Genomic DNA, 72,089 nt, shown 5'->3' on the forward strand with positions numbered 1-72,089 from the left:
TGGTAGCCGAAACAGGGCAACAGGGGAACCAAACATGACATTTGAACCGCGGGCAAATGTGGTGACCCTCGGCACGGATTTTGACACAGGATGCTGACACACACAGCTCAATGGAAGATTTGGGAAGACATAACGGTGGAGATTAATGGGGACACAAGTTCATTTGCGGGCACGTTTGCCCCTGGCAGGCTCCTTGCCACGTGCAGCAGCTCTTCGGCCTCGCCCACGGCCACAGTCAGATGGTGGGTCACGTGGAGCACATGCTGGGGAGGGGGTGGATGTTCTTCCCCCTCTGGCAGCAGGGAGTGATGATGGTGGTAATGCACCAGAAGCGGGTGACATTAGGACCCTATTGGTGGTAACTAGCTCCACCATAAGTTCATTATGGCGGAGGAGGAGTTCATTTTGCCGCAGGGCTTGATCAGCCAGCACCTGCAGGCTAGCAGCAATAGCTTGCTGGCTGGCACTCATAGCTTGCTGGCTGGCACTCATAGCCTGCAGGCTCGCAGCAATACTCTGGTGGCTGGTGGTCAAACCCTGCAGCACCTCCTCGGCCCTACGCACCCGCTCTGATGCCGAGTCTCCCTGCTGCACAATACTTTCTAGCACACGCCCCCACGTGGACAATTCAGCTGCGGACATTTCCGGCTGCTGCTGCACAGGCCTGCTACTGGGGCCAGGTGGCACAGACTCCACAACCTCCTCAAGAGATTCTTGACCAAGCGGTGGGGATGCTGTTGAACGAGAAAAAAACAATTACCACACATTCCATGCCAAATTCAAAACATCTACTTATGGCCTGGCAAATAATTACCTTCAAGCGTAGAAGCCATCACTTCCGCTGGGGACTCGCTGTCTATGGTGCTCACCCCCCGGACCTCCTCCACTGCAATGCAGCACTGTGCCATCTCTTCCAGGGGGGTGAGCTTCAGCTTGCCAGGCATGGGGCCAGCCCCAGAGGTGTGGCTGTGTTCCCACCGCTGGGTCAATTTCTTCTTGAGGTTGCCTTTGAAGTCGTGCCACCTGCAATCAAAGTGTACATATTAATACATGTAACTCCTCATGTTTGCTGTAGCACCCATTGCAATCTGAAACATAATACAACATGTGCCTACTGACACCAAACTTACATTATATTCATTTTTAAAACCAACCCTTAGAAGATACAACAACAGTCACCCTCCAATAACTATCAATTCAATGTCATGGCAAACATGTCTGTGCCTCCAAGCAGCGTGACCACCCATTGACCAACTCCATCTAATATTGAATGTAAACATTACTGGACTTGTACTGCTCAAATGTAACACACATGTACTTGCCTCTTCTTAACGTGCTCCGCCTCACGAACTTGTGGAGCCACTGCATTAATCTCCGCCGTTATCTCCTCCCAGATCTTCCATCTCCTTGTGTGTGTCAACTTTACCGCTGGGTACTCTATCAAATCACGTGCCCGGGTCACCAGGATGTCAAGCTCCTGCGGTTCATATGCCATGTTTCTTGTGGTTGGTTCCTCTGTTGCCCGACTGCGGCCACGGGCACGGCCACTGGCACCGCCACTGCCACTGGCACTGCCACGGCCACGGCCACCGGTTGCTGTACTTGAAGTGCTGGGCTGGCTACTCTGTTGGGAAGCCACCTGCTGTGTTGCCAATGATTCTGCTGATGCTGAGGATGGGCCAGCTGCTGATTGGCCTGATGTTGATGGCCAGTCTGGCTGCTCTGGGTTGAGGGGGACATAGGTGGTGTTGGCCTCCATGCGGGACAAGAGATTCTGCACCACCTGTTCTTCCTCTGACTCTGAGCCAGCCATGTTTGCAACAACTGTTTGCCTTTCTAGGACAACTTTAAATACTATTTCTGTAATTGGCGTTAATCAGCTGCAACCTGCGTTCCGTACGGCAGCGTTCTGTACGCCAGCGTCAACCGTGCGGCGCATACGGGACGCCCCTTGGTGTGGATAAATATTTCTCAAAAACCTGGCAAACTGAGTAAGTCTGATTTAGTAGCTAAATGCAGATTCCAACACCAAAGACCAAATAAAACTGAGGTCACACATGAAATGTATATTTGATTGTACATCTGTACTGTGCACTTGTTTGGTATGTAGTACAAATGACACTACCCATTCCATATGTAAATCCAGTCCACCACTTAGCCACAAGTAATCAGTGCTAGCATCCAAATCACATGTGAAAGCACTCCAAATTCAGGCTGGATTCTAGCTACTTTTCATTCCACCTCTGTAGTATGGGCCAGTAGAAGGTAAGTGTACACATGGCAGCATGGCCTAATTTTGGGAAAAGGTCTGCCACTATTTGCTATGTTTCTGTTGCATAGCTTTCATTATAAAATAGCTGTTTAGTACCTTGTTGAGTTAGGTGTAAGTGTCTAGTGATGCAGACTATTTCACCTGGTGCTTATACCCATGTTTGGTGAATGTTATAGATTATATATAATGTGTTTACATCATAGTTTAGACTGTGTGTTTAGGATGGGGGTGCGATGCAATGGGTTAGCCGTATGTTCGGGCGCATACACGCTGTTAGTGTAAAAATGAACAATAAAGTTAATACCAAATATCACTCTGACCAACCAATGACAGCACATGATTGTTTGATTTGTGCCATTGCTAAAATGGCTGCCTACCAGCGAGCACAACCATTCTCCACTGCGGAGCTGATGTCGCTGGTGGCAGTGATGGAGCGGAGACTGGGGCAGGCAGGCCCCTTCATCACGAATAGGGACAAGCGCCGGGCATATGTTGCGGCCCGGCGCCGCATATTCGCCCGCACTCATGTGCGGAGGACCATCGCCCAACTGAAAAAGGCGATGGTCCGACCTGCGGAGGCGGGAGCCGGAGCGTCTGCAGGCTCTGAGGCGGCGTCTGCAACGCTGTAAGTATTTTCGCAAAATACATATAATTGACAGTGGTCAGGATTCGGTCTGCTTCAAAAGTGATAAAATGGAGAGTAATAAACAGGCAGCCAATCAGCTCCTACCTGGCATTTTACAACTACAGTCTGTGACATGACAGGAAGGAGCTGATTGGCTGCGTGTTTATCACTCTACATTGTATAACGGGATGCGGTCATTTGGTCTACTGCATTATGGTCGACAGTCATTAGGTCGAATCCATTAGGTCGACATGCTAAAAGGTCGACATGACTCTAGGTCAACATGGGAAAAGGTCGACATGATTCTAGTTCGAAAGGTCATTAGTTTGACAGGTCATTAGTTCGACAAGGTCATTAGTTCGACATTGTCTATGTCGACATTCACAAGGTCGACATGGAGTTTTTCACTGTTTTTTGAGCCAACATGTGCCGACAGGCGGTATTTCATGCCCTACCATCCACTAGGGCGTGGTGGGAGAATAAAATAGTGTGCCGAGCGTAGCGAGGCACCGTGCCCGACGCATTGCGAGCGCAGCGAGCGATGCGAGGGGATGCAGTGCACTTTAAACTGTGTCCATGTCGACTGTGTTGACATTCAGGTAAAAAAACAGTGAAAAACCCCATGTCGACCTTGTGAATGTTGACATAGACAATGTCGAACTAATGACCTTGTCGAACTAATGACCTGTCGAACTAATGACCTTTCGACCTAGAAGACCTTTTCCCATGTCGACCTAGAATCATGTCGACCTTTTAGCATGTCGACCTAATGGATTCGACCTAATGATTTTCTACCATAATGCAATAGGCCAAATGATCCCAACCCTGTATAACTTTTGAAGGCTAGTGCATCTAGGCCAGTGAGTGTTTGCATTTTCACATTATTTAATATTAATATTACATGAGGTCAATTGGGTGTTGATGACATAGAAAAGCCATATACTATATGTGTGATATATAACACATATATAATGTGGTTATGATATGTACTTGTTAGAGTGATTTCAATGTCAAATGACACTCACCCATTTTGTTTGTTTAACCCACAGCGCGGGAGAGAGCCAGACAGGTCCGTGAGGAGGCCACACAGGAGGCCCAGGAGGTGGCCAGTGAGGAGGCCACACAGGAGGCCCAGGAGGTGGCCAGTGAGGAGGCCACACAGGAGGCCCAGGAGGTGGTCACGGAGGAGGCCACACAGGAGGTCCAGGAGGTGGTCACGGAGGAGGACACAGAGGAGGCCCAGGAGGTGTCCCAGGAGGTCGGCCAGGAGGTCGAAGTGGAGGAGGAGGAGGTGACCCTACCCCTCCACGATTTGCCACCACCTCCCAATGTGGAGGATGAAGAGATGGTGGAGCTGCCTAGCAGGGGTAAGTAGACATAATGCATCATTACTGAGTTAGGTACAGTTTGTTATGTCGCACAGCTGATTAAATTTTGCTATAATATAGTAAAGAGTAGTCCAAAAAAATGGGAAACAACAGACACACTTTGGCCTTATAGGGCCATGCTGCAAACGTGCAATCTGGATGCTCATGTAGGTGATGAGTGTTTATTTATGGAGGCTCTTTGTATAGAAGTAACAATAAAACATCAACGGAATATGGGCAGGCCTGATTTATACTGGAGTCCCAAGTGGCCATTTTTTTTTTTTTTCTCTCTTTCTCTCTTTCTCTCTTTCTCTCTTTCTTTTGAGTTGAGTGAGGAGTCTTTGGCCAGGACAACTGTGAGTGATTCTCAAGTGTGGTTGTGTTTTTGATATATAGATTGTGAAATGTATATGTCACACAAGTGTGTGTGTGGTGGCAGCATCATGATCATATATTTGATGCCATTACATACAAGATTGGCTAAGTATTTGTTTGTATGTATGATTTCTCATGGTGTAGGTACTTAGGATTGACTGTACAAGGTGTACGTGAGTAGCATAATTAATGTTGTACCCCCTTTCTCATGCACACAGATTACCAGGAGCCAGCCCAGGGTGTTAGAGGGGCCCTCATGAGCTTGCGGGAGGACCTCAGGAGGATGACCGCACATGTCGAGGACCTATGTGTCCTGCTCCTGGACTAATTTTCTTCCATTTTGTTTGGTTATTAATAAAAGTTACCCGTTATTTAAGAAGTTGTCTGTGTGTTATTTTAGTATTTCACATTAAAAGTATAAATAGCATTTAAAACAAAAACATGTTGATGTTTAGATATGTACGCAGCAAAAGGGTAGATCACATTTTTATCCCCATAGGGAATGTTAGGGTTAATGTATAGTGCTTGTAAGTGTTTAAGGATCAATTAGATAAATAACAGATGCCCAGGAGCAACAATCTGTTCTCAAAGTGGTTTGATAATTGCCTAAGTGTGTCATGTGATCTATTTGGGAACTCAGATAAGAGTAGTCTGGTTTTGTGCGTAAGTACACCGCATCTGTGCGTAGTGGCCGGCTCGCGTGCGTTCTGACACGGGAAGGCCGTGCATACGTGGTCACACCGTGAAGAATCTGACTGTTTCCCCCGCACACGCATGGTTTGTATGTCGTCCGTAAACACGCCCTGTTCTTAAAGAGTGAGTCCGTCCGAATGCGGAGGACACGTGGGCGTTTCTACGGACGTTAGCCGTACGCCACCGCACAGCGTGGCGTGGGGACCGCACCGAAAGAATTCGCGAACGTACGCACCGATCAGAATAAGGGCCTAAGAGAGGACACAAGATGTCCAAAATGTGTAGAGGACGAAGCAGGGTTTATGCACCTTTTATGGGAATGCCCAGGGGTGCATACATTCTGGCAAAAAATATGGAATGAACTTAGAATTACAGTCCCAACACTGGCCCAATTTAGATCTAGAGCATGTATATTCGGTATAGATATAGAGGGAGATCAGTCGCCAATGTTATACCAATATATTTTGAGTATGATTACTATGGCAAAGGTAGTAACAGCCCGCTCATGGTTCTCTTCCAGACCACCTGAGATCATTAAATGGAGATTACTTGTAAAAGAAGTAATTAGACATGAGAGATTTATGCACAGTACAAGAAATACAATGAACAAGTTCCACGCTAAATGGGACAGGTGGTGTAATTCCCCGGTTGCTAGACTAAGCGATGAAGATTTAACAGCAGATTCAACATAAGCACATAAATAAACAACAACAAAAAAAGACAGACTACAGATAAGCAGTTCATTTGTTTATTAAAATGTCTATTCTAAGGTACACAATTATGTACACTCTACACGAAAAGACAGATAATTAGAGGTAAAAAATAATAATAATAATAATAATTTATTATAAGGAAATGAAAATATGCACAAAATACATAGGACCTTATTCTGGTTGGTGCGGTAATGTCCGCGTGCGGTCGGTCCGCCGATGTTTTGTGTCTGCGCATGTGCAGAGGCGTCTCTGCGCATGAGCGAACGGGACGCACGTCCAAATTCCGCATGAAATGTGTACACTACGAACAGGGGGTGGAGAGGGGCGTGAAGGGCTGGTTGGCTCATTACCATATGTTTACACCCCGCGTTTCATGGGCGTTCCCATTAAAACGCTGGGCGTACGTATGGTAATGCGGTCGTGACGCACGTGTAGGGGGCGGACATATGACATTGCCGGATGTCAGCTGCCCGCCCAGATCCCTGCTTTTGCACGGAGAAATGCCCGTGTGGTCTGAGGTTGCGGGAGCTGCCTGACCACTCGGTCCTGCATTCGATGGTCTGTGACCATTGAATGATGGGGGAGGTTCCCTGAGATGGAGGAGGTGTATTCATGAGAAATACACTTGCGGTCCGTTCGGACAGCTTCTTACCACATTCGGACGGAGTGAGCGATCCGTACGAAAGGCGGGGTTTAGGACGCACGATCCTGCCCGCATATTCAACTCCGTCCGCACAGACCAGAATAAGGCCCATAGAGACACGAATAATCACCACGTAAAATAAGACACATGAAAAATAACGGTACTTGTGAGTTATCCGGGCTCCCGATTTTTTGATTGTATGCCTTAAGTTAAGGCATACAATCAGATGCGATGCGATGCGATATCGCATCGCATCGCATCCGACCATCGGATGCGATGACCCGATTTTTCCATAGGAATCAATGTTAAAATGGACTGAGTCCATTTTAACATGGAATTCAATGGGAAAAAGGGGTCCTTTTCATACCCCTACTATCCAAGTGGGCATGGAGTTGGATATAAATCTGTGGCGAGCGTAGCGAGCCACCGAGCCCGAAGCGTGGCGAGCGAAGCGAGCCCCGCGAGGGGACGGTATTCCGTGTCCCCTCGCGGGGCTCGCTACGCTTCGGGCTCGGTGGCTCGCTACGCTCGCCACAGGTTTATATCCAACTCCATGCCCACTTGGATAGTAGGGGTATGAAAAGGACCCGATTTTCCCATTGAATTCCATGTTAAAATGGACTCAGTCCATTTTAACATTGATTCCTATGGAAAAATCGGGTCATCGCATCGCATCGCATCGCATCCGATGGTCGCATGCGATGCGATGCGATGTCCCGATCCGACCCGATTTAAAAATCGGACGCCCGGATAACTCATAAGTACCAAAATAACAATAAAAATGTACTCGAGATACCACCAAGGATTGGCACGATAATAATAAAATGAAATATGCACGTTAGAATGAACAATTGGAATATGCTGTAATAGATAATGTATGCAACATGATAATAAAACCATGCAAGTTAGAATACACAAATGGAATATGTTGTAATAGTGAAATATGTAGCACGATAACAATAAAATGTAATATGCACCTTAGAATAAACAAAGGGATCATGCTGTTATAAATAAGCGAAGTAGTCAAACATAGTTTAATATAAAGCAAAGTATAGAAAAGATTCAATTGATGGATGAATGAAGGGAACAGCTATATAACTCTGAGTATTATGTATTAAAACCTGAGAAGATGTAGAGATGACCGATGTAATCGTTGTTGTGTATGTCTAATGCCCCTTTCCCACTGCAGCTAAAAAACGGTAAATTGCCGATTTTCAGTGCAATTTACCGTTTTAAGGCTGCAGTGGGAAAGTGACAGAGTTGAAATACCGTTTAAAGATAAATGATATTTCAACCCGTTTTTAAAGCAGAGTCCTACACGTTAAAATAACGTTTAAGAGGCAGTGGGAATGCCTCTTAAACGTTATTTAGCCTCCAGGCAGTCCCAGTGCCTGATGAGACCTAGTAGTTCTCACTTTGTGCATGTGTAATGAGTGCACGTGCATAATAAAGAGCCACTCATTACATATGCGCATATGTAATGAGCGGCTCATTAGTATGCACGTGCACTCGTTACATATGCGCAAAGTGAGAACTACTAGTTCTCATCAGGCACTGGGACTGCCTGTACCCCGCATGGACCCCCCGCTGCCTCCCCACTGCCCTGCATCCCCGTGCAGGTAAGTACAAGGGGAGGGGAGGTGGGGGCACAGGGCAGGTACAGTATTGGTTGTTAGGCACTCTTTACACTGGGGGGGGATTAGGCACTCTTTACACTGGGGGGGGGGGGGGTAGGCACTCTACATTTTACACGGTTCACTGCAATGGGAATGATACTTAAATGGTATTTAAAATGGTAATCTGCTGCAGTGGCAATGCTAATACCGTTTTAAATAACATTTAAGATTACCAGTACTTTAAACTGGTCTGCAGTGGGAAAGCAGCATAAGTATGTCATGTAATGTATTGTATTTTGTATTTTAGTAATGGAAGTGATGTTTATGTTTATGTTTATGTGAAAAACAAAATAAAGAATGCTGAATTAAAAAAAAAAAATATGCATGGAGCGGGACAATCACATGTTTCACACAGGTTAATTGATTAGAAAGGTGTTTCACCACAGGTAATGGCAATCATTAATTAAGGGAGAAGTCCAGAAACAGAGCAATGTGTCCCTCCTGGAGAGGGTCATGTTGGAAGGTATGGTCATATGAATATGTCAGGAATCAAAAGAACGGCCTGCCAATTGTATAGGTATGTACCAACTTTAAACCTGTTTCTGAAGAAATGAGTTTGAGAAATGATACTATCATTTCCTCTGAAATGCAGTGCCTAGGAAACAGAAACTGGCATTGTCTCTGGTGAGTTGTACGTACCTCCCACACAAAGGAGGGGGTGACGGAGCACAGGTCATACTGAAGGTATGACAAAACATATCCTATAAAGAGATATATGCAACAAACTGCCCTAAATGGGCTACTGGTAAATCACCATCATGCAAAACATAAAAAAATTAAGTCTCCCCTCTTGTGTTTTCCCTGTTGTTATTTTATTTCATGTCTTGTATTTCCCTACTTTGACTATTGTTTATATAGTAATGATTTATATTTTCGTATAATCATACCTTCCAACATGATCCATTCCAGGACTGCCATCAACTGTTTTAAACAGGTTAATTGATACGAATGGTGATGCCACACAGGTGATGGTAACCATAAATTAAGGGAGAATTCCAGGAATAAAGCATAGTGTCCATCCTGGAGAGGGTCATGTTGGGAGGTATGTACAATTTATATGGTATTGCTGTAATGTATATGGTATTCACCACATTCCTTTCAATGTATTTGAATATGCAATGATTCACAAAATATCCTTGACTAAGTATACTTTTCGTTAAATATATATATACACACACACACACACACACACACACACACACACAGAGTATATATATCTAAAAACACACATTATACATTTGGTCACACAAAAAAACACACATTATCATGGTTGCCTACCTGACCCTCTCCTTCAGGGAGAAAATGCTCTGTTCCTGGACTTCCCTGGTAATGTATGATTGCCATCACCTGTGGGGAGCTAGGTAATTGATAAGTCCAGGAACAGAGCATTTTCTCCCTGAGGGCCAGATGTATCAAGCTTCACAAAGTGATAAAAAGGAGAGGGATAAACAACCAGCCAATCAGCTCTTACCTGACATTTTTCAAAACCTGCCTGTAACACGGCAGGTAGGAGCTAATTGGCTGGCTGTTTGTCACTCTCCATTTTATCACTTTTTGAAGTTTGATACATCTGGCCCTGAAGGAGAGGGTCAAGTAGGCAACCCTGCACATTATACATAATATATTCGGTCATAAATGGAATTATAGGCACACCTTCTTGCAGATCTCGCATGCTGCAAATGTGCCAAAGTTAGAAATTGATGATTAGCAATGCAATGGATAAGGCATACACACATGAATGGAGGTTGCTCCTGTGCACTAATGGATCTGTTAAGGTGGCCATACATCAGAAAGATATTGTACCCAATCATACAATCTCAATTGATTGTAAGATGGATTGTATGCAGATTGTGTGCACATCTTGTGTACACAATCATACAATCAATCAGCAGATGGATTGTATGACTGATTGTAAGATGGATTGTATGCAGATTGTGTGCACATCTTGTGTACACAATCATGCAGCAGATGGATTGTATGACTGATCATATGATCGATTGTGTGTAGATTGTGTGTCCAAAAACCACCAAGGACTGCCTGGAATTTCAAGGGAAATTGTACACAATCATGAGCGCAATCGATCTTAAGATCGATCTTTCTGATGTATGGCCAGCTTTAGTCAACAGACCACACTTTTAGAGAAGTGGGCGTTTCTGGGCAGTAACTTAGTGGGGGATCATGCTAACCATCTTGTGGAAGTGCCATGTGTGTGTAAGCTGGCTTCCGTGTTTGATCATAAATCATGGTTGCCTACCTGACCCTCTCCTTCAGGGAGAAAATGCTCTGTTCCTGGACTTCCCTGGTAATGTATGATTGCCAGCACCTGTGGGGAGCTAGGTAATTGATAAGATAGATGTTTCACCACAGGTGATGGCAATCCTACATTACCAGGGAAGCCCAGGAACAGAGCATTTTCTCCCTGAAGGAGAGGGTCAGGTAGGCAACCCTACCTCATAAAAGCACAGATCTGCAATATATTATTATTTATTCATTGCAGCTACAATACTGTTCAAAAGTTTTAGGCAAGTGTAGAAAAAAAAGCTGCACATATAAGAATGCTTTAAAAAGATAGAGGTTTTAATAGTTTATTTGATCAATTAACAAATGCTGAGTGAACTAACATAAGTCAAATCTAAATCGTATCAACATTTGGTGTGACCGCCCTTTGTCTTTAAAACAGTATAAGTACTTCTAGGTACACTTGCACAAAGTCAGGGGTTTTGTAGGATTAAAATCAGGTGTATGATTAACCAATCATACCAAACAGGTGATAATGATTATTATTTTCATATGTACAGTAGGTTGAAACCAAGTCATTAAATAGAACAGAATCAGCTGTTTAGGAGGTTTAAAACTGGGAGGAGAGCAGCCAAACTTTGCTATAAAGATGAGGTCACAGGTCATACACCAGGGCAAGACGGCATGAACAGGGTCTCTCCTAGGCAAAGATGTCAAAGCAGACTAAGGTTTTACAATGTGCTCTTTTGAAGAAGAACAAAGAAAGGGCAATTTTGAAGACCATGGACGCAGTGGTCGGCCAAGAAAACTTAGTGAAAGACACATCATGCTTACTGACCCTTAAAAATGGGAAGATGTCCAGCCATGCTATCAGCTCGGAACTGGCAGAAACCAGTGGGACCCAAGTATACCCATATACTGTTCAGAGAAGTCTGGCCAGAAGTGGTCTTCATGAAAGAATTGTGGCCAAAAAGCCATACCTTTGATGTGGAAACAAGGCCACGCGACTGATCTTTGCCCAAAAACATAAGAATTGGGGTGCAGAAAAATGGCAAAAGGTACTCTGGACTGATTAGTCAAGATTTTAAACAATTGGCTATATCCTGCATGGTCGCCAAACTTGGAGGCTGTTACATTTTTTTTTATATTCTTTATTTTCAAAAGTTTTCATTTATGAAAATACAAAATTTTAGATCAATCAAAAACAGAAATATCAGAAATCGACTGCTATAGGAAAACATTTTGAAGACATAACATAGCCACAAAATATAAAGATGACATTCATCACAAATCTTAAATATAGGTAGTCGTATAGGCGATATTATCCAACACAAAAACATATAGGCATTAAAACATTTTAACCGATTCCAGTTTCCAGGGGGGTGCAGAACACCCTAGCAACGTACCTGCTTGTGCGGTACAACTTGCCTCAGATAGCACCCATACTAATTGCATATGTCCTAACATATGTGATTAGTATTAGTCTCTTTATAAGAGCTGACCTCTGCGTCAGTCCCCAGGAGTCCTTCTGCACATGCGCCTCCTGCGAGGGATATCAGGAGGGATCCAATACTTTATGATGGAGCCCTGGCATAAAGAGCTTAGTTCATTTGGAATTGTGGTAAAAATAGGGTGTTTGCTGCATTTTTTGCTTTAGTACATCCCGCCCTCAGGGCAAAATGTATTAAACCTTAACAAGTGATAAAGAGTGATAAAGTACCAGCCTTAGCTCCTACCTGTCATTTCTCAAACACATGTAACATGGGAGTTATGAGCTGATTAGCTGGTACTTGATCACTCTCCACTTTATAACTTGTTAAGACTTAATACAATGGTTCCCAAACTTTTTTATATCACGGCACCCTGTAGAATAAGAATTTTGTCTATTGCACCCCTAGGCCAAAAGTTTTATTGAGATATAAAATATAAATTAAAATTGATATTTTATAAGGGGATTTTTGTAAGAACTTACCGTTCGAATCCCTTTTTCTGAGTCCATCCTGGTGACACAGCTAACCATGGGATGTAGGAGGGTCCACAGGTGCAAGGCACATATGCTAACTTCTTTGAGAGGCAGGCTCCTCCCTTCTGCATCCCAGCACTCCTCAGTTTAACTTCTAAAGCACACTACGATACATTACTCAGCACAACGCCTGAACATATTAATATGCACAATCAAATATAACCAAATAACATGATAATACATGAACCGGTATAAACTTACTGAGCGTAAGGGAGGGATCGCTATGTCACCAGGATGGACTCAGAGAAAGGGATTCGAACGGTAAGTTCTTACAAAAATCCCCTTTTCTCTGCCATCCATCCTGGTGACACAGCTAACCATGGGAGGGTACGCTCAGGTTTGCAGTTCTCATCACTGCTTGCCCAAATGAAGCATCCTCTGATGCGAACTCATGGAACCTATAGAATTTGGTAAAGGTGTGAAGAGGACCAGGTGGCAGCCCTGCATAACTGCTCCGCTGTAGCCCCATGACGGCACAGCCCAAGAGGAAGCAACTGACCTGGCGGTATGGGCATTAATCCTGGAGGGAATCAGTCTGCCTACCTTAGTGTACGCAAAGGCAATCACAGACCTTAACCATCTAGCAAATTCTCTGTAAAGTGCTGCGAAATCTGTGTGCGCTATATAAGAAACTGCTAATAAATAAATCTAGCAAAGGTCTGCGTAGAAGCAGGCCACCCTCTCTTATGCATGTCATATAGTACCAATAGCAAATCAGTTTTGCGAAAATCCTTTTTTCTGTCCACATAAATGCGCAGAGCGCGAACCACATCCAATTTCTTCAGTTTGTCCCTATTTCTCGCCTCCTTTGGAGGACAAAACACCGGGAGCACAATCTCCTGTTTTTTTGGCGCCCTCCCCCTATCAGCCGTTCCTACCAAGTGCTTCTCCTTACTTGGATGCGGTCATTTGGTCTACAGCATGATGGTCGACAGTCATTAGGTCAACACCATTAGATCGACATGGGTCTAGGTCGACATGGGTCTAGGTCAAAGGGTCATTAGTTCGACAGGTCATTAGTTCGACAGTGTCTAGGTCGACAGTGAAAAGGTCGACATGGGGGTTTTCACTGTTTTTTTGAGCCGACATGTGCCGACTAGTGGCATTTCATGCCCTACCATCCACTAGGGCTTGGTGGGAGAATAAAATAGTGTGGCAAGCGTAGCTAGGCACCATGCCCGATGCATGGCGAGCGCAGCGAGCGATGTGGTGCACTTTAAACTGTGTCCATGTCGACTGTGTTGACATTCAGGTAAAAAAAACTGTGAAAAACCCCATGTTGACCTAGACCCATGTCGACCTAATGGTGTCGACCTAATGACTGTCAACCATCATGCTGTAGGCCAAATTATCCCAACCTCCTTACTTCTAGTGTCTCCCCTCAGTCTGGGACCACTTGGAAGCGTTCAGCTGTGCTGGACTCCTGTAAAAGGTAGCAACTCCCTAAGGATTTCTGCCTATAAGCCCGGTAAAATGGAGGCGCCATAGTGGGGGGTCCATCCCCAATGATCCCCCCTAAGCAGGGAGCCGGTTCAGGTCTTTCCCCAGGGCAGAGTAGAGAGGGCAGGCGGACTTCCTCTGCTAGTTTCACACTTTAGCCTGTTACTAACTAAGAGAATATTAATAAAATAAAAAAAAACCCTATCTACTCTAAAGAACGGCTGCAGTCCGCAGCCAGTCAGCATAGCACCCACTCCAGTGGGCACCTAAAAGGAGCTGAGGAATGTTGGGATGCAGAAGGGAGGAGCCTGCCTTTCAAAGAAGTTAGCATAGGTGCCTTGCTACATCTCATGGATAGCTGTGTCACCAGAATGGACGACAGAGAAATGTAATTTTTAGCTTTAATAATGTGGTGAGGGACAAGATTTGCTTCAGTTTGTCGACATCTACATAAGCATAACGGAATGATGTTTGTGTGTATGGATGTTCCACAATAACTCTCAAATCCTTTAACTAATTGTCTTCAAACTTTGACCACTACATTATCATCTTAAGGGACAATCTAAGTTCGAAGATGGGTTTAATCGGACGACCCCTAAAGGGTGCTGTCATAAGGGTCCATGCTATTTCTGTTGTTTTCATTGGAATGCTTATGACTTTCTGAATATAACAAGTGCTGCTGAAAGCACCACTGGGCCATGGTTAAAAAGGGGCATGGTAAGTGGGCGGGGCGTGCTGGGGGGGGTGTGTGCTGGCACACAGGCTGCTACTGCCAGGGCCGCCGAGAGGCAGGGGGGGCGGGTACATTTTACCTGGGCCCGGGCCTGCCAGGGGGGCCCGGGTCCGGACACACACTTTAAAAAAAATATTTATTGGGCTGCGGGTGGGTCGGGACGACAAGGACCTGTTCGCCCGCCCATGTGACCGGCCACCCGCCCGTCAGCTGCAGCTGCCCCTGCCTTCCCCTGTCTGTTCTTCCCCTGCACACAGATAGACAGACGCTAGAAGTTTTAGTTCACCTCTAGCGTCTGACAGGAAGCGGAGCTCTGCACTTCCTGGTAATGCTGCCGGGCTGTGCTCCCTGTCAGAGACGCTGGATGTGAAAAATGACTTCTAGCGTCTGGCTCTCTGTGCGCAGAGGAAGGCAGGGTAAGGCATGGGCAGCTGCAGCTGATGGGCGGGTGGCAGGACACACGGGCACATATTAACCCCTTGGCAATGAGCTAGAACCCCTGGCAACGGAAATCCCCCTTGGCAACGAGCATTAACCCCTGGCAAAAAATATTAACCCCCTGGCAACATCCAATAACCCCTGGCAATGCATATTAACCCCTTGGCAATGAGCAAGAACCCCTGGCAATGTACAATAAACCCCTCTTGGCAATGAGCAAGAACCCCTGGAAACGGACATTAACCCCCCTTGGCAATGAGCATTAACCCCTGGGAACAAATATAAACCCATTGGCAACAAGCAATAACCCCTGGCAATGCATATTAATCCCTTGGTAACGAGCAAGAACCCCTGGCAACGCACATTAACCCCCCCCCCTTGGCAACGAGCAAGAACCCCTGGCAACGCACATTAACCCCCCCTTGGCAACGAGCAAGAACCCCTGGCAATGCACATTAACCCCCCCCCCCCTTGGCAACGAGCAAGAACCCCTGGCAACGCACATTAACCCCCCCCTTGTCAACGAGCAAGAACCACTGACAACGGACATTAACCCCCTTGGCAATGGACATTAACCACCTTGGCAACGGACATTAACCCCCTTGGCAACAAGCAGGTAATTTATAATTTATTAGAAGCCTTACTGTGGGGGGCAATGTGGTGTGGCATAGTCAGTGTGTATCGACTTTTGTGTGACATCCCATTTTTTTGGGACGGTCCTGCGGGAATTAGACACTGCATGTGTCTAATTAGGCAGGGAGGCTGAGGGCATGGCCAGCAGTTCACACAGCACAAAACTGCGGCCCAAATTTTTTGACGCGTGCCTCTGGCACGCAAATATATTCTTTTCTCCACTGCCAAACTTGGGAGGTATGCATTAGATGTGAGGGGCATTGCAATGTGTGGCATAATGGGGGAAATTTACCAATATGAAAAACCTAGTTTTTCGTATTGGTATTTCCCCTACGACAGGGCTACCTACGGGAAGAACATAGGTAAGTAATAGTATGTAAGGGCTTTGGATGTATTAAAGTTTTATTTTAAGTGTGTGTCAGTGTGTTTTATTGTACTATTTTTAATACTGTGGAACTACAAGACCCAGCGGGCCCTTTAATGCCCCGCAGGCTGGGACTTGTGGTTCTCCAAGTCCCAGCTTGCGGGGGAGGCTTGCTGGGACTCATAGTGCCCCAGTATTAGACAATAGATTATTCTTTTTTTTTACACCACTATCAGCCCGGTGACCACAGCCCAGGGTCACCGGGGACAGCACCAGGCTTCAGCCTGGTCAGGTAAGTCCTGGAGGGGGGGGACCCCTTCATTGGGGGGGTCCCCACTCCCCCAGGGCCCCTGGCCAGGCTGACTGGTCGGTAGGGTGATGTTTTGGCCGCGGGACCTTATATCATAAGTGTCCCCCGGCTGTGACATTACCCTGCTGGCTGGTTTGGCCTGGGGCTGGTTTTTAAAATACGGGGGACCCCTAGTCATTTTGTCCCCCGTATTTTGGGAACCAGCCCCGGACCTGGAGCCTGGGTCTGGTTGTTAAAAATCGGGGAACCCCTATTTGTCGGGTTCCCTGATTTTTAATTACCGGCCAGGCTCCTTCAGCCTGGTGCTGGTTACAGCTGTGGGGGGGACCCCACGCCGATTTTTTTTTAATATTTATTTATTTTTCTATTTTTTTACACTAAAGCCTGCACAGATCTGACTGATCCGTGCAGGCTTAAAGCAAATACGACAGGGAAAGCAAGGTGTATTTTCCTGTCGTATTTGCGCGGGTGTTTTACACCACTTAGCAGCCGTATTATCAATACGGCTGCTTAGTAAATCAGGAACCACCATTCTTTTGAATGGTGATTTCTGTCGTATTCTATTGATGGTGTAGACATTCGTATTTGTAAATACAAATACGAATGTTCCATCTTTAGGAATACGAATTGTTGTATTTTCGGGATTGTAAATCCCGAAAATACAAATGTGTAAAAAATAGGTGTATTTCTGCCTACGAATACACCTATTTTTTACGAATCCATTTTGGTAAATTTCCCCCAATGTGTCAGGGGCATTACAGTGTGCAGCATAGTATCATAGGCATTGTGGTGAGCTGCATCATGTTTCAGAGAAATGGCGGTGTATGGCATAATGTATCGCTCGCTCAGACACTGCCCGGCTGTTCCCGACCCGGCGTGCGGCCTGCGCTGCGTGTCTCGATCATAGGTCACGCTGCGCAGGCCGCAGCGCTGACCACCAGCGCCGGAACCTGCTTGCCGCCTGGCCTCCCACATCCTCCCACATCATACCTGACGCCAGAACCTGTTTGCCGCCGGGCCTTCCACGTCGCACATGTCTACCCGACGCCTGCCTCTGCACTGCGGCCGCCTGCCCCCCTCCGCAGCTCAGAAAAAGTAAGTCAGTGTGGGGGCACAGGGGGCAATTTTCTTTTAGGGATGCCAATCCTGGGATCCCGGGATTGAGCATTTTTCAATCCCAGTGATATTGGTGTACCGACCCCAAGATTTCTGTTGCCATCCCTTACATAGAAATGACCTTCTAGACCTAATTTGTCTCTGTCCCTGCGTCCCCACCATCTCTGTCCCCACCCTCTGGCCCTTCGTCACCACCGTCTCTGTCCCTGCATCCCGCCATATGCACCTTTGTCCCCGCCATCTCTCTCCCTGCATCCCCACCATTCCTCTCACTGTCCCTGAATTTTGCCTCAATCTGTGTGGCATAATCAGGGGCGGATTGGGATTTTAAACCAGCCCGGGAAATTTCTCAAAGCAGCCCTAATGGAGGTGGGATCTCGTGGGGGGGGGGGGGTTCAGCCAAGGGGTAGGGGATACTCCCGCCTCATATCACCCCCCCCCTTCCTGGTCGGTCACGCCCCCTCACCAGATTTCCCCACAGTTATGCTGCAGGCTAGTGATGGGCAAAACGGGTCACTGACGAGAGCTGGGACCCAGTGGATCAGTCAGTGAAAAGATCTGTATCTTTTAGGCGGATCAACGGTTCACTTTGAAAGAAAGAGTAATTGATAATAACGAAGCCTAATTTGTTTTACAATCATTTATTGCCCTTTTTTTAAACTTTTTTTTTTAAACAGTGAGCTGAACAAATAAGAACATACATAACCGAGTAAAACACTGATCGATGGCTGGGTGCAGAATCGCCATCGATGGCAACCATCGATGGCGTCTACACCGATGGCCATCCCTAGCAGCAGCAGCCTTGTTATTCTTTCTTTTACTTGCAGTAGAGTACATCTCAGCTGCCACAGGTGGCAGTGTTGAGATCAGACAAATGCATTATAATGAAAAACGAAACTGAAAGTAAAAGAACGACGGTTTACCTTTTTGGGATCGGTGGTTCCCTCAGTCTTTTATGGGATCAGTTCAAAAGAACTGCTTCGTTCGCGAACGACCCATCTCTACTGCAGGCTAGGATGTATGAAAGATTAGGGTTGGGCTGGGTGTGTGTCTGAATGGATAGGGTTAGACTACGGATGTGTATAAGGACAGGGTTAGGCTACAGGTGTGTGGATGGATAGGGTTAGGCTATGGGCGTGAGTGTATATATGGACAGAGTTAGGCTATGGGTGTGTGTGTGTGTGTGTGTGTGTGTATGGACAGGGTTAGGCTACAGGGGTGTATGTACAGGCAGGGTTAGGCTACGGATGTGTGTGTGGCTAGTGTTAGGCTATGTGTGTGTGTGTGTGTGTGTGTGTGTGTGTGTGTGTGTGTATAGGGTTAGGCTACAAGTGTGTGTGTGTGTGTATGTATGGACAGGGTTAGGCTACAGGTGAGTTTATATGGATAAGGTTAGGCCAGGGTTGCCGACCCTCCCGGAATTTCCGGGAGTCTCCCGAAAATCGGGGCGCCCTCCCGGCCCCCCGGAAGGGTGGGCAACCCTCCCGGATTCAGGGGGGACCCCCGCTGTACCCCGGATCGCGGCATTAAAATGCCGCAATCCTCGGGTCTCAGAGGAGGGGGCGGAGCTAAAATGACACAATCGCGTCATTTTAGCCCCGCCCCCTCCACGGAGATCACTACATTAGCTGGTTTAACAGCATGGGGGCGGGGCTTAGTGATGTCACGCTTAAGCCCCGCCCCCCTGAGCGGCTACTGAATCTCTCCTCTCCGGGCTTCTCCCGGAGAGGAGAAGAAGAAAGTCGGCAACCCTGGGTTAGGCTTCATGGTGGTGTGTCGATGCTACTAACCTGGCCTTCTGTGGTCGAAAGGAGCCTGCTTCCAGGGGAGATGCACCGGTCCAGATTTACCTCATGTCACCTCACTCCAGCTTCGGAGGTACATACTGTAGGGCAAATAAGATGTCATTACCTCATGCACAGTAATTGCCACCTGTATGGAGCTGGTAGGTCCTGCTGCTTGGGAAGTACAGGAAAGTACACTGACAGTAGTAGCATCATATTCCCCCCCCCATAAGTCAGTCACACAGCATATAAGAGGCCGAGCAAGTGGCACATGCAGCAGGTGCAGTGGGCACAGAGCTCACTGCCCAGCAGATGGGCAGGGTGATAGTAAGTAACCAAATGTTCCTCTTACTGCTCAGCACTGTGCAGCGCTCACCAAGGGCTCTGTGCCCACTGCACCTGCTGCCTGTGCCACTTGCCCGGCCTCTCATATGTTGTGTGACTGACTTATGGGGTGGGATGGGGGGGATGATGCCACTACTGTCAGTGTACTTTCCTGTACTTCCCAAGCAGCAGAACCTACCAGCCCAGCTCCATACAGGTGGCAACTCCCTCCCCACACTCACTACTGTACTGCTGCGACCCTGCACCACACTCACTATGCTACCACCACCACATTGCACCCAATTCCTCATACACACTACACTAACACCGCTACCCTACACCTCCTACATTACCTTACGCAAACTACACTACCACCACTACACTGCACCCCACCACTGCCGCTACCCTACACCTCCTACCTTATACGCATGCCGCTACCAGCCCTACACTACACTGCACCCCACTCCCCGCACACACTGCACTACAGCTGCTACCCTACCTTACACACAATATGCTACCACCGCTACACTGCACCCCATTCCCAGCACATAGCCGCTACCTTACACACAATATGCTACCACCGCTACACTGCACCCCATTCCCAGCACATAGCCGCTACTTTACACACAATATGCTACCACCGCTACACTGCACCCCATTCCCAGCGCACACTGAACCATAGCTGCACAAGCAGAGACCCCAGTGTGCACACATTTCTTAGTGATCCATTACGGTGGCAGGCTGGGCCCAAAGACCTTACCAACAAAGTTACTGTGTGGGGGGGCTATGGTGATGCTTCATCTTAGCGCACTGATTACTGGGAATAGATACCATGCCCGTGGGCACGGCATGTATTCACAAAGAAGCAGGGACGGACGGGCAGGCTATACTAGCATGGGGCAGGGTGCATTTTGCCCTGGAAAATCAGGCTAAAACAGCCTAATCTAAACACTTTCTAAAATAACCCCCATCCCAGCACATATTAACACCCCTCCCCCCCCCCCCCCCCCCCCAGCGCGCATCACATACCTGACTATGCTGGTGTAGCTGGCTGTAGGGCTGGCTCCTCTGTCCAAGCCTTCTGGCTCCTCCAGTGAGTCCACATGTGCACTGTGGACCATGCTCAGCAGCAGAGCATTGGAAAGAGTGGCTCCTGGGCTGCTGCTATGCGGTGGGGGAAGGGGGAGGTGACTGCTCTCTGTACTCACAGGGGACAGAAGAGTTGGGTGCGATGTTGCTGGCTGCTGCCTGCCATGCCATGCTGCCAGCGCCGCTGTCTGTCACACAGGCTCAGGCAGCGGGTGCTGGCAGCAACACTGTAGACACTTTTAAGGCCAGATGTAACAAGCTTCAACAGTGATAACATGGAGAGTGATAAACAACCAACCAATCAGCTCCTACATGCCATGTCACAGGCTGGGTTTGAAAAATAACAGGTAGTAGATGATTGGCTGGTTGTTTCTCACTCTGCACTTTATCACTTTTTGAAGCTTGATACATCTGGCCCCAAGTCTCTGCATACCAGTGTATGCAAAGCCTCCCTGCTTTGCATACGCTGCTGAACGGCGGCAGCCGGCTGGTCACTCAGCAGCACTTGGACAGGATCTGTGCACGGCGCGCGGGGATCAGAGGGTGGAGCCCGGAGTCATCACTCATGAGCCGCTGCTCTGCAAAGGACCTTGGGAGCGGCTGCACATGCGCAGCAGACCTCCCACCGGCATTTTGGATACGGGCAAAATGCCGCGCCCGCTAATTAATCGCTGAAATCGCGGTCCGCGGCCCAGCAGGGGGGGGTTGCGGGGATTGGCCGGCCCGATTGTAATGTTTTATAGGCCGGCCCACAGGGAAGTGGCCCGGTTTCCCGGTGGGCCAATCCACCCCTGGGCATAATGTGAATTTTGGCACAATCCATGTGGAATCATTTGAATTTTGTGTCATTCCATGTGTAAGGGGCAAGTATAAGGAGTCTACTATTGTGTTGCATAAAGGAGATATGGTGTGGTACACACCCCTATATCCTTTTAATGGCCACACCTCTTTTCTGTAGCTCGCCACTCCAGGGGGGCCCCCTGACACTGTTGTACCGGGGCCCAGGATTTCTCTTGGCAGCCCTGACTGTAGGAATGGGTTCTAAATATAACATTAAGGAGCAGCGCAGTTAATTGATGTTAATATACTGAGAGAAAAGCAAAGCACCAGCTGTGACTCACCATACTCAGCAAATGCCCTGCCCCACTAGGTCACGACACGATTCCTCACAGTCCACAACCCATCATCAGCAGAGCCTGCAGACAAAGACTCGCGAGATGATGACATCATCATCTCGTGAGAGCGCCTGTAGTCTAGCCCTGCAGCGGCAGTGAATCTTGAACGCACACGCACCGCCCGCTGCTACTACAGAGCCTGCTACTACAGGCTCTCTCAGTGGGTTGGGATAATTGGGTCTACAGCATGATGTCGACAGTCATTAGGTCGACACCATTAGGTCGACATGGGACAAAGTTGACATGGGTCTGGGTCGACATGCGAAAAAGTCGACATGGTTCTAGGTTGAAAGGTCATTAGTGCGACAGGTTAATAGTTCGACAATGTCTAGGTCGACAGTCAAAAGGTCGACATGGGGTTTTTCACAGTTTTTTTACCTGAATGTCAACACAGTCGACATGGACATGGGTTTCAAGTGCACCGCATCCCCTCGCATCTCCCACCACGCCCAACTGGATGGTAGGGCATGAAATACTGGCTGTCGGCACATGTCGGCTCAAAAAACATTGAAAATCCCCATGTCAACCTTTTGACTGTCGACCTAGTCATTGTCGAACTAACGACCTGTCGAACTAATGACCTTTCAACTTAGAACCATGTCAACCTTTTACTATGTCGACCTAGACCCATGTCGACCTTTTCCCTTGTCGACATAATGGTGTCAACCTAATGACTGTCAACCATCGTCACGCAGTTTGGGAACCACTGGCTTAATACATTTGTCCCTCAGAAATGAATACACCAGTCCACCTGCCAAATGACATGGAAATGTGACCTGTTTGGGGTCCTAAGGGCATAGTTTTAGAACCACTGCTTGTAGGGTGCTGAGTGCTCTTAAAAAAGTTTGGGAACAGATTTAGCTTGTATCCTTCCAAGTTATATCTTTCCACAAACATGTACATTGAAGTTGAAGATTTCTGAATTAAGTATCTATTCCCTGTAAATTGTGATGTAAAACTTAGGAAATGAAACCCAGGTGACACTCCCAAACAAAGAAGGGGGAGTGAAACAAGGTGGGGTGAAGGAGTGGGATGGGGGATGAACAAAAACACAGAGCAGAGGCACACCACAAAAAAGGCATGTGTTATACACATTGAAATGGCTTATTACACTACACAACATCTAAATGTGTTCTTGTACCAAACTACGGGACACACAAAACGGTACTTGTTTCCTAGCACGGCCACACCGATTTCCATAGGGGTGGTCGTGTCGTAAAAATTGCGTCGGTCGCATCGCATGCGATTTGGTCGCATGCGATGCGACCGACGCGACCGACCCGATTTTTTTATTGAATCAAATGTGAATAGGGTCCCTGGGACCCGATTTTACATTGGATTCAATGTAAAATATTCCCTAGACCCCCAAATTTTAACACCGTAAGCGGTGCGCGTCCTCCGACCTTTTCATTTCCCTACTATCCACGTCGGCGTGGAGTTGAGAATATAAAGTGTGGCAAGCGTAGCGAACCCGAAGCGTGGCGAGCGTAGCGAGCCCCGCGAGGGGACGCGTATAACTTCACAGGTATACGCGTCCCCTCGCGGGGCACGCTGCGCTCGCCACGCTTCGGGCTCGGTGGCTCGCCACACTTTATATTCTCAACTCCACGCCGACGTGGATAGTAGGGGAATGAAAAGGTCAGAGGACGCGCACAGCCGCCCCTCGCGGGCTCGCTGCGCTCGCCACGCTTCGGGTTCATGTCAATTGTGGGGTGACGACGGGGCCATATATAATGTGAAATAGGTCAAATTGGCCCATTTCACATTTTTTACTATGTGAGATGGACTTAATCAAGTCCATCTCATCTTGTGCCATTATAATGGCACAAGACCGATGCGATGTTAAAAATTATTTTAACATTGAAGCCTATGGCAAAATCGGGGGCATCGCGTCTGTGCCAATGTGAATGGTCCCGACTGACGCGATGCCCGCGATTTTTCCTTTGCCGGCAAAATGGACCTGATTTCAAAGGAAATCGGGTCCATCGCGGGCATCGTGTACCTTAACTTAAAGGTAACACGATGCCCAAGATTGTGGCCGTGCTAGGAAACAAGTACCCACAAAACAAATCAAGGTCTCCAAGGGACCCAGAAGCAAAGAATTAGCGCGCACACAATAAAAAGCTATAGCAACAAGCAGCCCACTCCCCAGTCCCACCATTACTTAATGGACTGTGGATGGAATGGAGGATGCTGCTGTGCTGCTAGCTGCTGCTGCTGCTCTCAGACAGTCAGTGACATCCGGAGGGCGGGGCACATCGTGGTGCTTGAGCCCATGAGTTGGAAAGAATCTGGAATCTGCTCTGTCTGCTTTATCAGGAGCGTGTTCGCACTGCAGCAGCCTCCCATTTGCCCAGGACTTGTTCTGAAAGCAGTACATATACAGAAGGGGACCCTGCCTGACCAGCCACTCACCATGGATAAGATGCAAATAGCCACGGTGTTCTCTGCTCTTTGCCTGATGTGCATGCCAGGAGGTAGGTGTCTGCATGCCAGCTGAAGGTGCTTCTATATATGTATGCCATGTAATAGGTGTCTGCATGTTAGCAGGAGATAGGTATAAATGCCAGCCTCAGGTAGATGTTAATGCCAGGGGTTAGGTGCTTACATGTCAGGTAATAAGTGCCTGGATGCCATGTATTAGGTGTCTGTACGCCAGGGCTTGGGCGTATATTGCAGTTGCCTGCCATGATGTTGTAATTAAAGTAGAACAGCCCTGATAAAAGAAAGGAAGCTATGACTGGGTATGACGTACACAAGTTCTTTTACTTTTTTCAGGTGTAAAGTTATGGTAAAAAGAGAGATAGCAGAGGGGCAAGCGCAGGATTTCTAGAGGGGGTTTCCAAAAGCATTTCACTATCTCCCACTCTGTGGAAAATTGGCGGACCTTGTACTGACCCTAGGCATATTTGTATATGTTGGACTTATTAAACACTGAAAATATAGATGATCTATAATATAGGCTGTATCAAACATATGTATTAAGTGGTCAGGAACAGGTTAAACACCTCATAATATATAAATAAACAAGCATTATAGAACTTGCAGGAGACAGAACTTTAATTTCTATATCTTCATGGCAGCTACTACCAGGTCCTGTGCCCTGATTGAGTGCTCGGATCTGCACAAAGCAAACTTGGTGGAAGAAGATGCTATCTCTAGCATGTGCAGAAGCTCTGCTCTGTCCCTTAAGGTCCCCATACACTTGTGCGATTTTGCGTCCGATTTTGAAGCATTGGGCTGATAAATCGGATGAAGTGGTAAAGCGCATGTGATTTACATCTGATCAGATGTGTGGTCCTGTGCCCATCGTAGCTCCCAGATCGCAAGTGCTACACTCAATATTTGTGGGGCAATATTTCATATGCCATCCTGATGCCCAGGAAGCTGCTGGGCGGTTAAAAGGGATTGTATGCAAGTTCTCCCCTCAGAGAAGTCACAGTAGTGTATGAGGGCCTTAAAGTAATGTGTGGTGACGCCTCTAGTAATTGTATTATACTGTATATTGTCCTAATTAAAGCCGCTGGCTAAGAAGAGGGGGGTTTCAGGGCTTCCAGCATCCCCCAACTCTCCCCTGCATTTGCTTATGTCAGTGGTAAGGATGGACATAGTAAGCCCACCATCAAATGATGGCTGGGCTTCCGACCTCGACTCTTTGGATGCCAAAAAATACGATAGAAAACCTATTCATATGATTTGCATATTCGCCAAAAAGCCCTTTTATGGCGCATGCACAAACATCTTCATTGTGATTGGCTCTGCTGCGGGACCGGCTGGGGGGCGAGACCATCGGAATACCATCAGATCTTTACCATTAGATGGCTGCAAACATAGGAATGCTGCACTTGAATGGTAAAAACTACTAGCAGTGAAATAAAAAAATTGATGGCTGTTAAAGATTGCGATGCAGTGTTCATCTGTAGGCACTAGTCGGTGATTCCTACACTTTTTGAAATCACTGCGCCCTTGAGCATCAAAACTTTTTCAAGACACCCCTAGGCCAAATGTTTGAGGAATTCAGAAATTAATATTAAATTAAGTAAATTCTGTTTATATATCATCCTAAAGTTGCCCATACAATAGTCCGAATTTTATTTATTACACGATTTTGGCGCATCGGCCTCGGGTTCAAAGTTTTAAATAATATGTAATTTAGTTACTATTGTAATATTGAGTGAACCAAATTCGGCCCCTGCCCCATACTCCAACTGCCAACGGCCTCGTGATTTCCAATATCGTCAGGCCGTTCGCAGCGTGGAGGGGGGCACAGAACGGGATGGGGGCGGTGGCTGCGCACGGATGGGGTTGCGGGCAGGATGAGGTGTGCCATGGCAGGTGACTGACGTCAGCCGCCCGCCCTGTCTTTGTCCTACTGCCTGCAAATATGAGTCAGTCTCCACTGACTTATATTTGCAAAGTCAACCAAAATCAGGGCTCATATGTGGTTTAATGGTTATTAGCAGTGGAATTCCACAGAGAGATCCTTTGCATAATGCCCCCTTGTTTGTTCCAGTGAGTGAGGGTCTGCTGCTTAAAGGTCAGATCCATTCATATGAGAAGTTCTAGCAGGACATGCACAAAAACAAATGCATATAATGTGGGCTTTAATCCCTCTTTTTTTATTAAAATCTAATATATAAATTCAGGAGAACACATACGTACACCTGGTGTAATGGTCAGCATTGTTACCTCACAGCACTGAGGTCTATGGATTTTTCCAGGAGGCCAGTGTATAATACCATGGGGTGTGGATCAGTTGGTCACCAGCAAGTTGTTAGAAAGTCATTAGGCCGACATGTGTCTAGGTCGACAGTGGAAAAAGTCGACATTATTTTTTTTTATATAATTTCTTTTTACATATATTTTTTTTTAACCCTTATGTCCTAGTGGATGGTAGGGCATTAAATACCGCATTTCAGCACATGTTGTGTCGACATAGACACCGAAACGTACCACCACATCCCTTTGCATGGTTTGCTGTGCTTGCCATGCTTCGGGCACGCTATTTTATTCTCCCACCATGCCCTAGTGGATGGTAGGGCATGAAACACCGCATGTCGGCACATGTCGGCTCAAAAAAACACAAAAAAAACCCTGTATCAACATAATGAAAAGAAACGGTAATCCACAGGAAGTGGACAGCCGTTCACAGACAAGGATTCCTTTTTGGAGGCACACTTTTAATTAGTTAAGAGAAATGTATAGTGAATGAGTTAAAAATTAACTTTTAATTCCAATTATTCTAAAATGGTAATAACTCTATTAAATGATATGATGCAAAATTAGCTATGTAGAGTTAAACAAACAATTTAAATATTTTACATATTTTCATGTGAACAACAAGAAGGCCACTGATATACTTTAATAAATTCGTATCAAGATCAGTGGCAATTGGTGGTGTTATTTTACTTAAACATTTAGCATAAATTATGCAGATTTTAATTTTTTTAAATTTTTCTAAAAAGAATTTTTGAACCTATAATAGGTTAGCTGATGACTGACCCAGGATATGTGATTTGTGTGTAAATACTTTTTTATATTTAAATTGGAGTATATAGTATAAGAAATCACATATAATATCCCCAGATGGTGGTTAGCCGTGTGTTATAGAAACCATCTCAGTATGGTAACTAGCGTAGGTATCCTTGCAGGGATGGGAAAAGCAATGTACAGTGAGTTGGAGTCTAATCTTTCTGCTGCCCACCTTCTTCATAAACATGAGCGGAAGGGGGGTGAGAGAAGAGTTAGATACACTGATGGAAAGGTAGCAAGTGTAAAGAGGACACTTCTGTAAGTGGTGTTAGGTCAGCCCTGATACTAGTGCATTGCAGGGCTGAAATTCATCACCAGAAAGTCTCTCTTAGCACGGAAAAGAAAAATAAGAATAAAGCGGGGGGGGGGGGGGGGGGGGGGAGGGGGGGGGAAGTTTGGAAAGAGAAGGCTAAGGTAAATTTTATGACACAAGGTGATGGATCGTAATAGCTGGCAGCAGATAACAAAAAAAGGGGGAAGGGATATCTGACTTGCTGTATAGCAGCAGATTTGTACAGATGAACGCTCAGATTGAGGATGTAAAATTCAATCTATTACAGCCCATTAACACAGTAAATAGTTGTACTGTCTTCACAGATGTATGAACAATGAAACGGTCAAAGAGTATATGCACAAAAGCATGCACATATAATTCATATGCCGATGATGTTCGGCAGTTTATTAATATTTACTGTGTGGCTGTAATGAAGTAGTAGCAAGGTGGTGGTAAATAGATAATTATAGGCATTTAATAAATTCACTGTCTGGCAGAAGGTTTGTAACAGATTTCCACTGCACATTAACATGCACATATAATTTCTGTATCAGAAATGTCGAATAGTTTTTTGACATATACTGTACAGCTGAGGTGGCGTCAGAACACTAATAGATGACCAATTATAGGTCTTGTTGTCGTCACTGTCTAGCAGCAAATTTTAAGCACCATTCCGCCAAGCCTTATAACGCACAAGAGTATGTGGCTGTGCTAGAGCTACACCAGAATGCTGATAGGTCAATTATCATAGGTATTGATACTGTTGCTATCTAGCAATAAATCTATAGCAGCTCCGCACCAGCTTGCCATTAAGCGTGTGGTTGCAACAATAGTATCCTATATTGCTAATGTACACAATTTACAGAAAAGCACAATAATACCTATATGTGTGAAACACAATGAGCGCTGAAAAAAATATATGATCATATAACAGTAATCACTTGGATATATCCTACAATAAATGTATAATATAACAGTTGCCAAGTGAGCTGAATCACTGGCCACATAAGCGCAGTATATCAAATGCCAATTGTTGGTGATAGACAGAGATCTAATAATTAGAATCCAGACGTCTAACAGGATTGAACAAATAAAAAAAGGGCGTATATGCACACAAAGATATCTGCTGCCAAAATTGCCCCATCAAACTATATAGAATGACCATGGCATATGACGGTGAGTAGTTACATATATTATCCTGTAGCCATAGAAAGAAGGAGGGAGCAGATTAGACAGCAGTGCTAAGTGCCGGGGTCAGTCACAGAACTCCCGTCTTCAAGGAGCGGACGGGAGATATTAATGATGAGACCGGAGCTCACAGCATCCGTCCCAGCACCTCTCTTCTAGTTATATCTCCTCAGCAGTACGCCGGTCTCATCATTAATATCTCCCGTCCGCTCCTTGAAGACGGGAGTTCTGTGACTGACCCCGGCACTTAGCACTGCTGTCTAATCTGCTCCCTCCTTCTTTCTATGGCTACAGGATAATATATGTAACTACTCACCGTCATATGCCATGGTCATTCTATATAGTTTGATGGGGCAATTTTGGCAGCAGATATCTTTGTGTGCATATACGCCCTTTTTTTATTTGTTCAATCCTGTTAGACGTCTGGATTCTAATTATTAGATCTCTGTCTATCACCAACAATTGGCATTTGATATACTGCGCTTATGTGGCCAGTGATTCAGCTCACTTGGCAACTGTTATATTATACATTTATTGTAGGATATATCCAAGTGATTACTGTTATATGATCATATATTTTTTTCAGCGCTCATTGTGTTTCACACATATAGGTATTATTGTGCTTTTCTGTAAATTGTGTACATTAGCAATATAGGATACTATTGTTGCAACCACACGCTTAATGGCAAGCTGGTGCGGAGCTGCTATAGATTTATTGCTAGATAGCAACAGTATCAATACCTATGATAATTGACCTATCAGCATTCTGGTGTAGCTCTAGCACAGCCACATACTCTTGTGCGTTATAAGGCTTGGCGGAATGGTGCTTAAAATTTGCTGCTAGACAGTGACGACAACAAGACCTATAATTGGTCATCTATTAGTGTTCTGACGCCACCTCAGCTGTACAGTATATGTCAAAAAACTATTCGACATTTCTGATACAGAAATTATATGTGCATGTTAATGTGCAGTGGAAATCTGTTACAAACCTTCTGCCAGACAGTGAATTTATTAAATGCCTATAATTATCTATTTACCACCACCTTGCTACTACTTCATTACAGCCACACAGTAAATATTAATAAACTGCCGAACATCATCGGCATATGAATTATATGTGCATGCTTTTGTGCATATACTCTTTGACCGTTTCATTGTTCATACATCTGTGAAGACAGTACAACTATTTACTGTGTTAATGGGCTGTAATAGATTGAATTTTACATCCTCAATCTGAGCGTTCATCTGTACAAATCTGCTGCTATACAGCAAGTCAGATATCCCTTCCCCCTTTTTTTGTTATCTGCTGCCAGCTATTACGATCCATCACCTTGTGTCATAAAATTTACCTTAGCCTTCTCTTTCCAAACTCCCCCCCCTCCCCCCTCCCCCCCCCCCCCCCCGCTTTATTCTTATTTTTCTTTTCCGTGCTAAGAGAGACTTTCTGGTGATGAATTTCAGCCCTGCAATGCACTAGTATCAGGGCTGACCTAACACCACTTACAGAAGTGTCCTCTTTACACTTGCTACCTTTCCATCAGTGTATCTAACTCTTCTCTCACCCCCCTTCCGCTCATGTTTATGAAGAAGGTGGGCAGCAGAAAGATTAGACTCCAACTCACTGTACATTGCTTTTCCCATCCCTGCAAGGATACCTACGCTAGTTACCATACTGAGATGGTTTCTATAACACACGGCTAACCACCATCTGGGGATATTATATGTGATTTCTTATACTATATACTCCAATTTAAATATAAAAAAGTATTTACACACAAATCACATATCCTGGGTCAGTCATCAGCTAACCTATTATAGGTTCAAAAATTCTTTTTAGAAAAATTTAAAAAAATTAAAATCTGCATAATTTATGCTAAATGTTTAAGTAAAATAACACCACCAATTGCCACTGATCTTGATACGAATTTATTAAAGTATATCAGTGGCCTTCTTGTTGTTCACATGAAAATATGTAAAATATTTAAATTGTTTGTTTAACTCTACATAGCTAATTTTGCATCATATCATTTAATAGAGTTATTACCATTTTAGAATAATTGGAATTAAAAGTTAATTTTTAACTCATTCACTATACATTTCTCTTAACTAATTAAAAGTGTGCCTCCAAAAAGGAATCCTTGTCTGTGAACGGCTGTCCACTTCCTGTGGATTACCGTTTCTTTTCTTTGTAAGTATACTGGTACTTGATTCCTGGAGGCACCTCCAACGTCATAATTGTTGTATGACATCAAATATACGATTTCTCGAGTTGGTTTTTCATATACATTTGACCCCCTTTTTTTTGTCCTGTGCATGATACCACTCCCACTTGTCTCTATCAACATAATGACCCATGTGGACCTAATGACCCTTTTGACCTAAAGTATTGTCGACCTATCTGCATGTCCTAATGTTTGTTGACCTACTTGGTAGAGACCCAATGACCGTATCCTAGTGTTCATTCTAGTGCCTGCTATCTTTGAAAACCCATGCAGTTCCTCTTCCCTGCCTGGAGTGTCGCTGTCTGCTGTGGTGTTTCTAGCACATGTCTGGTTTGCATATCAGTGCTGATATACAGACCACACTGTGCTAGAAACAGTACAGCAGACAGCGACCCCCCAGCAGGTAAGATGAACTGCATGGGTTTTCAAATTATGGCGAGTGCTAGAATGAACACTAGTATCCCAAGACCATGGGTTGGAGTACAGTATGTATCCCATTGATTGATTCATTTGTTTTTCTCTCTCCTTTTGTTTCAGTGCTGGCTGATGACTGTGCACCTTATGTTGGTTCTGACTTAAAAGTCCATCAACCCCAGACCTGTGTCCTTTCCTTCTGCTCTGGGACTTGCACAGAGCGGTACTGTGGTATACAGGCACTGGATCAGAATCAAATCTTGTGTATTGTAACTAAGTAAGTAGCAAACCCTTTCTGCCAGCACAATTCCATTTACTTCTTACATAGGTTTTGCGTGATCATATTTGGTTCTTATTTTAGTTTGTTGTTAAAAAGAATAGTAAATTGTAAATCAGCACGCCAATGGAAGAAAGTGAAATTAGAAAGTTTAACACCCCATCTCCCCCAAAAACTAAATGGATCTGACCGCATTGGGGAGATAAAGATGGAATTGGCCTTTTTTTCCTTTTTTTTTTAATCGTCACGGTCATGGCCCCAATAGACTCCGCGATTTGGGTCTGATTTCACCAAATTCTGAAGGATCAGGCCAAGAAATCGCATGTTCATGACATCAGATCAAATGTGCGGTCCTGTGCATATCAGACTGGAATTTGATGTCAGACGGACTGCACATAAGATGTATCGCATCCGATCAGGCACTGGCACACACCTATCGGCAGAGTCAGGGAAGTGCCAGGCAGGAGAGGCTCTCTCCTCGCTCTGCATCCCATTTTACAACCGTGGGTGGGAGATTTGAAAACTCCTTTACAAATGGGGGACTATTGAGCTCTCTCAGCCAATCAGTGGCTGCCCGTTCATTTGTAATGCTATGTACACACGGGGGAGATATATTGCTCAGTCATATATGGCTGAGCAATATATTGCTCAGTTACTCCTTTACATCAGCGACCAGAGATGGTCGCTGATGAAAAAGAAACTGCCGGGGGGAGCCCGGCAGTGGAAATCAGCTGGTCGCAGGAGCAGCGATCACCACAGGGGCAAAAACGGGAGCGCGCACCCGGCGATATATTGCCGGTGCACACTCCCATTGCGGGCAATATGGTCGCTCAGCGACCACATTTCACGCGATTTTGCACTAAATCGCCCCCGTGTGTACGCACCTTAAGGGTTGTTTTCATTCTCCTGCCCCCGGCTGCTCCTGCAGATCCCCAAGAGTCCTTACATGCAATAAATTGCATGCAATTTATTGCATGTGAAAAAAAGGTAAATTCCAGTGCCAAATCGCATGTGAGCCCTGCCAGGGGAACTCAGGGGCCTTTAGTATTAAAGATGTGTTCTGATCTGTTGCCTAATTTAGGTCAAAGTTGGCAACAATTTTGCATAAACCTTAAATTGGATTAAATTGAGGAAATCTGAGAGGGGAACGTATTGCCTCAGCGCTGCTGCACTCAGATCATCGGTCACACTAATCTCATTACCCAGTGTGACCAGCTGGCAGGTCATGATGGGCATCTGACATGATGCAAGTATATTGGCAGGGACCCCACATATCTTAATCTGGGCCTGATTCATAGAAAAATGTACAGTGCTTAAGAGAAACACTCCGTGACCAGCGGCTTCTGTAAAGGCTAATAATAATAATATCCTACATAAAATAATGCACTGATATATATGTTATGCAAATATAGTTTTACAATGGTAGATGTCCCTTGAGACCACATTTTGATTAAGCGATACGATTGTGGACACATTTTTCAAGGGATACGGACACTAGGTCTACTCAATGAAGGTCAACATACATTGGATTGACATGGCTAAGATCGTCAGGTTGACATTGGGAAGGTCGACATGAGTGGGGACGTGTTACACTTATACGGTGTCCATGTCGACATGTGGGACAAAAACCCATGAAAGCTCATGTCGTCCTTTTGACTGTCTACCTAATGCTTGTACCACCACAACCATCATTCTAATACCTAATGCTACCATTGTCTACCTAATGCTTGTGTTGACCTCCCAACCCTGTCAACCATAGCCATGTCCACCTTTTTCAGGTGTCGGCCTTCAGTGGCCGACCCAATATATGTCGACTTTCATTGAGTCGACCCTATGATCCATACCCTTTTCAAGAAGCTGTATAAGAATGTAACATTTAAGCTCTGTACAAACTGGGCGATCGGTTGCTCAGCGGTTATATTGCTCAGCGGTTATATCGCTCAGCGGTTATATCGCTCAGCGGTTATATCGCTCAGCGGTTATATCGCTCAGCGGTTATATTGCTCAGCGGTTATATTGCTGAGTGTTCCGTTTTCATCATTTCTAGTCGCTGATGAAAACTAGAATGGTGGAAGCCGCTGGTGGCAGGAGCATGGTCCTGTGACCAGTGACTACTGCAGGGCTGGTCATGGGAGCGCTCTCCCAGCGACTGTCACCCTGTACGCACTGGGATATGGTCACTCAGCGACAATATCCCCAGCGATTTCAGCCCATGGAGCTTTAGAGTGCCTGTTTCGATGTGATCTATTTAGTGTGTATATATGAATATGATGGCCAGTTTCTTGGCAATGTTGCATGAGATGAGATCATTGAAACCTGCACTGTTAGTGCGCCCTGACAACCTCGGTTGGGAATGCCGGAGTTACACAATAAAGCAATATTGTGCCTGCAGATGTTTTTTGAGGATAAATGTTCAAGGCTAGGTGCGGTTGGAAATCTAACAATGCACAAAAGCAGGAGAAACAATATTGTTCCATGTTGCAATAGAAAGTGAAAGTTTGCCTGACATAAAAAAAAGAAATCGTCTGCTTTTAATTTCCTCTTGCCAATATTTCTTATCTGAACTTTTTGTTTCTTTCACAGCCTTTATGTGATCATTGGCGTCAGTGTTGTGCTTTCCATAATATTCCTCGGAGGAATCGTCTGCTGTTTCTGCAAATCCATTTTTTTCTGTTGCAAGGCAGCAAATTCATCTTGTAAGTCCTCAACCTGGATAACTATATCATATTTATTATAAATGTCATAAATGCATCCTAGAAAATGAGACAGAATCTGGTTGCTATGGGCAACATCACCCCTTTTCATTCTTAGAAGCTTTAGTAAATTTACCCACTCAGTGCATAAAAACATTAAGACATGATCAAGGGGGATGCAGTTAGAATCCCGGCGTTCTAAATCCTGACACTTTCTCCCTCTATGGGTGTCCACGGCACCCATAGGGGGGAGAATAAATTAGTGTGCCCAGCGCAGCGAGGCACCGGGCCCGCTGCGTGGTGAGTGCAACAAGCCCGCAAGGGAGGGGGGGCATCCACGCACCCCCTTGTCGAGATTTCGGCGTTGGGATTTTGAATGCCGGGATTCCAACCGCGGGATTTAGTATCAATCCCGATCAAGAGGTTCAGTTGTTCATACACCATGAAGAGGGATTTCTTTCATAAAAGAATGATTGTTGGTGGCTGATGGGGTGAATACAGTAACCTGGGATTTACATAGTATGGGGTGCAACACAAACATCTAGTGAATAGTACCTCTGTGGGCAATATGCCTTGTTCATGAGAGAGGTATAAGGAGATTGGCCAGACTCGATAAAGCGGACAACGATGTAACAGTAACAAATAACAGTCACATTTGGGGCTTGGCCCCACCCATCCATCTACAATGGTGCTGTCATATCCTGGTTGCCTGCACTTCTGACCATCCTTTGCATTCTTGAAGCGCTGCTCTCTTGAGCACAGACAGTCCGGCTGCTTAGGTACATTCGTGTTGGACCTCAGGTGAACTCTCCTGTCCAATCTGACCGACCGCTGCACTCACATGACTCGCTCCACCAATAGGTGTTATAAGCGCCCTATTTAAACCTCATTGCCACAACTTACTTATTAGAAAGAACATTACTTACTAGCTACAGGTTCATGGTGCTCCTGCTCTGTATCTGCATTCACCGCCTTACTCTGTTACAACTGTGGGCCTGATTCAGGCCTGTTCGCTAGACTGCATGTATTAGTAGCAGGTAAGTACCTCCGCCCCCTGACCGGATCCGTTCCCTAGCATGTGAGCTGATGCATTGGCAGACACATCTTCTCATAGGCACCAGAATGGGAAAGAAATCATGAGCCTGTGCTGACATCATGTGATGTCAGATACCCACCCCAAGCAGGCATCTGAACCTGGAACTAGTAAGTAGTGTTCTTCTTAATAAGTAAGTTGTGGCAATGAGGTTTAACCTTCATGCACACATTCTGCTGCACTATACAACAGAGATAAAGCTGTAATTCTACCAAGTATAGGGACTTATTACTTATGAAAACAGAATTTCTAATTGTTTTACTTATTATGCTTAGTTATATCTCCTTTTTTGAATGTGATTTAAAGATGCCCACTTAGGTACAGTACCTTTCCTGTGCACTGCATCAGACGCTGGTACTCTGGGCCTGATTCAGAGATGTGTGCTAATGCGTATGCAGCAGATATGCGACAATATGCTAATGCTGTATCATCAGGGAAATGCAATGAGACACCCACAGACTGCATTACCCATGCCAGCAACTGTGCAGCGGGGTCACAGATCTTTCAGTTACTGTCTCCCTGAGTAATCCTGGGCACATGCAGAATGACCAGGAAGATTGAGATGCTGGCACCATATTTTCTGTCTACAGGATCATGGTTGTAGTCTGAGACGCATCCCAACATGCATGTGTTTTTCCACCACTCTGTTACCTCCCCCAAAACAGTTCCTGCTTGACAATGATGCTGCAAATAAATCCTCATTGAGTGCGACGTCACTAAGGGACCGTGGTGCATGTGCAGCCAGCTGATTATAGGACAATGAGACTTATTCTGGTTCACTCTGAGGCAAATTCCTTCTCAAATGGACAAAGCCATGTGCACTGCAGGTGGGGCAGATGTAACATGCGCAGATAGAATTAGATCTGGGTGGGTTTTTTCTTCAAAGTGAGATCTATATTGCAGTGTAGAAATAAAGCAGCCAGTATTTACCCTGCACAGAAAAAAATAACTCTAAAAAAAAAAAAAATCTAAATCTGTCTGAACATGATACATCTGCCCCCCTGCAGTGTACATGGTTTTTGTCCATTTGAGAAGAAATTGCCTCTGAGAGTGAACCAGAATAAGGCCCAATATCCGCATTAGGTGCATCTCTGACTCAGCCCCTGTAATATGAAAGCTCTGACCTTTGTATCCACTTATAATATGTGTCAGCCTAGTCTTATTTTATTCTATATAAAATCTGCTACTTGGATATGAGAATGGGCTGGTTGCACAGATGATTCAATGAATATTGGTTCCATTTCCATATCTGTATCTGACGGTCTTCATTTTCTATTTTCCAAGATATGATCTAATGGAAGACTTTGTCCACAAGGAATCTACCATATCAGATGTAACAGCAATAATGTAATATACATGTACAGAGTCATCAATGTCCTTTGTGAAGCTGCTGATGCCCCACAGTAAATCCTGTGACTGCCCCTAGCACTGGACAACTCCCCATTACAGTGCCATTGGAAATCCACCTGTTGGTTCTGATATTGAAGAGGATCTCTACATTGTGGACGTTACCAGACATACCATCAGGGGGTGACAGATGAGCTGGTCACAGTTCCTGACTATAAAATAAAAACTGTGTCTATTTACTAAGCCTTGGAGGAGAGATAAAACATCAGCCTATCAGCTCTTAACTCTTTTTCAAAAATGACCAAGGAGCTGGTTAGTTGACACTTTATCTCTCGCCACCTGCTCTCTCAATGGTTTAATAAATAGACTCCATTGTTTACCCACCATGCAAGTACCAGACCATGTGGTGATCACAATCCTAACCACCTTGTTCTCATGTTTCTCTACTCTCTTCCCTGCTCCCTTTTTTAGTAAATGTATAGTTTATATAATAAAGACATCTTCAAATTGGAGATTAGAGTACTTCCATTCACTTATTTAGAGCCAAGCTTATTGCCCACTGAAGGAAAACTATGAGGGATACTAAAGCTCTAAGAGAGATAAAGTGGAGAGTTGCTAATGTCATTTTTCTTGCACATACTGTAAAATGACATGTATGGGGCCTACATATGGGGAGATTTTGCTGAGCGATGTTAGATTGCTCAGCACAAAGGGATGTGTCTGTGATGTGTGCTGACTGACCTGTCAGGGCCAGTGTTCTCCGGTGAGAATACGGGCCCTGACCGGCAATCTATCTAGATTTATCCAGCGTGCTAAATATTAATCGCCAGGGTGATAGCGACACGTGGGTCATGCATCGCTCTCACTGACCCCTACACATGGAGGGGCATTTTCTAAGCAATCTAGTCAGATCGCTTAGAAAATGCCCTGAAATCACCCCGTGTGTAGGCCCCATAAGAAACTGATTAGTACTGTATTTCTCTCCAAGATTTATCTCTCCCATATATGTTACATATCCATGTGTTATGTAGGTAGATACCATTATTATAAATGGCCATTTTTCATTCATATAATAATCTGGAAAACCTTCCATGGTATAAACTTCTGTACATTCCCAAATGCTAACATGTCTGACCAAAGCAACTAGCATTACACTAATGAACAAAAGTTGTGGGTTGTTTTTTTTGTGAAGTTTAATGTATTCATGTAATAGGTTTTACTGAATGTTTGGAAAGTTAGTTCATGTTACATCCATATCGGGTCTTTTGGCTTTATATCAAGATGTTTTCCTGTTGCAATTTTTTTTTTTTCATGGATGTGTATTACATTGTTTGTTTTAAGCTTACATTTATAATTTGTGCAACTTTGTTATGCTTGTTTTTGTATTTATTGTACAAATACAGCTTTATACTGTAGTTTAAATATAAATATTTTAAAATATTGTTTTGTGCTGCTTTAATGTGGATCCAATAGGCACATTCTCTGGTGTTTCATGTTGTAATAACAGATATAGGGCCAGATTCTCTAAAGGCCCCCATACATTAGGCCGACTTGTCCTAGGGACAAGTCGGACCCAATTTACCTGCGAGCCGCCCGGCAGCTCCCCGGGAGGCTCACATACAATTTGGCACTTGATGTGCCATTTTTTACATGGGATAAATCGCATGCGATTTATCCCATGTTAAAAAAAAACCGGGGAGCTGCAGGGCGGTGAGGAGTAGTGGGGGCGGGCAGCAGCAGTAGTGGGGGCGGCCAGCGGCGGCTGCGGTGGTGGGGGCGGGGGCGGCCAGCGGTGGTGGGGGCGGGCGGCGGGTGCGGTGAGCGCTGCTGACCTGGCCGGGCATTGTACTTACTTACATAGCAGCAGCGGGGACAGGCAGCGCAGTGGCGGCTATTATATTTTGAAAATACTTGTCAAATGACCGGCCGCTCTCTGATTGGCCGGAGAGCTCTCCGGCCAATCAGAGAGCGGCCGGTCATTTGACAAGTATTTTCAAAATATAATAGCCGCCACTGCGCTGCCCGTCCCCGCTGCTGCTATGTAAGTAATAAGTACACTGCCCGGCCAGGTCAGCAGCGCTCACCGCACCCGCCGCCCGCCCCCACCACCGCTGGCCGCTGCCCGCACGCACCACCGCCCGGCCAGGTCAGTCAGCCGGTGCTCAGGGACCCGCTGCCCGCCCGGTGTCTGCATGCATATGCCTGTCAGGTGGCAGGCATTTGCATACAGGGAGGTCGGACGTGATCGTATGTACAGACCGTCCGACCTCCCTGATCCGGTCTGATGCGCACGGGACCGCGGATCGGATCAGACATCACACACATACGATTTTGGGCCGATTTCATCCGATTATCGGCACCAAGTGCCGAAATCGGATGAAATCGGACCAAAATCGCATAGTGTATGGGGGCCTTAAGCTTCAAAAGTGATAAAATGGAGAGTGATAATCAGCCAGCCAATCAGTTCCTGTTTGACATTTTTCAAACCCAGTCTGTGACATGGCAAGTAGGAGCTGTTTATCACTCTCCATTTTATCACTTTTGAAGCTTAGAGAATCTGGCCCACAGTGTGACATTCAGTATCAGGAAAGCACATTCTGTGGTAAATGAGCGTTTTGTTGAAGATGGGATGTTTACCATATCAGATGCTATCTATTCTTAAATTGGCCGAGAAATCGAATGATTGTATGCACAAAATCTATCATGAACTACTCTAACAAAGAAGGGCTAATCATAAAAAGATATTCATATGCGTTTTTTCATTTACGCCCCTTGGGCATACAGTATCCAGTCGTTGAATCCATAGTGCTTATCTTTTAAGTAGCATTAGCCCCCTATCACCAACTCTTGGGGGGGTTGGGTGGGGGGTGGGATCCAATCAATTGCCATATAGTGTAGAGTAGTCAGTTTATGTCCCTCTTTGACAAAGTGGGCTGCTACTGTGTCTCCAGTTGAATATGCCAGTCAGATCAAAGACCTATGTTGATTTATCCTCTCTCAGCATCCTTACAGTCTTCCCCAAATACATTAGACCGCAGGGGCATATGAGGTAATAAATCACATGGTCAAGTTGACAGTGGAGCCGATGCTTGAGATGGATCTTAGTACCTTTGTGAGGATGGCAGTAATAGGAGCCAGTTATAAGTGCTCGACATGTGGCACATCCCAAGCACATATAGCAGCCATTTTTCTTGGAAAGCCACATATCTTTATTTTCGTTGGCTGGTTTCATGTTAGGAAAAGGGGTTTTTGGTGGTGACCGGTCGCACAGAAATTATCAACAAGTATTTCAAAATGGCCCCCTAATAGGCATTAATGGTTAATCAAACATATATCGATTAGGGGTGTGCTACCACTGGACATGGCAAGGTTGCAAAGAAAGGGGGAAAGGAAGAATGTCTCGGTGTGGTGCACCTGCAGATTTGGATAAAATATAACTTTTATTCATTGATTTCTAAAAGCTGCGAAATATACAACACAAATACATAAATGACACGGACAGTGAAATTAAAAGGAATAATAATCACACCGTGAGGCTCCCAGGATCTATGTCCCTTCTTTTTATCTGTGTTTGTTCTGTAGTGGTGCTTATGAACATGTGTAACAATGTTGCGTTATTTAACTGCACGGTAACAGTTAAAACACAGATGTTGCAACAGTATCCAACTGCCAAACAATAAAGGAGAATCCTCCTATCAGTTTAATAAAGGCAGTCAATAGGTTAAAAGTGTTGTTCGGACAGTCTAACAGATCTAGGTCTGTTGTCCCGGTGCCAGGCGACTCCCGTATGGAGTAGACCGTGAGGTATCCGTCTACAATGGGCACAGCAGGGGCACGTATTAGCCCCGTCCTCCCTGTGGCTACAAGAACAGCCAGTGGGGTAGGAAGGGCAATAGGCAGCAGCCGCGGCTTGCTAACTTGGAGTGACAGCGGTAAAGTACAGCCGCTTCACTCCCGATAAGCCGTCTGCCTGCAAAGTATTTGACACCGCGTCTCAGGCTGGAGGCGGGTGGGAGAGCCGGCAGCGGGAACGCACCATTTAAACTAAACAGATCAAAATAACATTTCAGAGGGAGGGGAAGGCTGGGAGCACACACTAGGTGTGTCAGGTCTGCGTACGCTTCGCAGAGAGCTTCAAAGGACCAACCCGGCTGACATCCGGAGGCTCCTTAAGTACCCATGACTCATGCATATTCATGGTATGTAAATGAGAAAGGAGGTGGCTAAAGTAATCCACCTGTTTGGAGCTGGAATTCTTACATGCAACAGTTTTTCGCAGGGGCCAGTGTTGGATTATGTTAAAGGTCTATATCCAAAACTGCCACAGATGGGAATGGTGCGGATTTCAAATAAGTAAAAAGGGGTTTGGTGATTTTGTATACCTGTCTTGTGTCGATAGTTTGTGTCGACTGTCTCTACAAGGACCAAGTAGGTCCCATACTGTGATATGCCATTGTCATATATTTCCAAATATATCATATATTTCCAACCACCAAATACACACACAGAGTCTCGTATGTTCACCTTTGGCAATATTTATTTTATTTTACTGACACAACATCGATTAATGAATGTGGCTACACATTATATTAGAAGCTCCTTATTTGTTATGTATCCTAACAGGGAAACTTTGAGAAAACTCATATATATACAATCCCTGTGGACTGGAGTCCCACGGATCTCAACCACAATGGAAGCACATAAGGACATCTTAACTAGTGTCAACACAAATGATTTACACAAACTGGACCACTCATGAAATATATTCATACATCAGTACCACACCTCATGATAAAGGAATATTGCAGCATGGGACTAGCATGTTTTCATCCAGGACAGTCAACACGAATAATCTGTGGCAGTTTTGGATATAGACCTTTAACATAATCCAACACTGGCCCCTGCGAAAAACTGTTGCATGTAAGAATTCCAGCTCCAAACAGGTGGATTACTTTAGCCACCTCCTTTCTCATTTACATACCATGAATATGCATGAGTCATGGGTACTTAAGGAGCCTCCGGATGTCAGCCGGGTTGGTCCTTTGAAGCTCTCTGCGAAGCGTACGCAGACCTGACACACCTAGTGTGTGCTCCCAGCCTTCCCCTCCCTCTGAAATGTTATTTTGATCTGTTTAGTTTAAATGGTGCGTTCCCGCTGCCGGCTCTCCCACCCGCCTCCAGCCTGAGACGCGGTGTCAAATACAGAACACCGCGCGGTGTCCATTTGCAGGCAGACGGCTTATCGGGAGTGAAGCGGCTGTACTTTACCGCTGTCACTCCAAGTTAGCAAGCCGCGGCTGCTGCCTATTGCCGTTCCTACCCCACTGGCTGTTCTTGTAGCCACAGGGAGGACGGGGCTAATACGTGCCCCTGCTGTGCCCATTGTAGACGGATACCTCACTCTCTACTCCATACGGGAGTCGCCTGGCACCGGGACAACAGACCTAGATCTGTTAGACTGTCCGAACAACACTTTTAACCTATTGACTGCCTTTATTAAACTGATAGGAGGATTTTCCTTTATTGTTTGGCAGTTGGATACTGTGTGTTGGACATCTGTGTTTTAACTGTTACCGTGCAGTTAAATAACGCAACATTGTTACACATGTTCATAAGCACCACTACAGAACAAACCCAGATAAAAAGAAGGGACATAGATCCTGGGAGCCTCACGGTGTGAGGATTATTCCTTTTAATTTCACTGTCCGTGTCATTTATGTATTTGTGTTGTATATTTCGCAGCTTTTAGAAATCAATGAATAAAAGTTATATTTTATCCAAATCTGCAGGTGCACCACACCGAGACATTCTTCCTTTCCCCCTTTCTTTGGTTTCATGTTAGGTCGCAATAAGTGGTCCTGTAGATTCCACCCTCTAGACATACTCAATAGAGGTGGTACAGTACCCATCTTCTTGAAGACTTGATCAGAAGTACTGTAATAAGTGCCCATTGTTCTTTGATGATTTGCTGTGTGTTTTTAACATTTATATCGCAGTGGATGTTCATGATCATACGTGGCATAGTGGTCAGGCTTTATGGCCCAACGATTGGTGTGTATATTTCTTCCTAGCTCTGGTGAGACATCTCTTGATGATCTTAAGCTGCCCATACACGGTCCGTTTAACGGATCCGTTTGGGACTTAAATAGTACACATCGTATCGGATCGCATGCATTGTGCACGTACTGCGATCCGATACGATGTGTACCTAGTACAAAAAGTATGTGCAGCACATACTTTTTGTACCATACTATGCGATGCGCGGGAGCGCGCATCGCATAGTACAAAACGTAGCCGCCGCAAAACGGAGCGTGAATGGGCTCCTTTAGAGCTGTACCCCTTTTAATCAGTAAGTGTCCTTTAAACTTTTATTAGCTTATGCCTCATTAATTGGTATGTGTGTAAAAACTGTGGGGAATTTGAATATATGCCTTAATAATTGCTATTTATGTAATAAGCTGCATTATATAGGATTTCCCTTATTATGATATCTAGAAGTGGATAGTGGATTAACTATTGTAGTGAGGCTAATTAATATGACAGTGGTTATGATGCCTATAGTATAGATCGGTAGCTGAGGTCATTTCTCTAATGGCCATGCGTTCCAAACTACGGAGATGGAATGCAGATGATTAGAATAGCTGAACTTCCGGGTTCGGCACTTCTGTCACACAGTCAAGCGTTGTGAGCGCTGTTGTCAGTTTTGGCAGAACTTCCGGCGCTGAGTTCCGGGGTTGCGTTCCAGGACAGTGGAATGCACGCCGCTTCTCTCAGGGATATTTCCACTAATAAAGCAGCGGTGTGTATAAGCTAATCACCATGTCACCTTGCTCGGGTAGTGTTTATAGATACTCTGATGCTGCCCAGTGAGGCTCGAAACGTCGACAATAGGCTCTAAATACTTGGGGATGTATTAAACTTTTCAATTGCAATACTGCTGGAAATCTGGTGAGTGTTCTTATTCAGACATTCTCTGTATTTGGCTGTACCCTCCGGATTGTAGCCTAAGAAGTGCACCCCAGTTGTTGGACTTGCGGATTGCATGTAGCAAAGGAATGAAGGTGGCACTCTGATTATCTCAATTAGTGAAACAATCCAATGTATTGTTAATGTTTCGGGGACATGCTCCCCTTCTGAAGGCCGTTCCTAAGTTGATTAACAGGAAGCAGCCATTTCTGAGCAGCAACCTGGACCTTTTCTGGGAGTGTCAGGGAAACTGCAGGCGTGCCCAGGCGGTTTAAGGGAGGGTGTGAGAAGTCAGTTCCAGTCTCAATCCGGCTGATTAATTTGCAGCTGCTGAGTAAGTCCTGGGCTACTCAGATTGTGCACACACTATGGAAATCAGTCAGTGGTGAGCAGCTTGCGGATGGATATGCAGCCCATTCACAACATATTCCCTACACATTTGCAGGCTTGTGAAGGGCGGGATTACACTCTGGTGGGTTGGTGGCTAACTATTTACATGGCGATCGCACGGCATTGCTTATTTGCACAGCAGGTCTGAATCAGGCTTTATATACATTGTTTAACGGACCAGGTACCGTATATAGCAGTAGTCTCAACTCCCATGCTTCGCTCCACCCCTGTCTGGAACCCCGCCTGCCAAATCCTGAAAGCGCATTCATTTACCTATTTTATGTATACTGGGGATTACAAATCCGTTACTGACAGGAAACACACTGCAGGACTGCAATCTACAAAGCAACAAATAAGTAATTACTATGAGAGACTACTTGCAAGTAGAAAGAGTAAATAATAAGTAATAGCTGCAGTCAGTGTATTATTGCACCATAATAATAAATGGTTATCATAATCGCTATAAGTAGTGTCTTTACCTGTTCAACCTGAATATATAATTATTTCGTAAAGGATACTTATATTTTCAGATTTATGTAATTACATTTTTAGTTTAAGGAGAAATGTGAAGGTATAGTAATATAATGAAGGTTTGTTGCTTATGAATAGAGACAGGATTATATGCATTTGCATATGCATTTGCATATGTTGCCCATTCTCATGCATGTGTTACGCAGAGTGTACGCACAAAGGTGCTGTTGAGTTATTGCATATTTTACCTAATATCTAGTGATGGTGAATATATTAGGCCCCGCCCTCTTCCCGCCCGCGAGTCACAGGACTGCTTTGCCCTGCTGCTGCTGCTGCTGCTGCTGCTGCTGGCCAGGTAGTGGTAGAGTGTGCAGGCTGGGGCAATATGTGCGCAGTGTGGGGGACCTTGGATGTACGCTATGTCTGACACTGCTCTAGGCTGCCAATCCATGTTGATAAAAGTCAGTCGGGCGGATGCCATAACGAAGCTCCTGAACCTTTGCCTGCCCCTGGCCTGGGACTTTACACCAAGAGACAGACTTCTGCAGCAGAGGAGGCGGGCAGAAGGGGTGTGACATCACGTGGCGCGGAGGAAATGCCGTGTCACAGTGAGTATGCGCCGCCCTCAAACGCTATGCTGACATTTAATCCATTGGTGCTGGAGATGAGGGTCTGTGTAGTTAATGCCAGAAGAGCTTTGGACGCTGCAGTCTGCTGTAGCAGCCAGGAAGAAAAAAAATCCTGCGTACAGCACTAGACATCTGCACATGCTGTGGGCCTATTTTTGAGGTTTATTTGCAACTAATTGTATGCTGATTTTTAAATAAATAAGTTAAAAATTACTTTTTTTATTATTTAATGTAGCCTATTTTAACACTTTTTATGCATATTTTAAGTATTTTTCATGCATATTTCAAGCTTTTTAAGTTGCATATAATCCTGTTTCTACTTATGAATTAAGAGAGAACTTCTCTATAGTGAAAATCCAGTATACAGTGGAATAACTATGGAGGGTGCAGGGGAAGCAGCTGCTATGGGGTCCGGCGGCTTGGGGTCCCCAAGGCAATCCACTGCACCCTTTTGATTTTTATTTATTTTTTAAAAATACTATGGCTGCACCGCTGTCCATGACCCCTCACCCTTCAGCGGTGCAATCAAAATGGATGCAGGCAGCATCGGGGAGTGGGAGCACAGTGATATGAATCCCTGCTCTGCTCTGAAGAGGGAGACCCGGCGCAAGGCAGGGGAACCCTGTGCTGCTGGAGATCCAAGCACTAGGAAGGAGAAGCAGTGCAGGGAGGAGAGTCAGCGCTGTGTGCGGGAACAAGGAGACCCGGCACCAGGAGGAAGAACAATGCACTGCCAGGGACAGCGCCAGAAAGAAAAAGCCCTGCACTGCCAGGGGCAGGGAGACTTCCTGCCCTTCTGCCCCTAAATGGCAATGACAATGGTGTTTGGCACTAGTTACGCCCCTGACAGTATAATAAACTTGTTATTTCATATTGATGTGTATTTTATATTTATGCTGTATTGTTTTTAAATAAATTGTTGCTTTAATATTTGAACAAGACCTCTGCAGATAATAGAAACTAAAATTAATACTTACATAGTTGCTGAAACTAAACCTGAACAGGTCTTGAAATACTTACCTGACATCACATTGGCCCTTTTCAGTATTGTGTAAAAAAAAAGGAGTATTGGGTAAAATACATGTCCTTCAACTGATCCCAGGCAGTGGCCCACTACGTACAGTTGTACACTGCAGACCTACCTACAGCCATAGGCGTGAGCAGCCCATTTTATTAGGGGGTGCACCGTCAAAATGTTGCGCCCCCCCAGCCAAAAAAGTCTCTGGTGCCTCCCCCATACACATTAAGTGAAAGTCACAAATAAATGAAGAATTGCTGTGTTGTGGGAGCATTATATCTCAGCCATGAGTACTGCTTATATATACACTAGGTGATTCATCGCGCCCTACGGGCGCTCTTCACACCGTCGTAAGGGGCTGCGCCCCCTTAATTTGTGAACATTTGTATATGAGAAAGATGGTTAGAATTGTATGAAAGATGCCTGTATTGCAACTTGAGTTTTATAGGTGAAATGTGTTAAATAGAGAGCATATGATGTGGAAGGGGGTGTGTATTGTTTTGTTTTGTTTAATTAAAAAGCGGTTACAGAGTAAAATGTACATTGATAGTGTGGATGGTACAGTGACATTTGTGGGTGTGGGGGGGGGGCTGTGTGTGCGTGTTGTTTAGGTGTGTGTGTGTGCAATAGTATAGTAGGGTGTTTCTGAGTCAGCGGCTCCCCACTGGCGGAGGTCACGACACAGGAAAACAGGAGGCTGGGTAGTGATAGGGGATGCAGTTAATATCCCGACCGCCGAAATGCTGACACATTCTCCCTCCTGGGGTGTCCACGACACCCCTGGAGGGAGAATAAATTAGTGTGCCGAGCGTAGCGAGGCACCGGGCCCGCTGCGTGGCGAGCGCAGCGAGCCCGCAAGGGGGGGCGATCCACGTCCCCCCCTTGTCGGCATTTCGGCTGTCGGGATTCCGGCGTCGGGATTCTGTACGCCGGGATCCCGAGCGCCGGGATTCAATACTGAATCCAGTGATAGGGGTGTGTGGGCATAAGGGGGACTAAAGAGGAGGGTGGGAGATACTGTGCAGCTTCTGCCAGTGGGTGAGGGGCCAGCGTGGCAGTACAGGAGTACAGGATGGTGGCCCTTAGTCTGTGTATCCTCCTACTGGGTGGGAGTTTGGGTGCATGAGAGCAGGAGGCTGGGCTATGAGGCATGATAGGGGCATGTGGGCAAAACAGCGTCAGCGACTGCCCAGTGGTGGAAGTTACGGTTCAGGAGAGCAGGAAGCTGGGTAGTGATAGGGGTGTGTGAGTATACGGGGGACTAAAGAGGGGCTTAGGGGTGCTGCCGTGGGTGGATGCCGTGAATTGCGGGAGGGGGGGTGTCGCAGGGGGGGGTTTGGGTACCGCGAATTGTGGGAGGGGGGGCGCGGGGGGTTGCAGTGAATCGCGGGAGGGTGGGTCGCGGGGGCGGGGGGTTGCCGCAATGACAGGAGGGGGGGTCAGGGGTGGGGAATCGCGGTAGGGTGGTCGTGGGTGGCACCGTGAACAGCGGGAGGGGGGGCCCGGGGGGTTGGCGCGAATCGTGGGAGGGGGGGTCGCAGGGTGCCGCAATCGCAGGATGGGGGGGTGTCACGGGGTGGGGCCGCGAATCGCGGGAGTCACCAAGGGTGCCGCGAATTGTGGGGAGTGTGCTGCAAATCGCGGGAGGAGGGTCGCGGGGGGGTGCCGCGAATCGCCACAAGAAAAAATCAACACAGAAAGTTCAACACATGTAAATGTTGACATAAGTGTGGCACTTCATCGGTGTCAATGTCGACACATGAGAATAATTATGAAAACATTAAAAAAAAGAAAAATAAATCTTCAAAAACTCATGTCAACCTTTTTCATTGTCGACCATAGCCGTGCCAGTGTTTTGCATGTGCCATTTAATCGTGGGGTTGCCGTGAATCGCGCGCGGGGGTGGGGGTGGGGGGGAGGGAGGAGGTGAGGGGTGTCCGCGAATCACGGGAGGAGGGGTCGTTGGTGGATGCCGTGAATTGCGGGAGGGGGGGTCGCGGGGGGAGGGTGTGGGTGCCGCGAATTGTGGGAGGGGGGGCGCGGGGGGTTGCAGTGAATCGCGGGATGGTGGGTCGCAGGGGCGGGGGGTTGCCGCAATGACAGGAGGGGGGGTCAGGGGTGGGGAATCACGGTAGGGGGGGTCGTGGGGGGCACCGTGAACCGCGGGAGGGGGGGCCCGGGGGGTTGGCGCGAATCGTGAGAGGGCGGGTCGCGGGGTGCCGCGAATCGCGGGAGGGGGGGTGTCACGGGGTGGGGCCGCGAATCGCGGGAGTCACCGAGGGTCCCGCGAATTGCGGGGGGTGTGCTGCAAATCGCGGGAGGGGGGTCGCGGGGGGTGCCGCGAATTGCCACAAGAAAAAATCAACACAGAAAGGTCAACACATGTAAATGTTGACATAAGTGTGGCACTTCATTGGTGTCCATGTCGACACATGAGAATGAATATGAAAACATTGAAAAAGTGAAAAATAAATCTTGTCAACCTTTTTCATTGTCGACCATAGCCATGTCAGTGTTTTGCATGTGCCATTTAATCGTGGGGATGCCGTGAATGGGAGGGGGGGGGGGAGGGAGGGAGGTGCATACCTCCCAACATGACCCTCTCCAGGAGGGACACATTGCTCTGTTTCTGGACTTTCTTCTTAATTTATGGATTACCATCACCTGTGCTTAAACACCTTTCTTATCAATTACCCTGTTTAAACCAGGTGATGACAATCATAAATTAAGATGGAAGTCCACAACCCAGCGTTACAGCTACAGACACACTTTGAGTGACAGATGTAGCCAAATATATAAGAGACTAGGTGATTCATCGCGCCCTACGGGCGCTCTTCACACCGTCGTAAGGGGCTGCGCCCCCTTAATTTGTGAACGTTTGTATATGAGAAATATGGTTAGAATTGTATGAAAGATGCCCTGTATTGCAACTTAGGTGTCCGCGAATCGCGGGAGGGGGGGTCGCGGAGGGTGCCGCGAATTGCAGGAGGGGGGGTTGTGGGGGGGTGGATGCTGCGAATCGCGGGAGGGGAGGGATTGCAGAGAATCGCGGGAGGGGGGTCGCGGGGTGGGTTGCCGCAAATCGCGGGAGGGGGGTTACGGGGGCGGGGGTTGCAGCGAATCATGGTAGGGGGGGTCGCGGGGAGTGTGCCGTGAATCACGGGAGGGGGGGTCACGGGGTGGGGTGCCGAGAATCGCGGGGGGGTGTGTGTGTGCCGTGGAGTGGGGTTTGCGGGGGGGGGGGGTGTGTGACGCGAATCGCCACAAGAAAAAATCAACACAGAAAGGTCAACACATGTAAGTGTTGACATAAGTGTGGCACTTCATTGGTGTCCATGTCGACACATGAGAATGAATATGAAAACATTCAAAAAATTAAAAAAAAAACTTCAAAAACTCATGTCAACCTTTTTCATTGTCGACCATAGCCATGTCAGTGTTTTCCATGTGCAATTTAATTCTGGAGCTGCCGCGAATCGCGGGGGGGTGCCGCGAATTGCGGGAGGGGTGGTCACGGGGGTGGGTGCCGCGAATCACGGGAGGGGGGGTTACGGGGCGGGGGTTGCGGCGAATCATGGGAGGGGGGTCGCGGGGGTGTGCCGTGAATCACGGGAGGGGGGGTCACGGGGTGGGGTGCCGAGAATCGCGGGGGAGGTGTGTGTGTGTGTGCCGTGAATCGCGGGAGTGGGGGTTGTGGGGGTGGGGGGGGGGTGTGACGCAAATCGCCACAAGAAAAAATCAACACAGAAAGGTCAACACATGTAAATGTTGACATAAGTGTGGCACTTCATTGGTGTCCATGTCGACACATGAGAATGAATATGAAAATATTCAAAAAATGAAAAAAAAAACTTCAAAAACTCATGTCAACCTTTTTCATTGTCGACCATAGCCATGTCAGTGTTTTCCATGTGCAATTTAATTCTGGAGCTGCCGCGAATCACGGGGGGGTGCCGCGAATTGCGGGAGGGGGGGTCGCGGGGGTGGGTGCCGCGAATCGCGGGAGGGCGGGGTTCACAGGGGTTCCGGTGGGGGGTTGCCGTGAATTGCGGGAGGTGGGGGGTCACGGGGGGTGCCGCGAATCGCGGGAGGGGGGGTTGCGGGGGTGTGTGACTCGAATCGCCACAATAAAAAATCAACACAGAAAGGTCAACACATGTAAATGTTGACATAAGTGTGCCACTTCATTGGTGTCCATGTCGACACATGACAATGAATATGAAAAAATTAAAAAAATTAAAAATAAATCTTCAAAAACTCATGTCAACCTTTTTCATTGTCGACCATAGCCATGTCAGTGTTTTGCATGTGCCATTTAATCCTGGGGCTGCTGCGAATTGCGGGGGGGGGGGGTGCCGCGAATCGCGGGAGGGGGGTCGCAGGGGGGGTGCCGCCAATCGTGCAAGGGGGGGTCGCGGGGGGGTTCTTTTTGCCGCGAATCGCGGGAGGGAGGTCGCGGGGGAGGTGTTTTTTCCGCGAATGGGGGGGGGTCACGGGGGAGGGTTTGCCGCGATTCGCGGGAGGGGGGGGTCGCAGGGTGGTGGTTATGCCGCGAATTGCGGGAGGGGTCGTGGGGGGGTTCTTTTTGCAGTGAATCGCGGGAGGGGGGGTCGCGGGGGTGTTTTTGCTGCGAATCGCGGTAGGGGGGGTCGCGGGGAAGCGGGTGTTTTTGCCGCGAATCGCGGGAGGGGGGGGCGCGCGGGGGGGGGGAGGTTTTGCCGCAAATCGCGGGAGGGGGGCGCTCACCTGGTGGCTGTGGAGTAGCAGTGCTGGGCAACATGGGAAGGCAGTGGGTGTCTGGCACTGTCTGTGGGCTCACTGGGCTGGTTCTCTGTCACATACCTCCCAACATGACCCTCTCCAGGAGGGACACAATGCTCTGTTTCTAGACTTCCCCTTAATGTATGATTGCCATCACCTGTTTTAAACAGGTTAATTTCTCAGAAAGGTGTTCAGCACAGATGAAGGCAATCACACATTAAGAGGAAAGTCCAGGAACAGAGCGTTATAGACACAGACACCCACTTTGAGTGACAGATGTAGCCAAATATATAGGAGATGCACACACAATATGAATACTTGAAAAAAAAATTATATATATAAAATTAATGATCAGGCAGGTCAGGCCAGGGGACTGGAAATCTTTTTTAAAACTCACGTTTTGTGCAGTGCCAGTGACTGAACTCTGCAAATGCTGCTGCTTGGCCTGAAGAGGTGATCCCACGGAAAGAGCTGTGTGCAGATGCACATGGGTAGCAGCCCTCCCACGGACATCTTGATTATTGGCAATGTTGCTGCAGCAAGTGGCAGATAAGGCATGTGGGGCGGCCACCACGCACTGACCGCTTACACAGTCGCACCTGTGAATGCGGTAGCAGTGGTCCAAGTTGGACAGACATCCAACCTCACCACCCCGGACCACCCGCACTTCCGCCAGTAACGGCCGCAGATGTCAGTCAGGGCAGCAGGAGGAGCCGGGAGTGCAGCACCACAGCTCGGATCAGTAGAGATCCGATCTGTGGAATCTCAGACCTGGCGCTCCCTGCAGACTCGCTCCCCCAAACCTGCGGACCCATTATTACACCACTGTGGTGGCGCCCTGCGTCATGGCGTCCATCCCCCCCCCCCCCCTGCGCTGGCTCAGATGGTAGTGGTGGCCACAGTCTGGGGGCAGCAGCATCAGGCTTTGACCGCTGTGACGTGAGTGACAGTGGTGGCCATAACTGGGGGGATCGGCGGCATGCGTGCAATCGTGTGGGGGGTGCCATTAGGAGGTGCCTACAGCATTGCCACAGCCGGCCAAATACTCACCAGGGCACTGGCCAGCTAACCTGTTTCCCTCCCTGTCAACATGAACTAGACACGGGAGCCCGCAGCTCACCAGCCGTTATAGAACTGATTCAGGTGTGGTATGGGGCTCCGACAGTGGGGATCCCGATAGTCAGTATCACTTGCGCCACGCTGCGGGCCCGGTGGCTAGCTACGCACAACACCGGTTCTGTTCTCCCTCTATGGGGAGGGAGAATAGCCCCTGTGAGTTGGGATCCCCCCTGTCGGAGCACCGGCAGTCGGAATCCTGACTGTCGGGATCCCCACTGTCGGAGCATCATCCGACACCCGGCTGATTCCAAGTTACAGGCAAAGTGTCTGTAATTGCAGACAGGGACAGGAGCCTGATTTCCTACCTCATGCTAATACAAGAATCTTTAGGTCCATCACAACAGTCATTAGCATAGGCATTTGCAGCAGCCCCATGCAAGGTGCAACAAAGCCATCAAAAATAATCTTCCAATCCAGTATATACAAGATTTTGGTAAGCCATGAGAACATGAGACCGTGTGAATAAAATAGTTGTTAAATTCTCAGAAACATTATCTTTGGCCCTGGCCAACAAATAGCATATTGTCACAGGCCAAGAACTATCTTCTCTTGGGGGCTGATTCAGGATCACTCGCAGTGATCCGAATTGGGCCCCAGCGCTGATGGTCGGGGGTTTGCACGTGTGCATTTCTGCACATGTGCAAACCCCAACAGCGAACGACTCCAGCGAGTTGCACACTTGCCAGGCCATTCGCTGCGGGGAGGGAGGGCCGGGGCGGACGAAGGTGGTAACGGGTTCGGGCCAGGGGAACGCCCACCTTTTCATGGGTGTCCCCATTGAAACGCCAGGCATTCCCCTGACTTTTATTTGTGATGGCAGGACAAATCATTCAATGATCGGCGACCGCCAACCTGAATGAGGGCCTTGGTTCAAAAGGGGATAACATTGACAATTTTGACAGTATAGACCTGATTCAGACTCGAATGCTCATCTGAAAACTTGCAGATGACTGCAATGCTTATTCACCGCTCCGACAGAGTGAGAATCCGCCTGTGCAATCTGCGAGTGAATTGCGAAAATTTTACAATCCGTTATCCTGCCGCACATCCATATGCAATTCACTCACCATCAAATGATGTTCCCAGTCTGTGCAAAGGTGCATAAAGGTGCATACACATGGATAGATTTGTACACATGGATAGATTTGTGCACATGGATAGATTTGTGCACATGGATAGATTTGTGCACATGGATAGATTTGTGCACATGGATAGATTTGTGCACATGGATAGATTTGTACACATGGATAGATTTGTACACATGGATAGATTTGTACACATGGATAGATTTGTGCACATGGATAGATTTGTGCACATGGATAGATTTGTGCACATGGATAGATTTGTGCACATGGATAGATTTGTGCACATGGATAGATTTGTACACATGGATAGATTTGTGCACATGGATAGATTTGTGCACATGGATAGATTTGTACACATGGATAGATTTGTACACATGGATAGATTTGTGCACATGGATAGATTTGTGCACATGGATAGATTTGTGCACATGGATAGATTTGTGCACATGGATAGATTTGTGCACATGGATAGATTTGTGCACATGGATAGATTTGTACACATGGATAGATTTGTGCACATGGATAGATTTGTGCACATGGATAGATTTGTACACATGGATAGATTTGGCAAACGATCAAATTTCGTTAACGATTTCCTCAGAGCTCCTGGAGAAACGATTTGGTGTCAAATAGTGAACGATTGTACAAACGATTACACATAAATGATCGATCGTTAATGAGGCTCCTGTCAGCAGCTGTAGCTCTTATTCCTGCGAAGCCACACCCCCTTTTCTTTAGACCGCGCTTTTTCAGGCGGACGCTGCGTCACCGTGTGAAAGAGTCCCGCATTGGAGCGGGCAGAGGTTGGGAGGTGTGAGACACATTGGTGGTCAGTGAAAAATACACTGCTGCAAGGTTTATAAATACATTGGCGGCCAGCAGCCTTTCAGCAACATGTATTGTACTAACATGTTGCTTGTAGAAACTGTAACCAAAACAGATGAACTATGGTATGTGTCTCTTCTCCATGCAGCCTGGCACAGAATGAGAATATGGTGGAGGAGAGTGGTGGTTAGCCAGTCAATCATCCCTTACCAAATCTTTCATCATTTATTTATTTTATTTATTTATTAATTAACAGTTTCTTATATAGCGCACACATATTCCGCAGCGCTTTACAGAGAATATTTCAACATTCACATCAGTGCATACACATGAAACGATTTGAACACATTGCAAAGATCATATACCTCTATTAACAAGCAGCAGGTACTCGCATCGGCATCGATATCTTTCATAAACACGGAATGATTTGAACGATTGTTCGTTCTGATTGATCAGGACGCCCACATTGTATGCCAAATCTATCCATGTGTATGCACCTTAAGTCTGATTCTTCGACAACTCTGCAGCAGAGACAGGCTGATCCACTCTAGGGTGATGCGATTCAAGTAAGGTTTGGAATCACTGGCATACGTGCTTATACTGCCATCTAGTGGTGCTAAGAATTATTGTGCACCAATATCTTAGCTTACAGACAATGTCTAAGTAGATAGTTAATAGGTTGACATGCACTAGATCGACATTGACAAAAGGTCAACATGCACTAGGTTGACACTGACAAAAGCAAAAGATCAGCATGGAAAAGGTTGACACATGAAAAGGTAGACATGAGTTTTTCAGGGTTTTTTTTTTTGCCATCTCAGCCTTTTGCATAAGTCAATCTAGTGCATGTCACCATTTTACACTGTCGATCTAGTGCATGTCACCATTTTACACTGTCAATCTAGTGCATGTCACCATTTTACACTGTCGATCTAGTGCATGTCACCATTTTACACTGTCGATCTAGTGCATATCACCATTTTGGTGTTGACCTATTGACTGTCTATCTAGACATTGGCCCTGATTCTCGTTGACTTAAGCTGTGAAGCTTGCAGCTTACCGAGTTCCAGAGGGCCTGTCCTGCCGCCCGCCGAATCGCTGCCGCAAAGGCACATCACCTCGCATGTCCCGCTGGTGGAGAAATCATCGAATGATTTCTTCATGCCAAGCAAACATGTCAGTGGAGACTGACTTATATTTGTGGCCATTCCGCCAAAGACAGGGCGAGAGGCTGACAACTTGTGACATCAGCCGCCCTCCCCCGAAACATCTCCTCCCGCTTGGCATTCCCATGGGCGACACCTTGGTCTGCTGCCCCACACCCACATTCCCCCATGCGAACGGCCACATTGATTTACAATGTCGCCATGCCGTTCGCATGGTGGACTTGCAAATGCGAACAAAAGACAGCGCGCATGCGCATTCCATCAACCATCGGAACGGGGCCGAATTCGGTTCCGTCCGAATGGATCAGAATGACCCCCATTGTCTGAATCTAATCCACACACAGTGAAATATTGGTGCACAACAATGGCGTAACTACCATAGGTGCAAGGGGTGCAGCTGCTATGGGGCCCAGAGTTGAATAGGGCCCATCTTTGCTGTCTGAGTAATATGTTTTACATACATTTATCACCATCAGTCAATAAATAGGGGGCCCTTACAAACGTTTGCTATGGGGCCTACGAATATCTAGGTATGCCTCTGGTGCACAATAATTGCACCACTAGATGGCAGTTTAAGCACATATGTCAGTGATCTCCAAAGTTAATTGAATCACATCACCCTAGAGCAGTGGTCCTCTACCGCCGTCCTCACGGCACAACAACAGACCAGGTTATATGGCTATCCAGGTTTAGGCACAGGTGACTTAGGGGCTGATTCAGAATTCGGTCCCGTGTCCGATGGTGGGAGGTTTGCGCATGTGCATGCGTGAATATGCACATGTACAAACCCTGGGAGCTAATGGCTTGCTGTGGTTTACACTCTGGACAGAGAACACATCCCCTCACATGCTAGTGATGTTCAGCGGGGGTGGTGGGCGCTGTGAACATATGCAGCCTAGTGAACAGGTCTGAATCAGGCCCTTAATTTGTACCTCAGTCCACTTGATTATACCATCTGTGAATAAGCAGGGATAGCCATAAAACCGTATGTATGTGAGTGGCTGTGTATGTAATACAGTATATGTATGAGAGCGTCAGTATATGTACAGTATGTACAGTACATATGACAAAGGCTATGTATGTATGTATGTAGATGATAGGCAGTGTATATTCCTCAAACAATCCATTACATTATTTGTCATTTTTCTTCCTTATATTCAAAGCTTTAACCCCTTCCCGACATTTGACGTACATTTACGTCATGGTCGGGAAGTACTTCCCGACACATGGCGTAAATGTACGTCATGACTTCAAACTGTCACTGCGTCTAGAGACGCAGTGACAGAGGGACGATGTCTGCTGTCCCTGACAGCAGACATGTCCCTGCGATGCCGCCCCCCCGTCGGCGATCGCTGTGATTGGCTGTTCAGTGTGAACAGCCATTCACAGCGTTTTCTGTGTCACCGGCGAATAACGTTCGCCGGTGACACGGGATCGGAGGTGATTGGTGCTGTAAAGTACAGCACCAATCACCGCGGGGTGTAAGGGTGACACTGGTGTCACCCCACCTCACCCCTCCCGCCCCCAAAGGCCGTGATTGGTTCGTCGGACCGACGGACCAATCACAGCCATGGAGGGGGGTTTAAACTAACGGTGACTGCACTGCAGACGCCATTCCGGTCTGGAATTGCGTGCAGTGCGGTCACTGTGCCCAGCTGCCGCCATATACTGACCAGAACCTTGCTAAATACTTACCTGATCACTGCCTGGATCTTGCTTCTTCTTGTGACATCCTGTGACATCCTGTGCTGTGTTGTGCTGTGTTGTGCTGCTGCGAGTTATTAGATAGAGAGATAGAGAGAGAGAGATAGAAATAGATAGAGAGGCCTAGTGACAGAGAGTGCTATATTTTGTGCTGCTGCAGTGTAATAGAGTTATAGATAGAGAGATAGAGAGAGATAGAGAGAGAGAGATAGAGAGAGATAGAGAGATAGTGACAGATTGTGCTATATATTTTTTATATAACTGACTGCTGCCCCCCCTTTTGTGCTGATCAGTATAAATTAACTGATCAGCAACTTTTTGGGGGCGCAGGGTTTTTTTTATATATATATATATACCTGTCAGTGCTGCTGCTGCAGTGTCATAGAGTGATAGATAGTGAGAGATAGAGAGATAGAGAGATAGAGAGAGATAGTGACAGAGAGTGATAGAGACTGCTATATTTTGTGTCTGCTGCCCCCCTTTTGTGCACCCCCAGCAACTTTTTGGGGGTGCAGGGGTTATTTTTCATATATATAACTGTCAGTGCTGCTGCTGCAGTGTCATAGAGTGATAGATAGTGAGAGATAGAGAGATAGAGAGAGATAGTGACAGAGAGAGATAGAGAGTGCTAAATTTTGTGTCTGCTGCCCCCGCCTTTTGTGCTGATCACTATATCTGAGGTGATCAGCAACTTTTTGGGGGTGCAGAGGTTTTTTTTTTTTATATATACCTGTCAGTTGCTGCCAGTTGCACTGTCAGTTGCACCAAAGGTTGTGCACCTGCTGCCCCTCACTGGTAATCAGTGTCGCATCACTGATCACCTTTTTTTTTTGTGGGTGCTGTGGGGTCTTTTTTTAATTTTTTTTTTACACACACTGTGATTTTGTGGGTGTCCTGTGGCCACTGTGCGCTGATCAGTGACGTACATCACTGATCAGCTTTTTCGGCACAGGGTTGATCTATTTTATTTTTTTTTTTGATCAAATTCCTGTTGCCTTTGAGCGCTGTTCAGTGACGGACGTTACTGACCAACATCTGTGCTCAATTTTTGGCGCAGGACCTTTTTTTTTTTTTTTTAACCCCTTCAATTTTTTTTTTTTTTTTAACCCCTTCAATTTTTTTTTTTTGTATAAAGTATTTTTTTTTTTCTGCACTACATACACACTACACACTACATACCCCCCGGGTTGAAATAAAGTTTGTACCCCCCCTACACTATACATGTGTTGAAACATTTCACTACCAGTAACACAAAAATAAAAATGGCATCCCAAATGTCATCCCAAATGTCATCCCAGTCATCCAGAAGAATGTATTCAGCGGAGGAGGCATATGCCATGCTTGCCTCTGACTCTGACACAGCCAGTGATGCAAGCGGGGAATTTGAAGGATTCGTCTTAAGCTCCTCTTCCTCCTCTGGTGATGAGGGACCCCCTCAAAGACGCCCCCGTAGAGCAGCTGAGACCCCCCCCCCAATAATTGATCTCGTATGGACCCCACCACCAGACAATTTTGAGCCCCAGGTTCCTGAGTTTTTGGCCATGCCAGGAATCCAATTTGATTCCACAGGTCTCAGAGAAATTGACTTTTTCAAATTATTTTTCTCTGATGATTTTATAAATTTAATGGTGGACCAAACTAATTTATATGCCCAGCAGTTTATTGCTCAAAACCCCACGTCATCATTTGCTAGGTGGACCCCTGTAGATGCAGTAGAGATGATGACGTTTTGGGGTCTGGTGTTTCATATGGGCATAGTAAAAAAGCCAGAAATTAGGCAATATTGGAGTACAGATGTTCTGTACAGCACCCCACTTTACCGTATGGCCATGCCCCGGGCTCGATTTGAGACGATCCTTAAATTTTTGCATTACAACGATAATGCACAGTGCCCACCCAGAGATGATCCCACCTTTGACCGGCTATTCAAAGTCAGGCCGGTCATTGATCATATCAGTGCCAAATTTGAAGAGATGTACGTTCCAGATAAATTCATTTGCATAGACGAGTCCCTTATACATTTTAAAGGAAGGGTTAAATTCCGCCAGTACCTTCCCAGTAAGAGGGCAAGGTATGGCATAAAAATGTATAAGCTGTGTGAAAGCACCTCAGGGTACACCCACAGGTTTAGGGTATATGAAGGGAAGGATTCAAGAATTGAACCGCCAGAATGCCCCCCCTCCCTCGTAGGTGTTAGTGGAAAAATTGTCTGGGATTTAGTGCACCCCTTCCTGGATAAAGGTTATCACCTCTATGTGGATAACTTTTACACCAGCATCCCCCTGTTTAAGGCCCTTGGTTCAAGAGGTACAGCAGCTTGCGGTACTGTGCGCAAGAACCAAAGAGGCCTCCCAAAAACGCACATTGCCCAAGTAATGAGAAGGGGTGAAAGCAGGGGAATATGCACCGAAAATATGTTGTTGGTCAAATATAAGGACAAGAGGGATGTCCTTATACTGACAACAATTCACGGAGACAGTACCACCTCCGTCCCTGTACGAGGTACCAGTACCCACACCTCAAAACCTAATTGTATCCTGGATTACAATAGGTACATGGGCGGAGTGGATCTTTCAGATCAGGTACTGAAGCCGTACAGTGCCCTGCGGAAAACAAAAATCTGGTACAAGAAGCTGGCCGTGTATATCATCCAGATGGCACTGTATAACGCTTACGTGCTATTCCGTTCTACCAGCCAGAGGGGGACATTTATGCACTTTCAAGAGGAAGTCATAAAGGGCCTAATATTTGGGAACCAGCAGGCAGAGGGCCCCAGTACTTCTAGTACTGGCCCCCGTATTGTACCAGGGCAGCATTTTCCTGATGAAATCCCCTCCACTGGAAAAAAGGGCAGGACACAAAAAAGGTGCAAAGTTTGCTATAAAAAGGGAATAAGAAAGCAAACTATTTTCCAGTGTGACACTTGCCCCGACAAACCCGGCCTATGTATAAAGGAGTGTTTTAAAATATACCACACATCTATGGATTTTTAGGTTCATCATTTCACCGTGCTTCGGGGGTCTTGCTAATGCCACATAGCACCCACCATTCATTCCACCAGAATCTGAGCCGCAAAATCCAAAAATCACTCCTTCCCTTCTGAGTCCTGCCATGCACCCAACTGGTATTTTTTGGTCACATGTGAGGCATTGCCGTACTCGGGAGAAATTGGGGCACAGATTTTGGGGTGCTTTTTCTCCTTCATACCTTATGAAAATGAAAAATTTTGAGCCAGAACTGCATTTTTGTGTAAAAAAATGTAATTTTTCATTTTCACTGCCCAGTTGTATCAAAATTGGTGAAACCCCTGGGGGTTTGAAATGTACACTATACCCCTAGATGAATTCCCTGAGGGGTGTAGTTTGCAAAATGGGGTCACTTGTGGGGGGGTTCCACTGTATTGGTGCTTCGGGGGTCTTGCTAATGCGACATAGCACCCACCAAAATTCCACCAGAATCTGAGCTGCAAAATCCAAATATCACTCCTTCCCTTCTGAGTCCTGCCATTTTTTGGTCACACATGAAGCATTGCCGTACTCGGGAGAAATTGGGGCACAGATTTTGGGGTACTTTTTCTCCTTCATACCTTCTGAAAATGAAAAATTTTGAGCCAGAACTGCATTTTTGTGTAAAAAATTTAATTTTTCATTTTCACTGCCCAGTTGTACCACAATTGGTGAAACCCCTGGGGGTTTGAAATGTACATTATACCCCTAGATAAATTCCCAGAGGGGTGTAGTTTGCAAAATGGGGTCACTTGTGGGGGGGTTCCACTGTATTGGTGCTTTGGGGGTCTTGCTAATGCGACATAGCACCCACCAACATTCCACCACCAAAAATCACTCCTTCCCTTCTGAGTCCTGCCATGCACCCAACTGGTATTTTTTGGTCACATGTGAGGCATTGCCGTACTCGGGAGAAATTGGGGCACAGATTTTGGGGTGCATTTTCTCCTTCATTCCTTGTTAAAATGACAAATTTGGAGCCAGAACTGCATTTTTGTGTAAAAAAATGTAATTTTTCATTTTCACTGCCCAGTTGTATCAAAATTGGTGAAACCCCTGGGGGTTTGAAATGTACACTATACCCCTAGATGAATTCCCTGAGGGGTGTAGTTTGCAAAATGGGGTCACTTGTGGGGGGGTTCCACTGTATTGGTGCTTTGGGGGTCTTGCTAATGCGACATAGCACCCACCAACATTCCACCACCAAAAATCACTCCTTCCCTTCTGAGTCCTGCCATGCACCCAACTGGTATTTTTTGGTCACATATGAGGCATTGCCATACTCGGGAGAAATTGGGGCACAGATTTTGGGGTGCTTTTTCTCCTTCATACCTTATGAAAATGAAAAATTGTGAGCCAGAACTGCATTTTTGTGTAAAAAAATGTAATTTTTCATTTTCACTTCCCAGTTGTATCAAAATTGGTGAAACCCCTGGGGGTTTGAAATGTACACTATACCCCTAGATGAATTCCCTGAGGGGTGTAGTTTGCAAAATGGGGTCACTTGTGGGGGGGTTCCACTGTATTGGTGCTTTGGGGGTCTTGCTAATGCGACATAGCACCCACCAACATTCCACCACCAAAAATCACTCCTTCCCTTCTGAGTCCTGCCATGCACCCAACTGGTATTTTTTGGTCACATATGAGGCATTGCCATACTCGGGAGAAATTGGGGCACAGATTTTGGGGTGCTTTTTCTCCTTCATACCTTATGAAAATGAAAAATTTTGAGCCAGAACTGCATTTTTGTGTAAAAAAATGTAATTTTTCATTTTCACTGCCCAGTTGTATCAAAATTGGTGAAACCCCTGGGGGTTTGAAATGTACACTATACCCCTAGATGAATTCTCTGAGGGGTGTAGTTTGCAAAATGGGGTCACTTGTGGGGGGGTTCCACTGTATTGGTGCTTGGGGGGTCTTGCTAATGCGACATAGCACCCACCAACATTCCACCAGAATCTGAGCTGCAAAATCCAAAAATCACTCCTTCCGTTCTGAGTCCTGCCATGCACCCAACTGGTATTTTTTGGTCACATGTGAGGCATTGCCGTACTCGGGAGAAATTGGGGCACAGATTTTGGGGTGCTTTGTCTCCTTCATTCCTTGTTAAAATGACAAATTTGGAGCCAGAACTGCATTTTTGTGTAAAAAAATGTAATTTTTCATTTTCACTGCCCAGTTGTATCAAAATTGGTGAAACCCCTGGGGGTTTGAAATGTACACTATACCCCTAGATAAATTCCCTGAGGGGTGTAGTTTGCAAAATGGGGTCACTTGTGGGGGGGTTCCACTGTATTGGTGCTTCGGGGGTCTTGCTAATGCGATATAGCACCCACCAACATTCCACCACCAAAAATCACTCCTTCCCTTCTGAGTCCTGCCATGCACCCAACTGGTATTTTTTGGTCACATATGAGGCATTGCCATACTCGGGAGAAATTGGGGCACAGATTTTGGGGTGCTTTTTCTCCTTCATACCTTATGAAAATGAAAAATTGTGAGCCAGAACTGCATTTTTGTGTAAAAAAATGTAATTTTTCATTTTCACTGCCCAGTTGTATCAAAATTGGTGAAACCCCTGGGGGTTTGAAATGTACACTATACCCCTAGATGAATTCCCTGAGGGGTGTAGTTTGCAAAATGGGGTCACTTGTGGGGGGGTTCCACTGTATTGGTGCTTTGGGGGTCTTGCTAATGCGAGATAGCACCCACCAACATTCCACCAGAATCTGTGCTGCAAAATCCAAATATCACTCCTTCCCTTCTGAGTCCTGCCATGCACCCAACTGGTATTTTTTGGTCACATGTGAGGCATTGCCATACTCGGGAGAAATTGGGGCACAGATTTTGGGGTGCTTTGTCACCTTCATTCCTTGTGAAAATGAAAAATTTTGAGCCAGAACTGCATTTTTGTGTAAAAAATGTAATTTTTCATTTGCACAGCCCAGTTGTATCAAAATTGGTGAAACCCCTGGGGGTTTGAAATGTACACTATACCCCTAGATGAATTCCCTGAGGGGTGTAGTTTGCAAAATGGGGTCACTTGTGGGGGGGTTCCACTGTATTGGTGCTTCGGGGGTCTTGCTAATGCGACATAGCACCCACCAACATTCCACCAGAATCTGAGCTGCAAAATCCAAAAATCACTCCTTCCCTTCTGAGTCCTGCCATGCACCCAACTGGTATTTTTTGGTCACATGTGAGGCATTGCCATACTCGGGAGAAATTGGGGCACAGATTTTGGGGTGCTTTGTCACCTTCATTCCTTGTGAAAATGACAAATTTGGAGCCAGAACTGCATTTTTGTGTAAAAAAAATAATTTTTCATTTTCACTGCCCAGTTGTACCACAATTGGTGAAACCCCTGGGGGTTTGAAATGTACACTATACCCCTAGATGAATTTCCTGAGGGGTGTAGTTTGCAAAATGGGGTCACTTGTGGGGGGTTCCACTGTATTGGTGCTTTGGGGGTCTTGCTAATGCGACATAGCACCCACCAACATTCCACCACCAGAAATCACTCCTTCCCTTCTGAGTCCTGCCATGCACCCAACTGGTATTTTTTGGTCACATATGAGGCATTGCCATACTCGGGAGAAATTGAGGCACAGATTTTGGGGTGCTTTTTCTCCTTCATACCTTATGAAAATGAAAAATTTTGAGCCAGAACTGCATTTTTGTGTAAAAAAATGTAATTTTTCATTTTCACTGCCCAGTTGTATCAAAATTGGTGAAACCCCTGGGGGTTTGAAATGTACACTATACACCTAGATGAATTCCCTGAGGGGTGTAGTTTGCAAAATGGGGTCACTTGTGGGGGGGTTCCACTGTATTGGTGCTTTGGGGGTCTTGCTAATGCGAGATAGCACCCACCAACATTCCACCAGAATCTGTGCTGCAAAATCCAAATATCACTCCTTCCCTTCTGAGTCCTGCCATGCACCCAACTGGTATTTTTTGATCACATGTGAGGCATTGCCATACTCGGGAGAAATTGGGGCACAGATTTTGGGGTGCTTTGTCACCTTCATTCCTTGTGAAAATGAAAAATTTTGAGCCAGAACTGCATTTTTGTGTAAAAAATGTAATTTTTCATTTGCACAGCCCAGTTGTATCAAAATTGGTGAAACCCCTGGGGGTTTGAAATGTACACTATACCCCTAGATGAATTCCCTGAGGGGTGTAGTTTGCAAAATGGGGTCACTTGTGGGGGGGTTCCACTGTATTGGTGCTTCGGGGGTCTTGCTAATGCGACATAGCACCCACCAACATTCCACCAGAATCTGAGCTGCAAAATCCAAAAATCACTCCTTCCCTTCTGAGTCCTGCCATGCACCCAACTGGTATTTTTTGGTCACATGTGAGGCATTGCCATACTCGGGAGAAATTGGGGCACAGATTTTGGGGTGCTTTGTCACCTTCATTCCTTGTGAAAATGAAAAATTTTGAGCCAGAACTGCATTTTTGTGTAAAAAATGTAATTTTTCATTTGCACAGCCCAGTTGTATCAAAATTGGTGAAACCCCTGGGGGTTTGAAATGTACACTATACCCCTAGATGAATTCCCTGAGGGGTGTAGTTTGCAAAATGGGGTCACTTGTGGGGGGGTTCCACTGTATTGGTGCTTCGGGGGTCTTGCTAATGCGACATAGCACCCACCAACATTCCACCAGAATCTGAGCTGCAAAATCCAAAAATCACTCCTTCCCTTCTGAGTCCTGCCATGCACCCAACTGGTATTTTTTGGTCACATGTGAGGCATTGCCATACTCGGGAGAAATTGGGGCACAGATTTTGGGGTGCTTTGTCACCTTCATTCCTTGTGAAAATGACAAATTTGGAGCCAGAACTGCATTTTTGTGTAAAAAAAATAATTTTTCATTTTCACTGCCCAGTTGTACCACAATTGGTGAAACCCCTGGGGGTTTGAAATGTACACTATACCCCTAGATGAATTTCCTGAGGGGTGTAGTTTGCAAAATGGGGTCACTTGTGGGGGGTTCCACTGTATTGGTGCTTTGGGGGTCTTGCTAATGCGACATAGCACCCACCAACATTCCACCACCAGAAATCACTCCTTCCCTTCTGAGTCCTGCCATGCACCCAACTGGTATTTTTTGGTCACATATGAGGCATTGCCATACTCGGGAGAAATTGAGGCACAGATTTTGGGGTGCTTTTTCTCCTTCATACCTTATGAAAATGAAAAATTTTGAGCCAGAACTGCATTTTTGTGTAAAAAAATGTAATTTTTCATTTTCACTGCCCAGTTGTATCAAAATTGGTGAAACCCCTGGGGGTTTGAAATGTACACTATACCCCTAGATGAATTCCCTGAGGGGTGTAGTTTGCAAAATGGGGTCACTTGTGGGGGGGTTCCACTGTATTGGTGCTTTGGGGGTCTTGCTAATGCGAGATAGCACCCACCAACATTCCACCAGAATCTGTGCTGCAAAATCCAAATATCACTCCTTCCCTTCTGAGTCCTGCCATGCACCCAACTGGTATTTTTTGGTCACATGTGAGGCATTGCCATACTCGGGAGAAATTGGGGCACAGATTTTGGGGTGCTTTGTCACCTTCATTCCTTGTGAAAATGAAAAATTTTGAGCCAGAACTGCATTTTTGTGTAAAAAATGTAATTTTTCATTTGCACAGCCCAGTTGTATCAAAATTGGTGAAACCCCTGGGGGTTTGAAATGTACACTATACCCCTAGATGAATTCCCTGAGGGGTGTAGTTTGCAAAATGGGGTCACTTGTGGGGGGGTTCCACTGTATTGGTGCTTCGGGGGTCTTGCTAATGCGACATAGCACCCACCAACATTCCACCAGAATCTGAGCTGCAAAATCCAAAAATCACTCCTTCCCTTCTGAGTCCTGCCATGCACCCAACTGGTATTTTTTGGTCACATGTGAGGCATTGCCATACTCGGGAGAAATTGGGGCACAGATTTTGGGGTGCTTTGTCACCTTCATTCCTTGTGAAAATGACAAATTTGGAGCCAGAACTGCATTTTTGTGTAAAAAAATTAATTTTTCATTTTCACTGCCCAGTTGTACCACAATTGGTGAAACCCCTGGGGGTTTGAAATGTACACTATACCCCTAGATGAATTCCCTGAGGGGTGTAGTTTGCAAAATGGGGTCACTTGTGGGGGGGGTAGAAACCTACATGGTGCCTAAAAAATAATCTCATAAAAAGGAGGCTCCAAAATCAAGTAGGTGCTCCTTCTATTATGAAGCCTGTGGTTTGGTCAACGTGCACACTAGGGCCACATATAGGATATTTATGAAAACAAAAGAATTGGGGGAATCAATTTTTAGTCACATTTCTCTAGTAAAATGTACTGTGTTCCTTAGAAAAATGTATTAAAATTGCAAATCTGCAAAAAATATGAAATTTTGAAATTTCACCTACACTTTGTTTTAATTCCTGTGAAACACCTAAAGGGTTAACAAACTTCCAAAATGCTGTTTTGAATACTGTGAGGGGTGCAGTTTTTGAAATGGCATCATTTATGGGGGTGTCTCACATACAAGTCCCTCAAAGTCACATCAGAACTGAACTGGTCCCTAAAAAAATCAGTGTTTGAAATTTTCTTGAAAATTTGAAAATTTGCTATTCATATTGTAAGCCTCCTAGTGTCCAAAAAAATTAAAAGGAAGTTGAAATAATGATGGAAACATGAAGTAGACATATGGTCTATGTTAGTTATTAACTATTTTGAGTGGTATGATTATTTGTCTCACAAGCAGAAAATTTAACATTTTGCAAATTGCTAAATTTTCCATTTTTTTCCGACATTTTGGTATTTTTCACAAAAAAACACAGACTGTATCGACGAAAATTGACCACTAACTTGAAGTACAATGTGTCTCAAAATCACTGGGATAAGTAAAAGCAAAAAAAAGTTATCCCCACTTAAGTGATACATGTCAGATTTGAAAAAAAGGGCTCTGTCAGGAAGGCAAAAACATGCTGTGTCAGGAAGGGGTTAAACATTACAGAAATGACAAACATGTTGTAGTGTTAGCTGTCTGCACATCGTTGACACTTTCTGAGCGATCTAGGTGCTGGGAAACTCTTGATTAATCATGCTAAATCGCTATGCACCCTCACCTACTGTGGTCACTTGTCAAAAAAGAAAATTCTACATTTTTATTCCAATTTTTTTAAGCATTTACTTTATGCCTAATGTGTGTACTAGGCTGGCCTACCCTCCCGGAATGGCCGGGAGGCTCCCGAAAATTGGGTCTACCTCCCGGCCCCCCTGAAGGGTGAACAAGTCTCCCACTTGCTGGCCAGAGCCCCTGCACCACCCTTCCCCACTGATTGTATTACCGGCATTTACCGCAAATCGCAGGTCCGCGGAGAGGGCCTAAATGATGCAAATCGCACCATTTCACGTCATTTTAGCCCCGCCCCCTACTCGCGAACCCACGAATCGTGGTGTTTGCGTGGATTGAGTCAGCCGCCTTGTTCCCACCCCCCGACCAGCATATTCGGCTGGTCTCTCCGGGCTTCTCCGGCAAGTATGGTGTATACCTTGTTTTTCTTGGTTATTCATGACCGTATATACAGCACAGGCAGACAAATAACTATGTTTTGGGGGCCACATAACAAGTTTTAATATACAGTTGAGGAGCACATAAAATATTTTTCACAATAACAGTTTGCAGGTTAAAATTCTTCCTATACTCTGTGCAAGGGAAAAGTACTCTATCATTTGGTATGTGTGACTTTCTATATTTATTTATTTTATTTATTTACCGTTTCTTATACAGCGCAGCAGATTCTGTTGCCCTTTACGATAGTGGACAGTGATAAAACAAACTGGGTAACAACAGACAGACTTGGAGGTAGGAGGGCCCTGCTGCAAGCATCATTAGCACTTATCTGCCTCCCTATTCTATCCAATTACTTCCACCCTCTATTCTACCTCGCCCTCTATACAATTCACTCCAACTACTGTAATTTGGTACTCATCCATCAAATTCCTTTTCACATGTAGAGAGCAGCTTGGTTGAGGGCTAATTCGCCATTGGGCCAGAGAATGGAGTTCAGCCCCACTGCACCGCTGTGGCCAATGGCAGCGTCTCCCTGGGGATTTAGGGAGGCTGTCAGGAGCTATCTGGTGTCAGTGCAAAAGAGTCTTCAGCCTGTCTGTTACTCTCCAGACTCCTCTTGGTCCTAATCATTGGTCGACCCTGTGAAACCTGTGTTCCGGCTCAGCAACCCCGCCGGCAGTTTCTTCATCCAGCCTGCTCATTCTCCGTCTACCAGTACCCAGTTACCCTCATCATCCTCTGGCTACATTCCCAGCTTCCATTCCATTCCAGTGGCGTTGTGCAGCACAGTATTTCTGTTTCTCCCAGTCTTTCACCAGACTTTTCCAAGTTATAGCAAGTTGCTTATTTTTTGTTTCCCGAATTGCCTCAAAGAAGTATTTGAGTGCCTGCTGTACAAGAGAAGTATCTATGTACATACATGAATGTAATTTACATATTGACGTCATGATGCTACAGCGTCATGACGAGCCCACATCCAGGGGAACGTGCATATGGGCTGCAGCTGGGGCGTAAAGTCATTCCCCTCACCTCGCGGGCTGCTAGAGAGAACAGCCCAGCAGCAGCATTAGTCCGGAGCCCTGTACCCGGTGGTCTAGTTTCAGACTCCGGCGGCTCCCACCCTGCTTCCTTCTGCTGTCTGTCATATAGGAACTGTGAGTAGCAAGTCTGACAGTGGCAATCCCCCTGCCTTCCCCGCTCACATCATGCGGTAGCCGCGATACCGTCTGCCGCACTTGGACCTGACTCAGGTGGCTGATTTTCCAATATTCCCCTGCTGCCTATCCCAATAGCAATCAGGGACCCATTAGTTCCACAGGCATTTCTGCCTCTGTCAATTAGCCAGACAAAAACATTTATTTGGTCTCTACTTGCATTACATAGGACAGGAGGGTAATATTGGTCACAGGCCCTTATTCTGATCGGTGCGGATATTCCCGAATTCTTACGGTGCGGTCCGCACGCCAGTCGGTGCGGCCGCGTGCGGCCATCGTCCGTAGAAACGCCCACGTGTCCTCCGCATTCGGACGGACTCACTCTTTAAGAACAGGGCGTGTTTACGTGTTTACGGACGACATACAAACCATGCGTGTGCGGGGGAAACACTCAGATTCTGCACGGTATTACAGAGTATGCACGGTGATACCGCATCCGAAGCGGTGTATTTACGCAAAACTACCCACTATTATGTCTATTCTGCAATACATCACATGACCCACTTATTCAATTACCTATCCTCATAAAAAAATGTTTATTTGGAATTGGAATCAATTACATGCCAATATATCCTTACAAGCATGCCTAACACATGCATTGCACACATTAACCCTTACAGCAATTGAAGTGCAATGGTTTCAATTAAAGCACTGACAAGCGTGCCATTAGTGAGTAATGAGTAAAGGAGTCGATTGTATTGTGTTCAGGTGTTAATGCTTGAAGTCATTAGGCGTTCCGTTCGCCTACCGCAGGACCGAGTGGTTTCCGCAAAGCAATACTAGCCTTTTGGACACCGCACATTTCTATCGGTTTTGTTCGCGTGCATTCGGAGTGCTATCCGAATGCACGCCCACCAACATAAGTGTACTCCCCCGTGTCCGCCCATGTTTCCTCCCAGTTTTGCCCACTTTGAAACTACGCCCATGTGTCATTCCGCATGACGCCCATAATACGCCCATATTTCCCGAGTGATTGCGGTGCACAGTTTTGTACGGGATTTGCACGAACAGGTACGGAGTCAATGCGTGGCACATGCGCGTTGCGTTCTCCACGCATGCGCAGACGCCGTAAAGACGCTATCCGAAAGTATGCGGAAAAGTACGCATCAATCAGAATAAGGGCCTTAGTTATATAGCCTATTTATTGCTGCTTTTTTTTTTATATGAAAAATATCCAGTTATATATTAGGAAGTATGGTCTTATGAAAGAAATTATTATACAATATTTATGTTTCTTAATTGAATATACTAAGATGCGCTAAGGTCTTATACTAAGGTCTTATTCTTACACACTGTTTTTCTCTTCCTTTTGTGCCAGCTCTCTCATCCTCTATGCACTACTTAAAAGCAACAGGGTTACCCAGAGCAGCCACTAGAGTAAAGCAGAGGCTGGTATCAGGGGCATAACTAGTTATTCATAGGCCCCAAAGCAAAAGTCTGAAAAGGCCCCCAACTGATGGTGATAATTGTATGTAAAACATATTACTTAGACAAGGGGTGCAGCTGCAAGGGGTGCAGCTGCTATGGGCCCCTTCAGCTCTGGGCCCCATAGCACCTCTGAATGGCGGTCACAAGCAGGTGGGCCTGTGTGGCCACAGCAGATGGGCACGTGTGGTAAAAATGCCAGGGACGATTTTTTGTCCCAGTCCGGCCCTGAGGGAACTCCAGAGAATCCCTAACGTAATCCCCACGTTCCCCCCAGCCTATGGCTCAGCTGCTAACAGGCATTGGGAACACTGACCCTCTGCTCTGGACAAACCTATAACAGGAAGTACCAGGTGTTGATCATTAGCAGTAAGTGGGGCAGATGTATTAAGCCTAATCAAGAGATAAATGCAAGGGGGCTAAAGAGAGATAAACGTCTAGCCAATCAGCTTCTTACTGACTTTTTTCAAACACAGCCTGTATCATGGCAGTTAGCAGGTGATTGGCTGGACATTTATCTCTCTTTATCACCCTTGCATTTATCTCTTGTTAAGGCTTAATACATCTGCCCCAGTGATTCACCATACATCTTCTGAAAACCCAGACTGGATCTCACTAGTGCTGCTGCTGCTACTGCTGTAAATCCTGGACAGGATCTTCCACATTCACCTCATGATGGATGGCAGCACTCCTAACTTATAATAACAGACTCAAGTAGCAAGCCTTTGAAACAAGGAGAAAGAAAAGAAATCAGTTTGGACGGGACGCACTCCTCACCCACAATGTCTATTTTAGACTCTTTATAAAAACATACCTACAATTAGGTGTATACTTTATTGGTGTATATTTACACATTGACCTAACCGGTCATCATTTATTTTGGAGGTTCTCAATTTTATTAATTGTATGCAACCTTTTTTATATATATGTTCCCTTTGCAAGGGATAATAAGTAGTGAAATTATTAAAAACAAAGTGAAGATATAGAAGAAGAAAGGGTTTAATAAAGATTTAAAAGTATCTCTGTGATCTGTTTGTTGCTGTATTTAGTTTGCTTAATTTGTTGCAAATGTATCCAAATCTGTATTTACTTTATAATAAAGTGAATTTCCAAGTCTGCTATGTTTCTTGTCTAGATTCGATTTTTACATTCCTCCTTTGATTCTTTATGTCACACAAATGTAGTATTCATTGGAGTATTTAATTGTGTATAAATCGTCTTATTTCTATTCAAGCTTTGGTGTATTTATTCTGAGTGTACGTTTGTATTTTCACTTACACATCAAGTCTCTAAATGCCTAGTATCCTAAGATACAGTAATGCATCCCAAACATCATGTGAGAGGGGTGCTTGCCGTTCAGCCCGGCACTCTCTTCTATTTAATGTTTGGGATCGGGGAAGATTCCCATGGGGGTGCGCGCAGTGTGTGAGGGTCACAGCTGCTTGTGTGCATAAATGGTAGTACGAAATGGTGCACGACTGTGATTTTATTCGGGGATGTACATGTGTATAGACACTATACTTAGATGCTTTTATTGCAATCTATAAATGAGTTATATTCTCAAAGGTGTATCACATATCAATGTAAGATATTTTTATTGTTTATAGCAAAAAAGTGTGAATTTTTGCATACACACAAGGAGATCACTAGATTGGATCGCGGTTGT

The 72,089-nt window shown here is 46.0% G+C and overlaps 1 protein-coding gene across 1 annotated transcript; it reads left to right on the forward strand.

Moving 5' to 3' along the window:
* Positions 1 to 24,275: 24,275 nt before the first annotated feature.
* On the forward strand, positions 24,276 to 38,515 carry LOC146026023 (uncharacterized). The gene is made up of 4 exons (XM_083156337.1): positions 24,276 to 24,508; positions 31,788 to 31,941; positions 34,525 to 34,637; positions 37,012 to 38,515. Exons 1-4 carry the CDS (start codon positions 24,307 to 24,309, stop codon positions 37,020 to 37,022), a joined length of 480 nt encoding a protein of 159 aa, XP_083012463.1. The 5' UTR covers positions 24,276 to 24,306; the 3' UTR covers positions 37,023 to 38,515.
* Positions 38,516 to 72,089: the final 33,574 nt, after the last annotated feature.

The sequence above is a fragment of the Crinia signifera genome, chromosome 8 (genome assembly GCF_055691185.1).
Source record: "Crinia signifera chromosome 8, ASM5569118v1, whole genome shotgun sequence".
NCBI classification, from domain to species: domain Eukaryota; kingdom Metazoa; phylum Chordata; class Amphibia; order Anura; family Myobatrachidae; genus Crinia; species Crinia signifera.

Excerpts from the sequence above, each read along its gene's own strand:
- LOC146026023 (XM_083156337.1), top strand. The coding sequence starts at position 24,307 with ATGAGTTGGAAAGAATCTGGAATCTGCTCTGTCTGCTTTATCAGGAGC. Across the intron at positions 24,509-31,787 it reads CCTGATGTGCATGCCAGGAG|TGCTGGCTGATGACTGTGCA; the intron begins GTAGGTGTCTGC and ends CTTTTGTTTCAG. Across the intron at positions 31,942-34,524 it reads ATCTTGTGTATTGTAACTAA|CCTTTATGTGATCATTGGCG; the intron begins GTAAGTAGCAAA and ends TTTCTTTCACAG.